Consider the following 72,089-nt stretch of genomic DNA (forward strand, 5'->3'; position numbering starts at 1 on the left):
TTTGATTGAGTATTAAACTCATGTTTTGATAAGCACACATCAAGGAGTTTGATTGATTCATCTTTAAGAGTGTTTTTCTTTGGTAGAATCCGAAGATTCAAGCGTAGAGTAGTCGAAGGAGTTTGATGCTGTGCACAGTCGTTGATTCGACAATAGATGTTGTGGATTCAACATCAATCTGATCAATTCCGAGACGAAGGTTGCGTGAAAGATATGCAAAGTGTTGAAAAGAAATTGACAGTGTTTGGGTAATTTGTTTGGTATATTTGTAATCTTTCTTTCTTCAGTAGTTGATTGATTTGTGGTGTTTCGCCCGTGGTTTTTTAATCACAATTGGAGGTGCTCCAATAGTGATTTTTTCCACATAAAAATTGTTTGTGTCTTTTTATTGTTTCTGAAACAACAATCTAAATCACTTTCGTACATGCTTGATGATTTAGATTATTAGTTTTAATTGGTTGGAAATTGGCACGATTACATCTTGATCTAATTATGAATCACTTAGGTTTTTCAATTGGTATCAGAGCGGGTCACTCTTTGTTTTTATCAAAACTATAAGAGTGTGATTTTGTGTGATTGGTGATATGGATTCAATTCGCGAAGGTAACTCGACCCATAGACCTCTGTTACTTGATGGTACAAACTATTCTTATTGGAAAGCTCGTATAAGAGCGTTTTTAAAATCTATCGATGAGAAAGTTTAGCACTGTGTGATCTATGGGTGGAGTGAACCTGTTGTCACCATTAATGGTGTTGATATTCCCAAACCTCTTGATAAATGGGACGCATTCGACTATCAAAACTCGAGTTGGAACGGTAAGGCTCACAATTCCCTCTTTTGCTTCGTCACACCTGAATACATGCATATTGTTTGTTTATAAAAAGAGTGAATTTTATGTTTGTTGCACCTCAATTTTAGTACAATCATACATGTATTAAACGTATGATTCACTTTTCATTACAGTGAAACAAACATAGTACAAACATAAATCAAAGCCATATCACAATAAAAATAATTTACACAGTTTTATAAACTACTGACATAGTTTGCCAAACCCATAACACATCAATGACAATGGATAAAATTCTTACCACAAACTATTCACGTAATTGACATAAAAAGGAAAAAGAAATATAAATGCCACATTATAATAAGGGATTTGTTAATATCTATGAATAAATAAAACCATACACACATGCAAAAAAGTTTATAAGAGATTTGTGTATTTTGTGATGTCTCGAGTCTTTTTAAAACAATTTGAGTGTATTAATCTATAATTTCCGTCTCTTTTAATTGTTCTTATCACTGTTGAGTCCTTTGTGTAACAACCTTTAAGTTTTTCTTCTTCATCGCTCAAGTAACGGGTTGTTCGCTCGAGCGGTCTTGTGTGTCATTCAGTATTTTTGCAAGTCTAAACTTCTTGGAGTTTGCATTATGCACTTGAGCGAAAGTTTCATCACTCGAGCGATCTTATGTCTCTGACGCTCAAGCACAAGTTTCATCGTTCGAGCGGTCTGTTTGGGATCAACACTTTAAAAAGTCATTTTTTGGTCATATCTCTCTCTCTCTCTCTCTCTCTCTCTCTTTCCTCCATTGTGACGCCCCAAAAATCGGGAATATCAGAGAATATATTAACAAATAAATACAGGATTTCTCTAAGGTTATTATAGCGATTCTAGTTTGGACCCAATCCATTTATTGCTTTTGAATCTGGGAAACCATATCCGTAGCTATTGTTCATTCCTTTTTCTTGTTTAGATTCAGCATTCGGGGTCGACACCAGAGTTTCTAGGGTTGACACTTGTCTTGTATTTGGCCTCTGGGGTCAATACCAGTCTAGGAGGTGTCGACACTTATCTTGCTGCTAATCCTGGAAATCGCTACTGAAATATAGGGTCAACACCACGAGTTCCTAGGGTCGACCCTTCCTTTGCTGTCTTGTTCTAGGTTGTCTACTAAAATATAGGGTCAACACTTGTCTGTTGCAAAACACTAGTGCCTCAGCTATTCTTCTTAAGGGTCAACCCCACTGTCTTGAGGGTCGACCCCTATGTGTATTTTCTAGATTTTGGGACGTTTTTGGGATCTACTTTTTAGGGATTTTGACTTATTCATTTTGTTAACCTTGGGACTATTATTCTATTAGTATCTAGCCACTATAAATAGGCTCTAAAACACTTTACTCTCATTATTTCCTTCTATATTCCTTTCTACAATGTAGGTTCCTCTTCTCTCTTTCTTTAATCTCTACTTTTTCCACTTAGATCTTTAGATCTACTTACCTAGAGGTATCTTTTCACCTTGATCCTTTGAGATAGATTGTAGATCATGTCAAGAGCTTCCTTTTGATCCAATAGGTTTGTGGTTTCACTAACGTTGAGTTTTTCCAAGTTCTTCTCTTCCACCCTTCTAAGCTTGAAGTAGGGATTCTTCACACTTTCTTATGATTTTTAACTTAGTTATTTGTTTTTTCTAAAACAATATTGTGATTAGGGGATTTTTGGACAAATCTAAGGTTTTGGTTTGAAATCAAAAGAGAGGTTTTCAAATGGTTTTCAAATGTAAACAATGATGAGTTGTGATCAAATGATGCGTTTTTATCCTTGGATTTGGTTTTTAAAGAAAAAGGGGGTTTTGGCCCTAAATATCTCAAATGTTGATTTTGTATAAATAATTGGAATTGATGTTGGAAACACGAAATTAGGTTGATATTGATGAGGATGGTGGAGTTGGGTATGTATTACTACTCACATCTTGAAATTTGGAAAGTTTACCTTTATGGAAATAAATTATTTGTTAGAGATATCTGTGTTGGGCTATTGGTGGAGGATATATATGATTGTTGTAGAAATTGCACTAGAATTAGGAAAATTGAAACTATTTCTCATCCTTTTGCACTGAGCATTGTTGCATATATACTACATTGAAAATGTGCATTGTTTTGAGAAAAATAGGTAAATCTGGGAAGTAAGTGTTGTCTCGTTGAAATAAGTTGGCCTATGTGTCCATGATAAAAGTCCTAAAAATCACAAGTTTACATGGGTGTTGATCCCGTGGACAAAATTTCCGTGAAATGGCAATAGTAGTGCTTGTATAGCCTATGTTTACATGGGTGCCGATTTACTGTTTCCTACGGAAGAAATTTCCGTGAAAGGTTGTATTTGTTTTGACATTCTCGGAGATTGTGATTCACTGCCCTATTTTCTCCTGTAAAGGAAATGATTTCATAATTGTGATAAACCTGGCATTATATGGCTTTGGAAAAGTGATATAAAATGTCTTGACATGAGCATTGCATATGCATAACACCTTATACCTTTGTTAAAATTCATTAAATGTGTTGGAATATTTCTACTAGGTTTTGGCTCACCCTATGTGGGAAAATCATTTTAGGTACTGATGATATGCCTCTGCTAAGGTAATAGCTTGGAAGGACTTGGAGCAAGAGCTTTATTTTTGTTCATTTGTGTATTTATTTCTGTACAAGCCTAGGGCTTTACTTGTATTGAGTTTAAACTCACTTTTGTTGTAACCAAGTATTATCTTGAAAAGCTGTAAGCCTTTAGGGCATTTCTTAATTATTTAACTTGTATTTCATATCTTTAACATGTAACACATGCTATAGATTCAAGGTTAAGACTTATGAATGTATAACTGCATGTGTTATCTTTTGTATTATGAGATCATATGGAATGGAAGGGACAATGTATTCAGAATGGTATGATTATTTATTAATATCGTGGATAGTTTTATTGTAATTATTCTGGGGCGTTACAGTTATAAGAGTAGGAAACGTCACTAATGAGTCTTTTAGCTAATAGCCAAGTAAGATCCCAGGAAGGTCGGTGGAGTCAATATAGCCTCTCTTCTAAGTCCAACCACCTTAGATAACAAAGCTACCTTTTTGACAGATCTTGACAAGGTATTAACACAAGGCCTAAATGAGTTGACGGAGTTTAAGGATATGTTACAAATGATATATATAATAATTACAAAATCATATCTTAAGTATAACAAATAATTAATCACTTACAATCTCAAAACGTGTTTACAAAACTAGTTCCTAATTCTCATAGGGTAGCCATACATATTCAAATACTTCAGCTTTGCCTTTCACCAGTCTAATAGTCTTCAATTTGAAACACCATGAGCTTTGAATGCCCAGTAAACGCGCGCACACACCCCTTGTCTTTTTCACAATCCAATGCACCATCACAATTATAACAAGCAAATAATGAAGCATGATAATCATTCAATAATAAAGAATTACAAGGTTAAATGCTAGAAATCTAGAAATCCCCCAAAGGGATTTCATCCTCCCAACCGCAAGAATTGGGCATCGGACTATTCAAAACTCCCCCTTTTGCTGCTTTACAGACCTTCCCACGGATGCCCACAATGGTTACATACCGCGTAGCGTCATCAGTGGACCTCAAAAGGGACGGCGAAAAGAAAAAGGTTTTATCATCCTGAATCCAACCTTATCCTTCCAAATAAGGTTTTATCCTCCTGAATGTCCCATCTAAACCCAACCTTATCTCACCAAATCAAATCATCGCAAAGAGTCTAAATACGTCCATTCCATTCTAAGGTTTACGCGATAACTGCTTGCACAAGACTTAACCTTTAATTAGGGAGCATATCCCATCAATCCATACATAACACATTATCATTTCTTCACTATTCAAGTGATCGAAAACCCAATACCACCTCAATTAAGATTTTCGTTGAGTTAGATGTCCTAAATTAAAGTTAGAACAACTTAACAAGATAGTAATATCCACATAAGCATGAGCATCATCAAATGAAGAACGTAAGGAACATAAACATAACACATGTGTTAGGTTTTTATTCTTAGCAATCACGTTTGACAAAACTCTTTTTAATTGTAATTGTATTCGATCTTTTATTTCAGTGAGGCTATGAGTTTTAAATGCGAATTCAACCCAAATTGTGCCTATGCAGAGGAGTTTGTGATCTTAATTCATTCATGTTTGCCACTTCACTGACTATGTCAGGGATCGAGCTGCCCGGTCAGCTCGTGGGGGTCCAGGCGCAACACCCCTTGGCTGGACTGGGGCAACTCCTAAGCGGGGTCGAGGGGTAGCGCCCCTGAAGTAAAAAGAAAAATTGCAATCAAAGTTGTTTGTCTGCTCGAGCAGCCATTCTTGCGCTTAAGCGGAGATCGCGACCTTTCAAAAGTTTCACTCGTCTGCAAAAGTACTGGGAGTTATTTTTTTTCTGCTCGAGCAGCCATTCTTGCGCTCGAGCAGAGATCGTGGATTTATTTTCTATAAATACGTGTTTCAGTCCGATTTTAGGATACAATTTTTAGATCTTCTTCTTGGGTATTAGGGTTTTTACCTAGAGCTTCTTTGTTTGTTTCCTTTGATATCTGTGAGAGTTTAATCATGAATTGAGTGGATTATATCAAAGGGTTTGTTTGTTTTATTGATTCAATACAAAAGAGAGAGTTGGTCTTCGGTGGATTCCAGAGAATTTGGGATAGAAGCTTTGGTAGATCCTGGAGTGGCTGATCGTCATGGATTCGACATCAGCGTTGGGGATTCAACGTTGTACAAGATAATTCCGAGGTTAAGAGGGGGCTGGAAGAGGCACATAGGGGTCGGTTTAATTTGGGCGTGGATTCGCTAAGTAATTGAGAGTACACTTGTGTAATTCTTTTTTTTTTTTTCTTAGTGGATTGTTTTGTGGCTTTTTCTCATGGCTTTTTTTATCACAATTGAAGGTGCTCCAATTGTAGTTTTTCCATGTTAAAATCGTTATGTCGATTTGTCTTGATTGTTTGATTGAGATTGTTATTTACTGCTTAAAATTGATACATAATCACAAATCAATATTTAGGGGATTTCTAGATTTTTCAACATCCAATATCATACCAAGATATGATCATATACTAATAAGCATATTCATGAAGACAAGAGCACAAAACACCCATGCAAAACTAAATTTTCAGATTCAGTACCATTTAAAGATTAAAGTCAAAAGGACCATTTCAGATTTTTTCCAAGCCTAACCTTCCTATGGCTTGTAGAGAATTTTATCTAGTTTTTAGAACATTTTTTGGAAATAGAATAGCTTTTCTAGATTTTCAGTTATTTAAGAAACTCTTCAGCGCTGTTCAGATTCATCGACCATTACGAAAATCGGATTTTCTTACAAACCACTCACTCTTTTTCAATGAAATCAAATTTCCTTGCAAGATAACTCTTTAAGGAAGTTTTTGAAAGAAAACCAAGGTCCAGAAGATGTTTCTACATTTTTCTAAAATTTTCGAAAGTTGGCTGTAAAATAGATTTTTTATGCACAATACTCAAAATAAGAAGATTGGAGAGAACAGAGGCCAACTACGGTAAATTTTCACTTATTTTGTGATGAAAACATACTAAATAATGTATCAATAACTCATATTTTTAGAGTGATGGTATGCCTTTGGAAATAATGTGCGATATGGGAAGAAAAATGTAGTTTTGTATTTATTAAGAGAAAGTATGAGTAGAAGAAGGATCAAAGCCCAAATCATCAACTTTGAACACATGAACACCATTACAACACATCTGAAAATATGATTATAAGTATCTAATAACATGTATTTGAGAAAGGAAATAGAAGGAGAGATGGTGATGTGGCTTGGTTGAAAACCTTCTCTTTCTCTCATTTCCTTCACCAAAGCTCACCTTCTTACCCTCTCTTTCCTCTCAGCTGGATATGTAAGTGTGTGAGTGTTTTTGGTGCTCAAAAATGTAAAGAGAATTGGTGTATTTATAGCAAAATTCTTGTGAAAGGTCCAAATTTCTCTTTGGTTGGAAATGGATTGGATATTTTAGATTTAGTTTAAATTCAATGGAATATATGATGATTATGAAGCCTGATTGTGTACCAAAACATGATCTAGTTATGGTTAGGGCTTAAGTAAACTAACTTAGTTACAAGTACAAGACATATACATAATGTAATTGTACCTTGGTCAAATATTTTTCCTAAAATCAAGCAAATTTGTCTCAAAAGTACATATATATATGTTCAAGGGGGTGGCAAGCCCATGTGCAAGGAATTTTGGAGAATTTATTTTTATTTTTTGTGTACAATTTGAAGATATTTTGTGTACAAAATTATTTATTTAAGAAAGGTACAAAATTATATATATGTCTATGTAATGGGACGAGATTGGGGTCAACATGTAATTCAAGAAAAATATAAGAGCCAAAATCTTAATTTATGAATTTGAACATTTAATTAAGTATAGTATTTAATTTATTTAAGGTTTGAAAATTTAATTCGGTTAAAGTTTCTTTGTTTTGAATTAAATGGCAAATTGCACTAAAAATCGGAAACCTAGGGTTTCTTGTATGGAAAATATAACTAGAAAATTAATTTAATTATTATTAGCATTTTGGAAATGATCCCTAAGCTCCAGGTTCAATCAGGATTTTCGAGTTTTCTGTTGGCGCGCATGTTTGGCTCTGTAACTAAAATTAAAGACAAATAAGGATTTGAGGGTCTTTATTGAAAGAATTTAAAAGTCAAGGACTTAATAGGTTTTACAAAGGTAAGGGGTCTCACATCCATTTTTGAAAGTCCCAAGCTTTCAAGCTTAGATTTCATCTCCTTCGACTTAGATGCTCACCTTAGTTCCATATAACAAAACGTAGAGCACGAAGAGAGCTTTCAAGTAATCTGAGCAGATCGCGTTTTCGTCGAAGTTGGATTTTGGGACTTTATCTGCTTCTTGCTAGAGGTAGGGATTTCTTTGCTACTTTCAATACTTCATCTATAGATAGACATGTGATAGATTTTATTGCATAAAAATCATATTTATTATGGATTTTTCAAAAATCATGAAATGGGATCTAAGGTTTGATACTTGGGGGTTGTAATTGTTAAATTGGTTATTGTTTGGTTAATTGAGGAGTAGTTTATCATGTTTATATTGAGAGGGAGGAAAAGCCCTAATTTAATGTTATTAGCTTAATAAATTGAAAAGGGATAAAGTTGAATAATTGTTATGTTTTGTTTAATATGGACTGTGTAAATGTGTTAATTGCTAAAAATGGGAGTTAACCTTGATATTGGGATTGTTTTGGACTAATTATGTTAAGTTATAATTTTATATCCATGGATTTGTTTTTGTGAAATGAAGGGAATGGATTTTTGAATAATGATTGGAGTATTGTAACTTGGAAAATAAGAAAATTGATTTAGGAAAGAAAATGAAATCATAATTTTATTTTTATTTTTTATTTATTTATTTTATTATTTTATTTTATTTTTTATTTTTTTGTAAATTAAGAATGAACATGAGAATATGATTATTGTATTATATGTAATAAATATATATGTTTAGAGGTTTTGTCTTTGGTTATCGGTTGAGGATGACATTGCTATATTGAATAGATTATGTGTATGTATTACACTTGGGTTATATATGTTTTTTACATGTTGTGATGGTTAGTAATGTATACTGCGCTAAGAATGAGAGATACCATTATCTTCCAACTAACGCTTGGAGAATTGGATGCGCTTAGAATGAGAGGTACCAGTACCTTCCAGCTAGCACCTGAAGAACTTGGCAAATGTACCATTACCTTCCAGTCAGTGTTTGGTAAATTGGCAGAGATACTATTATCTTCAGTCGATGTCTAATAAATTGGTAGAGGTATCATTACCTTCTAACTTGTGTCTGGTAAATTGGTATTTTGTTGTGGAAAAGTATATCCTTGGCTTACCGTACTTAAGATAGGTAAAACCTGGGTTGGGGTTTCAGTGTTGAACCGGTTTATAGGTGTATATTATATGGGGTAGCAGTTTGGTTGATAAGGTTGGGTTGTCTCATATGATTGTGTAGTAGTCTTGACATGTACTTTATTTTCTTTTCATGGGAAAGGTATTGTACGTACATTTGTGTGTCGAACAGGTTGTAGAAATGTTTACCCTTGGCTTAGGGCTTAGAAATGTGGTTCATGTATTAATAATGGGTGTATGTGATGGGTTGAGAGTGTGAGGAATGACAGGTAATTGGGTTTTGTGAACACCTTATCGAAAATGCATTGTTAATATATATATATATATATTTATGAAATGGATAATATAAGAGAATGAAGAGAGAACATTACGTATTGTGGAACTAATTGAACGATTTTTGGGAAAAGTTTATATATGTAAGTATGCTTTGATTATAAACTATCACATTATTTATATTGTATGATATGGAGCATCCATAATCATAGCTATCTGTATGTTGTTATTATTTAGGATTATGTTGAGATCCATATTGGACTTTATATTCATCCCACGTTGCTAGTCCTTTTTTAGGTGGTGTAGAGAAGTGTTTCAAGATCGATGATCTTCCTTATGTGTTGGCTATAGGGCCTTTTACTTGTTGGTGAAATGCTGAAGTTGTAAAAGGGTTGAACCCTTTCTCTTATATATAATGATGTAAGTCTGTAAGCGATTTATCTAATTGTAACTCATATAGCATTCATTATGTATTTGAATAAGAGAATCTTTATTTATTTATCCTTGTTAATGAATAGAATTTCCGCATGTTATCTCTAGAATTGAAGTATAATAATGGATTTGGTAATGGTATCCGAGTAATTAAAAGTGGGGCGTTACATTTGAGTCTTGTGCTATTATCTATTCTTTTTTTTTCTTGTGGTTATTCATGTACATTCTATTGTATTCTCAAAGTGTCATTTGCATCTTTGGGTGTTAGAGTGAATCCAAGAATGGTGGAAATGCTTCAAGGTTATTTTTTTTCACTTTTAAGTTGAGACCCCTTGAGCGGTCCTTTCATCGTTCGAACGGTAATGCCAACCTTCTAGTCTAAACTTTTGGGAGTTTGTATTCTTCGCTCGAGCAAAGGTTTCGTTGCTCGAGCAGTCTTTTGCAAGGAGGAGAGACATTCTGGGAGTTTGAATTGTTCGCTCAAGCGTCGTTTTGGTCGCTCGAGCGGTCTATCCATAGTCTACTCCAAAAAATGTGTTTTTAGACACCCCATTTTGACTGGCCCTAAGATTTGGGTGCTTTCTTTTGATTACAAGACAATGAAAATCAGAATGTGTTTCTTGTACAATCCTTAGTAAGAAAGATAGAATTTGATCTATATTCTCCACCCTAAATCTAATTTGGCCAAGTGTTTAGGTCTTGTCGGGCACCCAAAACGAAACGGAGTTGAATCGAAGCAAAACAACCTTTTTCTCCTTTGGCTGGTCAACCGCCCCATAGACAGATTGCCTAGTTTTTGTGTTGGTTCGGGTGGGCACTTCCTAAACCCATTTTTTGACCCATTCATACATTGAATGCATGTATACTCACCCTTCATTGCCTAGTGCTTGATCCATTAAAGCTAATGCTCTACTTTTGTCTTCCATTTGCTCCATTATCTTCCCTAATGCTCCATTAATCTTTCATTTTGTCTTTCACCATTTCTTCACTTACATGGCCTATATAAATACATCAAATTGTTGAGAGGAGGAGGATGATAGATTGAGGAGAGAAGGCTAGAGATTGAGAAGAAGAGAGTTTAAGTTTTGAATTCAAGAGTTAGCCAAAATTAAGTGTTAGTCGTGAACTTCCATTTTCTCAAGCTATACACCATACACCATATCTCATATTCTCTTACAAAAACCACTCAAGAACCAAGCCTTAAAGCTTTGATGAAAGAGAAAGTAGTCTTACTAAATTGAAGAAGATTAAAGGGTGATCATACACTTGTTCAAATCCATCATTCTAAGCTCAAATTCCAAGCTCTTGAAATGAGGATTAAGATCATAATTCATAACCTTGAAGGTGATCAAGAGGAAATTTGGAAATCAAGAAGTTCACTCTTTCTTTGGAAGGGAAATTTTCAATTCTTTCATTTCTATTTCAAATTCATTTTCTTGCTTTCGTTTCATATTGTTTTGCTGTAACCTAACCGAAAATGGTTAGTTTTCAATTCTTTCATTTTCTTGCATTTTCTATCTCCTACTTATTTTCTTGCACTTTCTATCTTATTCTTGTTTTTGTACTTTAGTTTCATGTTAGTTTTGTTGTAATCTAACCGGAAGTGGTTAGTTAAGTCACTTATATATTCCTTAATTGTTCCTTTTCTCGGTTTTGCAACAAGACAAGTTTTGCTATGTCTAGTTGGCCGACCGATTAGCTTCTTTTGGACAAAACGGAGTAGCCTACCGGCATTGAGCATACTAGTTTCCAGCAATTTTCAAGACACATGAAGCTTTTATTTTTTTATTATTTGAGTGTTTTGTGAGGTTTTTATTTTGTTGTAATATTTTTCTTCTCCCTCTCTAATTTGGTTTGTAATTATTATTTTAAGTGTAGTAATAATTTCACACCCTGCTTCTCTATGTCCCATTCTTTTACTTGCTTTCCTTATTTGTGCATAAGCATCGTATCTTGTTTTTCATTATATTCATGCTTTGTATCCATGTTTCATGCATCTTGATTTGACTAAGTTTGCATTTGTGGATTTAATCAATTCTTATGTGATTATGTGTGCTACCTCATATTCTTGAGATGATTCACATGTTATATCTTAGAAGTCAAATCTTTAGTTGCATCTCATGTGTGAATTGCATTAAGATTTTGTATATAAGATCATGCATATTTCGCTAATTTTGTTTTGTAATTGTTCGCGGGATGCTGGTAAACATGTAAGTTTTTGTGCTTTAACATCCTACTTATATATGTTTAGCATTCTACTATGAGGCTGCTTGGTTACTTGATATAACTATATGAATGCCAGTGGATGGAGGTTGTGTCGCTTAATTTAGGATGATATTGATTATCATGTTTGTAAACTCAATTCTTTTTGAGTTTTACATCTTCAAAACTCTTTCAAAACATATGAAATCAAATTGTTCCAAAATGAGTGACATGGTTTATACTTGTATGCTTTACATAGTAACTTTTAGGATTTATTAAATAACCAGAATATAAACATATAAAGTCAATAATACTCATATCATGGTTTAATAAAGGCCGATTTTTGATCGGGTGTGTGGGGGTGCTTAATTAATGACATTCCCCTCTCATACCGAAGGTTCCGAGCCAAGCATCTTTGGTTGTGACGATCAGTGGCCTTGGCATGAGTCGCGGGTTTTCTAATTTTTCCAAAAATATTAGGTAGCGACTCTAAGATCTGGTGATGTAATCCATCTTTGGCAAAGATTTTGTATTAAAATGGATTTTCTATAAAAGTTGTCTAATCTGGATTCTCATCTATGTTTCACATTGCACTCATGAGACTAGATCAAAGAAGTCGAGGGTTCGAACTGTTTAATGTGCACGGGTACCCCTCGGGCATGTTACAATGTCCAATCACTTAAAAGTTAGACCCTTACACTTCTTTTCTTTCACTTCTGACTTCTCTCTCTCTCTCTACATTTCATTTTTCCTTTTTTCTCTCATCTCTCTCGAAAAAACCCCAAATCCATTGGGTTTTTGACCTAGTGTCGTCATTATTGTTAGAGAGCTTATGAAGAGTAACATTGTGTGCAGTGGAGATCAAGTTTTAAAGCTGTTGATTTTGGAACTTTTCTCTCATCTTCATTCCAAATCTTGAGGTAGGGAATTCTTTGAATTATATATAAGATTTTAGCATGTATAGTCTTTTTCCATGGCTTTGAATGTGTGGTTTGGATTTTGTAGTGTGGGTTTTGAAAATATTGAAGAAAATGACTTTTCTTATGAGAATGTTCAAATTTGAAATGTTTTATGAACTTATGAAACTCTTGAAAGAACCTTGTGAGAAGAATCTATGAAGAATGAAGGAAAAACCTTTTTGGATTAAACCCTAGTTTTGAAGAAATTTGGAAAAAAGTGGATTTTGTGAAATATCCATGAAATTGTTAAATTTCTCAAGAAATTAATAGAACCCCTCTTTGTATTGATTGTGTAGTTGAGATATCCATGGGATGGATAAATGTTGTTATTGGAAAATATTGATGACCTTGAAATGGTGTAAGTTGGGCTGTGAGATGAATATTGATTGTAAATATGAAATGATTTTGTCATGGTTTTGAGAACTATTGAAAAATGGAAATATTGTACAAATAAAATACATATATGCAATTACCTCTCATTTCATTCGTTTGCATCATTTTGAATATTGTTCAATTACGGCTATGCCTTAGAAATTAATTCATTGTTTTGAGAAAACAATTGTTGCTGTTGAAACGTTTGGGGTAAATACGTTTGGTAAGTCCGAATAGGGGGTATAGTTTGTATTGTTTAAGTTGGCCTAAGTGTCCAAGGTAAAAGACCAAAAACACGTGCGGATGAGGTACCATGTGCCTTCCGGTTAGGAGCCGGTAAAGTGGAGGATTGGTAGTGCTTGTTATGTCTACGTGTAGACACCAGCCTAGAGATTACCTGAGTCGTATTTACCACCCCATCGTCTTAATTTGAATTTCATGAAGAAAATGAACTTTTCGAAAGGAACATTGTTTGTGTTTCAAAAGAAATAGAAAACTTGGACATTAGAATATGACATGGCATTGCATTCATGTATATAAGACTGTTTAAACATATATAATTTGTTAAGATATCTTTATTGGACTATGTGCTCACTCCTAGTGGACTTGTGCAGGAAAAGATGTAGTGGTCCCACCTAGTTGAAGGTATGGAACGTCTTAAGAGTAAGAGACTCTCTTCCCTTTTTGTGATCTGATGTCAAGCCAAAGACTTAATGTGTCTAGGTGTGACAACCTTTTGTGTAATCAGGCTTAAGTTTTGGAATTTGTAACCTTTGGGCATTTACTTTCTTGTTATTTCTTTTACTTTTATATTGTTACATATGCTATGGATTTATCGTTTTAGAAGATTGAATATATATTGTATATGAACACCTTTGTATACCTTTCTTATGAAATGAAATATAGATTGAGGGAATTGATTTAATCAAGGTAGAATCGCTTATTGTATGGAATCATCATGTCTATTTTATGTCTATCATTTGGAGGTGTTACATGTAATCTTTTTATATGATGAGAGAAATGACTAACCCGTTGAGAGTGGAAGAGAGTTTATTTGGAAGAAAAGCATACTTATATTTATAATTGCATGTGTAGAGAAAAACCATAAATTAATGGAAAATTTAGCCAAAATCCCTCCTATTGGACCCTTGTTGAGTGAAAAAGACAGTTTAATTTATTTTACTTCATAAATTCCCTAAGGAGGAGGCACATAATTGAGTAAGGACAAAACTAAATATCATTGTTTTCTTGGACAATATTACTAGAGTAACATGTTACTGTTTACATCAATTGTGATGGTAATAATTTTTATTTTATTTTTTAAGAATTTCATAGTCAACGTGAATTTTATTTGATAGATCTTGATAAGAGAATTCTAAAACTACTAATTTTTATTAAAAATCGACACTTAGATCAAAAGTTATATTATTGTAAAGTTTAATATTTTGATAATAGTTGTATATGTTGGACTTTTCAAGAAAAACTTTTTATCCTTATCCTTAATATATTAAAATTTATTATAAAGGAGTTTTAACTAATCCCCTAAATTAATTAGCAGGACACAAAATCAACAATGCATAAAACTTTACTAAAGTCCAAACTTCAAAGGCAAAGTGGCCGTGAGGATGGTTGGCTCACCACCTTTTATTTTAATTCATCTTCTTTTCTTTCTTTTTTTTTAATTTTATTTTAGGAAATGAAGAGTTTTTGGTAATGATTTTAGGAGATGAGGCCAATAAATTTTAATTTTTTTTGGATAAATTACAAAAACACTCATTAAGGTTTGTTTAAAATACGAATTGCCCCCTATAGTTTGGAAAATTACAAATATCTCCCTGTCAGAATTTTTTATTTAACAGAATTAATTAAAAAAGTGAAATTTCTAACTGTTCACTTATATAATAATAAAATTATCTGAATTATTAATTGAAATAAAATTTTAACATTATTAAAAACTGTTAATTAACTTGATGATTTATTAATAAAAGGACCTATTTGTTATGAAATTAGAAATCTTAGGGGGCATAATGTAATTTCTAGAACTATAGAGATAATTTGTAATTTAAGTAAACCTCAGGGGATGTGCTTGTAATTTATCCTCTCTTTTTTTTTTTTTTTTTTTAATTGGAAGTCAACAAAATCGTATATGTGTTTTACTTACAAATAATTTTCTTTCTTGTTTGATTTTAGGGAAGGAAGAATTTAGGTAATAATTTTAGGAGATGAACCAATAGATTTGTAATTCATTATCTACAATTGGAAAAAAGCAAAATCATAAATGTCTTTGAGTGTGTGATTTATTAATTTATTTTTAAATTGAAAAATCAAGAAATTTAGAATTAAGAGTTAATAGAAATTGAGGGGTGTGAGTCTATTATGAGTCGGTTTCGATTATTTAAATAATTCATTTTGTAGTATATCTAGTATATATTATTAAGTTTGGCGATATCCTATAATAGTTAAAAAGTCAAAATGAAAAGAAAATTAATAAACCAAAGAACTATACAAAAAAATAAAAATTAATGAAAACAATAATCTATTCATTTCATAACAAATAAATATGATAAAATGTGAAGATTATGATTATCAAATTGATTTAATTTTTTTATTAATGATATATATAAAAAAAAACTCTAAAAAATAAATGGTCACCTCCTCAAAGTCTCAAATCATTAATATTTAAAAGAGAAAATTGGTGAAAAATCCACTATAACAATTATTTAAGGCATTAGGTCCAACGATTTTTTTTTTTTTTTTTTTTTTTTTTTTTTTTTTTTTGTTGTTGTTGGTGAGAGGTTTACACTTTGTGAAAATAGTTTGATGAGAAGTTCTAGAGGACATTTTGTTTTCAATTTTACCTCTTGACTTTTATTTATTTATTTTTATTTGCATAACTTTTCGTTGACTATCTATTCAAATTTATACCTATCTGTTCAAATTATTTTCTATCTATTCAATTTTTTGTCTATATGTTCAAATTTTTTATCTATCTGTTCAAATTTGTTGTCTATCTGTTCAAATATCTGTCCAAATTTTATTATTAGTTAAATTTTTACTCTTAATTTTACTTGTCATTTTTTTAACCAAATCTTATTTGTTGAAATACAAAGCCAAACCAACCCCTATCTGTTGCAATATAAAGCCATACAAAACCCTATCTGTTTAATTTTTTTTTTATCATCATTAACAACTCTTTGTTGTTCAAAATTTGAAGAGATCATCATTATCATCAACAACTCTCCACTATTCAAAATTTGAGCAGATCATCATCATCAACAACAATAACAACAACAACAACATAAAAAAATAAAAAAATTTGAACAGATATAAACATTTCAACAAAGCAAAAAAAAAAAAAAAAAAAGAAGAAGAAGAAGAAGAAGATATTTCTGCCACTATCTGTTACAATCAACAATAAAAACAAAAAATAATTAGATCATGAACAACAAGTCAGATAAAAAAAATTAAAAATCAAAGCCAAAGAAGAAATCTAAGCCTTTTTTTTAATATATATATATATATATATATATTTTTCACAGATCTAAGTCATTTTTGAACAAATAACTTGAAAAAAAATCAATCAAATTAAATAATTTTAGGGATGCTGCTATGGGCACTACAATGAAAACCCTAGGGAAGAAAATGAGATCAAGCATTGAACTATAATGAAAATCCTAGGAAAAAAAATGAGATCAAGTGAATATCATCATCGGTGAATAATATCTCTTTGTCGATTCAGAGAAGAAAATGTTGATTCACAAATGAAAACCCTAGGGGAAAAAATGTCGATTCACCAATGAAAACCCTAGGGAAGAAAATGTCGATTCACCGATGAAAACCCTAGGGATATTCACCAGATTACCTGTAAACCCTAGGAATAAACCCCTTTGAACTCCTTTTGTGGAAAATGAGATCAACCCCATTGTTGCTACTTTGTCCTCGAGTTCTTCGTCGCCACGGTTGTCATCATCGACGTCTTCGATCTACTTTCCTCTTGGGGTATATGGTACAGTTTACCTCCTCAACTCCAAATGCAACTTTATAGAACTCTACAACGTCGTTGGCCTTTGGTGCTTCCATGAACAACTGATGCTCTATCGTCGAGAAGGTCATTGCCTTCAATACTTCGTATTCAACTCCTCTATTTTGAACCTTCTGAGCCATTGATGTTATTGATTGCAAAGAGGAATAAGAGAAATGGAGAGAGAGAAAGCAAAACCCTAGGAGAGAAGAAAGAGATATGATCTGATTAGAGAGAGCATGAGATTTGAGGAGAGTGATAGAGAGTGTAAATCAAGGCATAAACTGTAAGAGGAGCTGAAGAAATAGAGGGTAGTTTGGTCATTTTGTAAAAGTTTGCCTTATGAATAAAATATTTTACAGTTTGGACAAAAAAAAATCTAAAATTATATTTATGGACAGAGTTTCCTATTTAAAATTGAAAAAAAAAAAAAAAAAACCGATTTAGAATCCTGTGAGAGACTCCAAGAGATGAGTTGGTGGGGGTCTCATGCCTTCACCAGTACATGATTATGTAAATACCAATCAGTGTGTTTGGTTTCAATTTTCTGGATTTAATTTTCTAAAAATTGAGTTTTTTGTTTTTCGTATTTATTTGTTTTTAGTGAATATTTTTTAAATTTTAAACAATTTTTTTTTTTACTTTTTTAGTTGTACCTTACTTAGATCTATCTAAAAAGTAAAATATTTATAAAAAAAAATATTTTAAAAAATTAATAAATACACAAGAATACAAAAAATGTACTGAATTTTCATATATATATATATTTGTATTTTTGGTATTTAGTGAATTTTTATATTAGGTGTATTTAAAATTAAAAAAATTATTTATAATATTAAAAAAATACAATAAAAATAAAAGAATTTCAATTTTTGAAAAAGTGAATCATGAAAATTTAAACCAAACCAACTGAATAATACCATTCTTAGGCCTCGTTTGGGAACATGTTTTTTATTAACTTTTTGGCTAAAATATGATGTAAAAAAAAGTATGTTTATGATGAATTTTTGATTTTTTACGAAAAGATGTGCAAAAAGTAGAGAGAAAATGGAATATTTGACTTTTTGGTATCAGTTGTTGATTTTTTGATTTTTTTAGTAATTTTTTGACTTTTAAGTTAAAAACTAATGTTACCAAATGAGGCCTAACATTTCCACAAGCTTTAGAGCATCTTCAATGGTTTGTCATTGGAGTTGCCAAAGTCATTTTATGGCAAGTATGGTGCAAAAATGTTCTTCAATGGTGAGTTTTGACAGTTGCTATCTTTGGCAAATGCCAAAACTTGTGTCAAATTGGGCACAAGCTTTGGTAGCTGCCAAAGCTGCTAAGTCATCAAAACCAATCGTTTCCTTCTTCTCTCCCTTCATTTTCTCCTTATCCTTCTTAGCAAAAACTTCCAAAACAGAAACAAAATTCACCAAAAAATTAAATAAATTTTAGAATCAGTAAATCAATCTGAAGCAATAAATAAATAAATAAGTTTCAGAAATTTCAAGCAATATGAATCAATCAATTTCAGCAATATAAATCAAAGAATTTCAGGAATTTCAAGTAATTTGAAGCAAAATTAAAAATTGAATTTTAGTAACTTTATACTACAAAATACCTTCAATTTGAAGATTCCTTGGCTCATCTTCGTTAGGGTTTCGAGTTGATCTTCTTCATCTTCTTTGGATGGTCTTCATTGTGGTAGAAAAGAGGGTTGGAGAAAGAAATTTGGGGATATCGCACGAGCCAAGGAATGAGAGGGAAAGTATTAGAGATAGGGCTCATGATCATCACGACAGCGCGTGAGAAGTCGAGGAGTGAGAGAGAGCGAAGCAGAGACATGATGAGTTCGCATGAGAGAAAGGGAAGTAGAGATAGGGCTTTGAGAGAGGAGTCAGTGTAAAGAGGAGTCTTTTAAAATAGGGCTTTGAGATAGTAGAGAGAGGAATTTGAGATAAGGCTTTGAGAGAGGAGTCTTTTTAAATATAATTTTTATTTTGTAATATAATTTAGTGAATGTAATTTTAATGTAGTTAATAATTTTTTTTTAATTTTGCATTTTGTTATTTTTTTAGTGGGGTGAATTATATAAAAGAAAATTTTAAATTTTTTATATTTGTTTAGTCGGGTACCATGTAAATATTTTAATTTTTTTTAAATTTTAAAAAAGTTCACAAAAGACAGAAATTAAACAATAAAAAAATTACTTAAAAATCTCTATCTAAACAACACCTACAAACTTAGAGAGAAAGTTGGTTGAAATTTGTCAAAATAATCTGTTGGAACACTATTATTATAATTTGACAAAATAATACTATTAATTACCAAATTATAACAAGCACAATATTATTTTAGCAAGCACTATTGGAGATGAAGGGACACAATGGTAATTCCGACCAAGAGGTCCCATACACCGCTCCTCCCTGCCTCCCAGCCTTTCTATAAAATGCCCCAAACCTCTCGTTCTCCCCCTTTTTCACCCCCCCATTTTGAACACGCGCGCGCGCGCACACACACTCTCTCTCACTCTCTAAAATTATACATACAAAAGTAATAATAAAGCAGGACTTTGGGGGAGAGAGAGGGAGAGACATCAAGAAGACGACCAAGAGATGAGGAAGTTCTTCACCAGAAACTCCGGCGACTCTCACCAGCTCTCACCGGAGCCTCCTTCGCCGTCGTTCTCCTCCGTCTCTTCCACCGGTCCGGCGAGGCCGATCCGCCTCGTGTACTGCGATGAGAAAGGGAAGTTCCGAATGGATCCGGAGGCCGTCGCGACTCTTCAGCTCGTCAAGGAGCCCGTCGGCGTCGTCTCCGTCTGCGGCCGCGCTCGCCAAGGCAAGAGCTTCATATTGAATCAGGTTATCCCTTTCAATTCCTTCCCATAAATATAAAAACTTGAAATGTTTGAGGAAATTTTTTATGTTTATTATTGGGTAATTTATTGTTTTATCGAGAAAATTGATGTAAATAGTTCATGGAGTGTGTTGTTTAGAGTTCTGAAATTAGGGTTTTGGTAATTGCTAGTGTGATTAGTAACTAGAATTGGGTATTTAGGCAGGAGCTTCATATTGAATTAGGTTATCCCATTTTTGTTCCTTCTCATAAAAGTCCAATGTTTGGAGATCATTTTTATGTTTATTCTGTAATTTTTAGTGTTTTACACTATTCTCTTTTTCTAGAAAATTGATGTATATAGTTCATGGCATGTGTTTGTTTTATTTGAAGGGTATAGTTCTGAAATTAGGGTTTTGGTAGTTGCTAGTGGGATTAGTAACTAAAATTGGGTATTTTTGGATAAGGAGAACTAACAATCATGGTCAACTAGTTACGGCAATACAACCAACTAGAGGATTGGAGGGCAGTGGAAATTGTGTGTAGAATGTATTGACTGTTTAATTTTGTTGTATATGTTCTCATGCACAAATGTGCCAATGTGGTGTATTTACATGGACATCTGGTGTGTCATGATTTTAGGATTGCAATAAGGTAGGTGAATAAATAAATAGCAAATTTAAACAGTACAAAAATAACTATAGATTAATAAAATATTTATGCTTCGTGTTTCCTTTTTAGCACATTCAAGCAAGGATTGGGGTTGATGTAGTTATGAGTCCCAAAAATATCTTCAACTTCTCATCATGGAGTTCATGGGGCTGACCAAACTGGTACAAGTTAAATGCTGTTGGTTTTATTTGTCTTTTCTCTTTCAAGAAACTAGTTTGAGTCACATGATTGAGTGAATGAGGACCTTGGCATGGAGTGATTAGTAGGCTGCTTGGACTTTGAACTCTGATAGACCACTATAGTTTATCTTATCTTGTTGTGAGAATTGAGTTTGGGTTTTAGCTTGTAGTTAAGTTTTCATTTATGTAATTGGTGTCTTCTGGTTTTTACATGGCACTAATTCAAGAAGAGATCCAATACTGTTAAGCCTATGCCTAAGTTTATGTCTAAGTTTCATCTTTTATGTCTAAGTTTCATCTTTTATGCCTAAGTTTCACCACACAATTGAAATTTCTTGAGTAATAACCATGTCTAATTAATTTTAGGGTAAATTACACTGACTTCTCCTAAGGTTTGGACAAACTACAAGTAATTTCACAGTTTTGGCATAATTACACTGGCCTTCTTTTTATTAAGGCTAAATGGACCGAAACTAATACAAATAATAGAAATAGTGTGAAGATACAAATAATAGAAATAGAAATAAGGAGAAATAAATATTTCAGTGTAAATGATATGAAAATATTATATTTCCAAATGGGCTAATTGTTTTGAGTATTAAAACCTTAAGGGAGTCCAATATAATTATGTCAAAACTGTGTGACTTGTTGTATTTTCTCTAAACCTCAGGGGAGGTTAGTGTAATTTTTTATGGTTGAATTTTTCTTGCATCTTGTTTTTATGACTTGCCCATTAAATTAATTTCATGAGAAATCTATAGCACCAACTGAATGAAACATGTTAGGATAGAAGTGGAGGTTAGGGCACTTATTGTGAGTGGTTCATATAGCACCGTCAGCAAACTTAATTAGAGAAACTTGTGATTGAGCTCATCTCAACTTGTGAAGCCTTAATTCCAGTTATTGAGTGTTGGCTATATGGATTATTTCTTTGGTTGGCTCGGCTAAAAGGCATATCTTCAATGAAGTCTAAAGAAAAAATACTTATTAAAAAAGTCACAAGCAGTAATGCCTTTTCTCACACTACTTTTAACAAATGTGCTTGACCATGGAACAAGGTAGCTAGGATAGACTATTGTGCAGGAATAGCTAGTTTTTACCTTGTTGGGGATTGATTCTAAGAAACACAACACTTCTAAGATGTTTTGTCTGTGTTGGGCACATGTCGAAATTGACACTTGTTGGACATATCTTGACACATGTTGGACCAAGGTTCTGAAAAGTGGTTGCGGTCGCTGTAACGGTGGCGGTGACGCGGTTGCGGTTGCGGGGTGTAAAGGCCGTAGTGTAACGGTTGCGGTAACCGGAACCGTGAATTTTTTTATTTTTCGCACAATTTGAAAAAAACTTACCGATACACACATTTTTTTTTTATATGATCATATTTATTGGGTTAAAAATAAATATTGATCAATTTTTGTAAATTTTTAAGTATGATTCAATATATTTTATATTTTTAAATCATTATAAACTGAGTTTTTTACATTTTATTTTAATAATTAATGACTTTATATTATACAAAAAATCAATCACTAACTATTATATATAAGATAAACAATAACAAAAGTAAGAGAATAAATAAGAGCCCCAATATATATATATACATATTTTAACCAACCCAAATAGATAATGACCACTCTTATTATTATTATTATTATTTTCAAACAATATATCTAGATAGACACACACAAACAAAATGATTTAGTGATAGCAGTTGAATAGAATAACATAGGTCATACAGCTTAAACAAATCAATAACATGTTCTTCATTTTCCTTCCTCTCTCTCTATCTCTTGATTCTCCATTTTCTCTTTTTATCTTCCCTCTTCTCTCTCTCTTCTCCCATTTTCAGTTTTTTTTGGTGTATTTTTTCGAAAGAAACAATTTGGAACCGTTACGTAACGGTGCGTAACAGGCCGTTACAATTGTTACGGCGCCGTTACAACCACTACGGCAGCCGCTACAGCCGACACACCTGTGAATCTCAATCACACTGCAAAAGCGGCCGTAACGGGTGGCGGTAACCGCCAAAACCGTTACGTAACGGCGTTACGTAACGGTTGCGGCCGCTTTTTAAAACCTTGTGTTGGACACACATCCAAACGTGTCCTATTGTTTTAGTGTTTTTAGTGCTAGACACGATCCCTCCTCTTTAGGCCTTTGAATTTCAAACTCTAAAGCCTAAAATTCCAATGTGATTGTAGATAGAGTTTTATTTTTTTTATTATAAATATATATTAGAACCTTTTGTTTACACTTTCCCCAATATATAGAATGTGGATTTTTTTTTGGATATAATAACATTAAATATATTTGTGACATTTAAAAAAAAGAAATTATTATTTTCATGTACATATATGAATATATTTGTTGTCGTGTTGTTATTTTAAAAAAAAAAAACGTTGTTTCATCATGTCAATGCTTAAACTTGGCCTAATAACCTTGAGGTTGTAGGTTCGAACCTGGGAGCAAACCCTTTTTGCAAATTATGTCAAATGTTTGGTTTGTACCCAATCTACCCATGCCAGACCCCCACCAGATAGGGGCTAAAATGGGTGTCGTTTTTTTCTTGTAGCGTGTTGGTATTGTGTCATAGCCATGCTTCTTACAAATCGTTTTATTTCGTCTTTAATGTGTGCTAAAAATGTTGCCCAAGGAGTTTGGTGATTGACATGATTAACCACACATGACGAAGAGGAAGATAATGGCCTACGTGTGTTAGAAGCTAAATTTTCAAACATTAGAAATAATATGTTTGACTAGTGTTATTAAAGGCCATAGATGCATAAGGTCTCTTGGGGTCTAGGTGCAAGGCGCAAGCTTCACCGAAGTGAGACGCACCTTGTACGTAAAAAATTATATAATTTAATACAAGCAAATAATTTAGGTTGCAACATAAGTAAAATGAAATATTAAACATTTAAAAATATAAATACCAGCAAACATTAATGTTTTAACATAGACAAATGAACAATATTTCAAAGTTTAATATAAAACTTGAATAAGAAGAGAGGGAAGAAGAAGAATAAGGAGCGGGATAAAAAAAATGATCGGCCTGAAGAAGGATGAGAAAGAGAAAGAGACCGGAGAATAAGCATAACAAGATGGAAGGCAACAACATCACAACCATGTGAAGCAGAAGATAACAACGTAGAAAATAGAAATACAGAAGACAACAACGTAAAGAAGAAGAGAAGAGAATGAGAGAAAACTGTAAGAAGAGCGGAAGAAGAAAACAAGAACGTGGAGAAGAATTTTTGGAGTTGTTGGACTAGATAATGAGGGCAAGCAGTAGCAAAGTGTTCTTCGGAGATTAAGAATTAGGGCTAATTTTTCTTTTATTGTTGATTTGGGGCTTAATGCCCAATGTATTTGCATGTGTAATATGAGTAGGGATCTTCTATAGCTGCACCATATTAAATGAATGGTTAAATTTCAAACAAAACCAATCAAAGCAACAATAAAAAAAATGCCCTCAAGGCACAGGCCTTGGCCCAGTTGCATGCCTTAAGCGCGACTTATCGAAATCCCTTGTCCTGGAACACTGCAAGGCGCACATTTTGGGCCTAGATGGGACTTGGGCCTAGACGTGCCTTGAATAACACTGTGTTTGATTGTACACCCAACTAAATAAAATATGAAATATTATGAATAACAAATGCATAGAAATTGTATTAATAGTAGTGAAAGTGGGAGTACCCTTGATATTTAGAGACTTTGTAGTTTTGAGAATATAGGATCCACGAGGAAGTGCAATATAAATTCTAGAAGGGTTCGGTTATCTTGAAAGTGCTATATAAATTCTATGGTCTTGGTGTAATAGGGCACAACCATCTAATTGTGAGAACCTCTGCCTATAACAAAACAAGAATAATTTCTTGAAGTTGTTCTTTCATATTTAGGACCCCATTGTTAAGTTACCAATTTTTCCAAAAGCTTAAGTTGTTAGGAAATGGGCCCAACAATGTATATCAAGCTATTCAACACCCTCCCTCACGTGCAACCCCATCTTGCACGTGGAGAGACAAACAGAGAACCAAACAGAAGGAGAAGCAAACAACCAAATAAAGAGGAAGAAACCAAACAGGGACATAATACCAAATGCTAATGGAGAGATTTGAATCCATGCTAAGTTACCAATTTCTCCAAAAGCCTAAGCTGTTAGGAAATGAGCCCAACTATGTATATCCTATGTTATATGGACTCGGGTATGGGTGTCGGATGCAGATATGTATTTAGAGGTCGGACTCATCAAATCATAAATTTAAGGGTACGCGGACTTGGCAAAAAAGTGTCATTTTTTAATCAAGTATGTGAGATAAAATGGTGCTATATGTAACTTATAGTGTCAAAAAGACATTTCTAGCAATTATACAACAATATGTATGTATAATAATAGTGTTATATAAAATTATATAAGAAGTATCACATATTACATATCCCATGCCCTTGTCCGAGTGTCGGATGTCTGACACAAGTATTTGATTTATTTTGAAGAGTCTGTGTAACATAGTGTATATCAAGCTATTTAACACCCACATCATATCTTAAATTTCAATATGAGTTGAAACCTTTTTATCCTTCATTTTGAACAGCAAAACTAATAAATCTTCTGAATTTTGTAGAGACATCAGGTTTGTGAGGATTGTATAGGGCCTAGAAACTAACTACTTATGGTTTGACGAGATTTAGGGGTTGTTTGGGATGCCCTAAATAAGTGCACTTTTTGATTTTTTATGAAATATGGGTTGGATTTGAAGTGATGTGGTAGAGAGGTGATGTGACCTAAATAAGATGATGTGACTTAAATAGGATAGTAACTTTTTGACTTTTTGGCTTTTTCAAAGGATGCCAAACTTAGCCTTAGAATTTAGGGACACAGAGATAGGCCTCAGATGACTATTGTTGCCTTCTTAATCACTCTCTTTTGCTATACAAAGCATTGCTGACAAAACAAACTTTTGCTTGCCAGTAATTAACATCTTGCACACAATTTTTCAATATTTAAACATGTAAGGCCTCAGACCATTATTTCCTGTTACTATGGTTTATATCCTAATTTATTTATGGTCAGTTCAGTAGATGCAGCATGGAGCTCTAGTTCAAAGTGATATGAGTTGTTAATTTATGATGCCATCTCTATAGTATGCATGTTTGCTTCTTTTACCACTGAATAATCTAAATATTACATAACAAGAAATTTTTTTATACGTCACATCCGTAACTAAAAATTGCTGCCTTCAATTATGTTCTGTAGCTTCTTGGAAGGAGCAGTGGATTTCAAGTTGCCTCAACTCATCGACCTTGTACAAAAGGGCTTTGGTTGTGGAGTGCACCCATAAAGAGAATTGCCCTTGATGGAACTGAATACAACCTTTTACTGTTAGATAGCGAAGGAATTGATGCTTATGATCAAACGGTTAGTTTTTATTCTTTTACAAGAATGAACTGATGGTGATTATGTAACTTTCCCGTATTTGTTCAGAATTACTGTCCTAGATATGTTTCTTGTTATTGTACTCTTCTTACTCATCCCTGTAGTTATTTTGCATCTTTCCCTATATCCAATCTCCATTTTTCTTTCATCTTGTTGGTACTATCTTTTGATGTTTTTTATTGTGTTTATTTATTCATACATTGTGTTGTGATGAAATCTTATTTTCCTTTTTTTTTTCTTCTTTTTCCTTTTGTTTGTGTTCAACAGGGGACATACAGCACGCAGATTTTCTCCTTAGCTGTTCTCTTATCAAGCATGTTCATATACAATCAGGTTGGTTGGACAGTCTGACAACTTGATCATTTAAGAGAACATTGTCAGAGTCTCCCAACTTGTGATTTGATGCATCTTTTGTTCTCAAATATAGTTTTTAATGTCTGTAATTTATATCAGATTTATTCTTTGCCTATCTTACTTAATCTGCTATTTATGTTTTCTGTATAATTCAGATGGGTGGTATTGATGAAACAGCGCTTGATCGCCTCTCTCTTGTTACTGAAATGACTAAACATATTCGTGTTAGAGCCTCTGGAGGAAGGAGTACTGCTTCTGAGCTTGGGCAATTCTCCCCAATTTTTGTCTGGCTTTTAAGGGTATTTTGGTGTCTATCATTGTTTATCTGTTTGTTCAAATATTAAATATAAACTGTCATGTCAGCTGGTATTTGTTCTGTGGTTTTCCAATATGAGTTTTTTGATAGTATTGACAGGCTCCCGTGCCTGCTTGTGTGGGGCGTCTGGATTATCTATTCATGGTGACTTCTAAGTTTAACTTCTTACTTGCAGGACTTCTATTTAGACTTGGCGGAGGATAATAGGAAAATAACTCCCCGTGACTACTTAGAGCTAGCTTTGAGGCCAGTTCAAGGTAGTGGAAGGGATATAGCTTCAAAAAATGAGGTTATCATCTAGCGCTACTGCTTCTGGTGATAAAATTGTAGTATATTAAGTGAAAGCACCTGCACGCCTACAATTATTTATGACTTATTTCTGGATTTAAATTTTTTTTTATTTTCCTATGTTTTAGTTTTGAGCACTAGATATTCAAATGCTATCTTGCTGCAATTTTCAAGCGGAGGTACTAATGATACTATAATAATGATTACTAGATTCGTGAGTCCATTCGTGCCCTTTTCCCAGATAGAGAATGCTTCACCCTTGTGCGGCCTTTGAGCAACGAAAATGAACTCCAGCGGCTTGACCAAATTCCTGTCAGTACTTTTTTGTTGTTATATATGTTGTATTACTAATGGTGTTGTTTTTGTTGTCGTTGTTATCATGGTTATGTTTTTTTTTTCTTGTCTGTTTGTTTATTTATTTATTTAATTTTTTTTTGTGTGTGATGCAGATGGACAAATTAAGATCAGAATTTAGATCTGGTCTGGATGCTTTGACAAAGTTTGTTTTTGAGAGGACTAGGCCCAAGCAACTTGGGGCAACAGTAATGACAGGACCCATTCTTGCTCGTATCACTCAATCTTTTCTCGATGCAATTAATAATGGTGCAGTGCCTACAATAACTTCCTCATGGCAGGTTACTACAGTTTCTGGAGCTCTATGTTGTTTCCTGTTCACCTTGTTTCTTACATTTCAGTTTAAACAAAATGTAGGACACGATATGTAAGCGTATAATTTTATATAATTATTATACGTCATATTTTTTAATTTTATAAATTGATTTTATGTCAAATATTTATGGGTCCCAGAAAAATAGGAAGACCAAAAAAACGTTGCAATTCAATGGGCTGTTTTTCTAAATTACAACGAAGATAAATTCTACATGACAAATTGCAAATTGATGGAATTTTTGGCTTAAAAATCAAATATACCCTTTTTTTTCATCCCCTCTTGATTTCCTTCTCCTTCCTTCCTCGGCAACTCGGGCAGCCACACCTGCTGTCTGCCAGCCACCCTTCCCCGGCCACCCCCAACCTTTTCCCCATCTTGTCTGCCACAGCTAGCCCCTCTACTACCCTCTTTGTCCTCTGGCCATGCTTCCCCTCCTCTCTTATACTCCGCCCACCTCTTTCCCCTACCCACCGCAGCCCCAGTACCCCTTCACCATCAAAACCCCTTCTCTACCATCCTCCGTCTTCTCCTGTGCCTCCCCACCCTCCTCTGCCATCCTCTACCCTCTGCAAACTCATTCCCTCCAGAGAGGTATTTGTGCTTCATAGATTATCATTAATATTGGTGTTATGTAGTAACTTTCTTTCTTTCTTTCTTTCTTTCTTTTCTTTTTTTTTTTTTAATTATTTTATTTTATTTTAAATAACAATTAAAGCTAGAAGGAAAGGACAGTTTAAATGCTTTCCCTGGTGTAGTGCCGACCTCACATCCATGGTAGAAAATATTTCTTGTATGGTTTATGTGCTTGCTTGACAAAAACTTTTTTTTGAAATACATGATATTTGTTACCCTTAGTTTGATGAGTTCAAATAGTGGCAATTACTAATAGAGAATTTTCCTTAATCAATTCATGGCCACAAATAGAAGATAAATAAACAAGGCAAAAATATAAAGAGTTCAGTTTGGTTTTTCACTTTTTGATATTGATATGACCATTTATAGTATAGTGGTTCATGAAGGATTCAAAGTTTGGTTTCAATTCATTTTTGCATTGCTCAAGTAAGCTTCCTAGCACACAAGCACATACACTGTTGAGTGTCGGGATTTTTTTGATGAGAAACAAGTTTGTAACTACTGTTACCACTTTCCACTAGGCCAATATAGAGTTCATATCTTCACTTCGTCACTGCTACGTTTTGTGGAAAAGGAGCATATAGAGTTGATAGTTTTTGTAGAAATGTTGATAATTGGTTTTAAATGTGAAGCTAGGATTTCATAAAATAAGATTTTTTATTTCTTTGTTTCTGACCTTGTAATTGTGTATCAGGTTAGTGCACCACTGTAGTGAGAAGAATTATGATGATTCCCAACATCTTTTTTGATTTTATCAAATAATTCTATATAGTAATATTGATTTCTTTAGTTTTGCAAACTCAAACTGAAATAAATATGTAAGTGGTGAAGTTTTAGTAACAAGGATCGGTCCAGTCAATTGAAGTGCTCTAGTTATTACTGGGAGACAATGTTGGTGCTGTTCTGGCAATGCGAAGAAACAAAAATGCGGAAACGATAATTCTAATGGAAAGGGAAAACTACGTTTTAATAATTTATGCAAAAAAGTGGACCATCTTTGTGACATTTTGTGGTTTCTTTTTGGGCTTCCATCTTGTTTGATTTGGTATGTCTTGTTAATATCCTTTTCCTTAGCCACTGATTCAGTTTTTGTCTATCTTCAATTCTACTTTGGCCTTTTAATATATCTTTGTGCTTTGATTAGAGTCTCCACTATTTAAAAGAATGACCACTACATTTTTTTGGCTATGAATCCCATATGTATAGCAAATGGTACTGCCCCTAGACTATTTCCTCAAATTCAATTGAATTTTTGAATTTTTATTTTTGGGTAATGTTAAAATACTTTCCTTAAATTTAGGAAATGGTATTATGGTTTGAGACACTCATTATTGAGACAACAATGTTGAAGGGTTCTTTAGAGGAAATTCTTTTAGATATCAAATGATACTCATGTCTCAATATTTGTTCATTATGAAGAAGAAGAACTGAACTGTTAGTGAATTCTTGGAGGAATTTATTGTGAAGAGTAGTGATACTTGTCTTTTTGTTGTTTCTTATTTTTCGTATTATTTGGTTATGAAATGTTGTAGGTTTGAACTTCTATTGATGGAAGCAAGATGTGTACTTGAGCAAAGTTCATATTAGTTTTAAATGAATTTCCCCTGGAGGTTTCAATTTATATTTTTTTTTGCAGAGTGTTGAAGAAGCAGAGTGTCAAAGAGCTTATGATTTAGCAACTGAAGTTTATATGTCTGGTTTTGACCGTTCAAAGCCCCCTGAGGAAGTGAGTGTCACTTTCTTCCTATTAATTGTTGAATTATATTGCTTTCTAATTTCAAGGTGGTTGTAGGCTGCACTAAGGGAAGCACACGAAGAAGCATTTAAAAAATCGATGTCTGCATTTAATGGTAGTGCTGTAGGGTCTGGTTCAACAAGGCAGAAATATGAAAAGCGTCTCCAGAACTTCTTAAGGAAGGCATTTGAGGTAAAAAAAATTTCTTGTACTTTACTTTTTCTGCTTAAAGATATTTTTAGTAACACAAATTGTTAGATGCATATAGATGATGGCCTTGCTTAGCATTATGTAGTTTCTTTTATTGATATCTTCTTCTTCTTCTTCTTCTTCTTCTTCTTCTTCTTCTTCTTTATTTATTTATTTATTTATTCTTTGTTATGTGACCAGAAATTGCATCAGTCTATGCACTTTCTGCCATCCTATGATTAGCATCTGAATAATTTATGATAATTGTAAAGTGTGTATGAGCAGAAGAATTAAGTCCTAACATTTAAGGATGTATTCATCTAGTAGTGTATAATTATTATATGCTGGTTGCTATTGTTCCAAGCATGCTATGAATTTGTAGATTTTAACTGCAAACAATGAAGTGAGTAAGTTGATATTCTGGGAATCTCTATAAAAAGGAATTACAGGCTAATGATGTTGGAGGCAAAAGTTTGAATCTCTATCTTGCCCAAATGAATGAATTGTGAATGTTCATATACGGGGCTGAAGCCTGCAAATTTTTATTTATTTATTTATTTTACCTACAATTGATTTTTTAGATATAACGAGTGACAGATGAACAGTATGTGTCATGTCTCTCCTGGTCCTTGCACGTGTGTTAGTTATAAAATGCCACACATGTAACAACTGTGTGTGAAATGGAGTGATGGTATCTTAATCAGCTGACAGTATGTCTGAACAATTTACTTATTCGGTTAGTTTTACATAAATTCTTAATCTAATGAATTATAGTTTGCTACCTTTGTAGATTACATATTTATGAGTTTTAGGTGATATATGCTGTGAAAGCTCATTTTTTACTTTATAAGAACCAACAAAATCTACCACGCAGAAGTCTCACCAACATATTTGGGACTTCGGGTTTTTAGTAAAAACTGGAACATATGCAGGCCATGATTTAAACTAGGATAGGATTTGGTTTGGCTCAGATCAGACTTTGAATCTAAATTTCCAGTGCCTACTTCAGCAAAATTTGCAGATGACAAAACCTACAGATTAGCTTTTCGCTGTGCACCCAGGAAAAATTTGAAGTCTTCCACTTTGAGTGAATAGTTCTAGAGTATGCAGGGTGTGATGTCTTTGGAAATTACCTAAATTAGATTCATTCTGTCAAGTAGTTATTGCCCACCTTTATTTTGACACAATTGCAGGTACTGATTTAGATTTGTTACTGATGCAGGACTTCAAAAGGGATGCTTTTAGAGAGGCATACTTACAATGTTCAAATGCTATACAGAACATGGAAAAGGAACTAAGAACAGCTTGTCATGCTCCTGATGCAAAAATAGATAATGTTCTTAAGGTAAGCATGAATCGTTCTGGTTGTTGTATTTGAAATTGAAAGCAAACATTTTGTTTTTAGTGTCAGAAGAATTAATTTCAAGCATTCTTTGGCTGACTGATAGACTACCATTAAAAACAAGAGATTTAACAATAGGCCAAGTGGTTGATGCTTGTGGCTAGGGGTGCGGTTTGCGTAGTTTGAGTGCAGTAAGCTGTTTTGGAAGGTTAATGTAACAAGTTGTGGTAACAGCAGGAGTGGCAGCAACATTGCATGGACAAGGACATGATACAGAGGATTCCTTGCACTGCTAGTCGCAAGGGATTCTGTTGTAAGCATATGCAGTTTTCCCTAATTTCTACTTGATATCAATTAATTAATCCTTAGTCATCCTCTCTTTTCTTTCTTTCTTTCTTTCTTTCTTTATTTTAAACTGGATTGTTGCGCGTGGTTGCTCTCTCCTCTGGTACACTATGAGGGTTTGTAGAATTAGTAAATGCATAGATTTGGCATGTTGTTGGTCCTTGGAATATGATATGTCTATGACTTCGCTATGCAGGTTCTTGATGATCTTGTATCCAAGTATGAAGCATCGTCACATGGTCCAGAAAAATGGCAGAAACTGACTGCATTTTTAAGGCAGAGGTTTGTATCAGCAATTGTTACTTAATAATATGGTTTTGAATCTTAACTTACTATCTAACTTTGTCAATCTCCCCAGTTTGGAAGGTACAGTTGCTGATCTCATTAAGAAGCAAATAGATCGAGTTGGATCAGAGAAGAGCTCCCTCATGTTGAAATGCCGCTCAATTGAAGATAAGATGGGGTTGCTCAACAAGCAATTGGAAGCTAGTGAAAAGTATAAATCTGAATATTTGAAGCGTTATGAGGATGCTATAAATGACAAGAAGAAGCTTGCTGATGATTATATGAGTCGGATTACGAACTTGCAGAGCAAATGTAGCTCACTGGAAGAGAGGTGTTCTAGCTTATCGAAAACATTAGATTCTGCCAGGTTGGAGTCCACAGATTGGAAAAGAAAATATGAACAGGCTCTATCAAAACAGAAGGCTGAAGAAGGTCAGGCAAGCTCAGAAATAGCGATTCTCAAGTCGAAGAGCAGTGCTGCAGAGGCAAGGTTGGCTGCTGCAAGGGAACAAGCTCAGTCTGCTCAAGAGGATGCAGAGGAGTGGAAACGGAAGTATGACATTGCTGTTAGAGAAGCAAAAGCTGCTCTAGAGAAGGCAGCAGTTGTTCAAGAACGGTCAAATAAGCAAACACAGCTGAGGGAAGATGCTTTGAGAGAAGAATTTTCTGTTAGCTTGGCTGAGAAGGTGAATCTCTCTCTCTCTCTCAGTAATTCCTTGTGCCATAAATTATGATTATGGCACTTCAGGATGCCAAAAGATTGATGTATTTTCTTTGCTAATGAACTTGCAGGAAGAGGAAATAAAGGATAAGGCTGCAAAGATTGAGCATGCGGAGCAGCGCTTGACAACTTTGAGTTTGGAATTGAAGGTCAGTTTGGGGGTGTTAACACCATCTAGAAACAATCCGTTACATCATGCACATGCGCATTGTTTTTACATGGATACACATTAGGACGGGAACAATCAGAAACGGAATATACTGATTTTTATATGCTAGTTTGTAGAGATCATTTACTCATACTATGTGATTGTTTAAATATGCTTTGCATTTGATGTGATATTTGGTTCATTGGTAGAATATAGATATCATGATGGGTTTGATTGATATACATATAGTGGACTGTTGCTGTGTAGTGGTGGCTGTGTTTCTACTTGTAGGCTAAGTAGCACAAATAAGGACGAGACATGACACAAACATGCTGACACGTTGATTTTTTAAAAAATGTGAGACACAACACGTTAGGTACACCTTAAAATTTTATATTTTTGTAAATTTAGTATGTCATATATATGTAATTTATTGAAAGATAATGAAAAATATTTAGTGCGTAATACTCATTATATTAAAATGCTTTTATAACTTAAATATCAAAATATCATTCATGTAACAATTACATTGTAAATGATGCAAAACGATTATAGAACCAGTGTTTTAAAAAGCTCTAGGCATACCGAGGCGATAAGGTCTCCTATAGCCTTAGCGCGAGGCGCGAGGCGAGGTGCGCGCCTCACCAAAGCGAAGCTCAAATAGTAGAAGAAAAGCAAAATTATAAAATAGGCAATATTTTGAAGATAAAAAATATATATATATAATTTAAAAAATCATAACAAATTTTGATAATCTCGAAACATAACATTCAATCTTCTAAAAATTAGAAATATAATATCCAACAAGAGATATAAAGCATAACATTCAATTTTTTATCACTTTCTGCTCTCTTTTGACCACATTTGGTCATTTTATATTGAAGAGTTTTGGTGTTGGAGAGGCGGCAGTAGTGGTGGGTCAGTGGAGATGTTGAGGAAGAGGGTGAGTAGGTTGAGAAATTAGGGTTTTGATTTTCTAAGGTTTGAGTCTTTTGTGGTAATTTTAAATAGGGATAAAATAGTATAAAAAAAAAAAAATTGAAAAATGGAGTGTGTGATGAGATGATTTGGTAGTGTAAATAGAAGCCCCCATATAAAATGCACACGGTACATTTTGATAAATTTACTATTATGCCCACGCATAGATATTTAATTCTTAATATGGTAATTATGATTAGTGGTATCATATATGAACGAAAATGCGAGCCAGCTTGAGTTAAACTTGGTATAGAACCTTGTAGCCATATATGCATGTCGATAAATATATACTATGTATTCATGGTATTTAATTGTGCTCTGCTCTCATTACAGGCTGCTGAGTCAAAGATAAGGAATTATGATTTAGAAATTTCAAAGGTGAAGCATGAAATTAAGGAGTTGGGCGAAAAGTTAGAAACTGCAAATGCAACAGCTCAATCATTTGAAAGACAAACTAAGATGTTGGAACAAGAAAAATTATATTTGGAGCAAAAATACCAATCTGAGTTCGACAGGTTTGAGGAAGTTCAAGACAGGTGTAAAACTGCTGAGAGAGAAGCGAAAAGAGCTACTGAGTTAGCTGATAAAGCGCGGGCCGAGGCAGCCACTGCTCAAAAGGAAAAGAGTGAGATTCAGCGAATAGCAATGGAAAGGTTGACCCAAATTGAGAGGGCCGAGAGGCACATTGAAAGTTTACAGAGGCAGAAAGCTGACCTGTCTGATGAAGCCGAGAGGTACCGTGTCGCTGAAATGGATGCGGTTTCCAAAGTTGCAATGCTGGAGGCAAGGGTTGAAGAAAGGGAGAGAGAAATCGAAACGCTTTTAAAATCCAACAATGAACAGAGGGCTACGACGGTTCAAGTCCTTGAGAGTCTGTTAGAGACCGAGCGTGCAGCACGTGCAGAAGCAACCAACAGGGCCGAAGCGCTCTCGGTAAAGTTGCAAGCCACACAAGGAAAACTTGATTCACTCCAGCAAAAGATGACTGAAGTTCGTCTAAACGAAACAGCGTTGGATAATAAGCTGAAAACTCAATCTCATGGAAAACGGGTAAGAGCAGATGGATATGAGATGGGTGTCGACTCTGTTCAGGATATGGATACCAATGAGAAAGGAGTGAGAGGAAATAAGAGGTCAAGAAGTACGACCAGCCCGTTAAAGACAACGCAGCCAGAAGATGGAGGTTCAGTGTTCAAGGGTGATGATGAGAATCACAGCCAGCAAACCGATTCAGATGATTATACGAGGTTCACTGTTCAGAGACTCAAGCAGGAACTCACAAAGCATAATTTTGGTGCTGAGCTGCTTCAATTGAAGAATCCCAACAAGAAAGATATCGTTTCGCTTTACGAGAAACACGTTCTCCAGAAGTTGTAATAAATGAAATTGTTGTCTATCTTAGGAAGTTTGGTTCAATGTATTGATTTGATAGAGAACTGGGTTATGAACGCAGAGTAACGAAACACGATGGTGGGTTGTTTTTCTGAAACATCATCAGCATTAGTACAGAGCTTTTACTTCTGTTTTTGGTGTAATTAGAAAGGTTTTTCTTCGTATTTCTTGTTTGTGTGGAATGTTAATTTTGTAGTTATTTTTGGTGAAATATTTTTATATAATTTGTGTGATTATTACTATGTTTAAGTAACCACAACAGCATATATTGCATGTGGCTGTTAACACTAGTCTGTGCTTAGGGTTTTGTGATGTTGAGGTGGGAAATTTCTATGAGATCTGTAATGTAAGTTATGAATAATAGTGCGGAGTCTGATATTCTAGTTTTTGTGTTTTTATTGTGTTTTCGCTCCAATATTATTCATCGTGCTATACAGGGTTATTATTGAAATGAGTTCATTCGCATGCCAGGATATTTGCAATTTGGTTTTCTTTCCTCTGATAGGTGGTTCTTTTTCTTTTTTGCTTTCGTATTCCCTCGCTCCTACATTTCTTCTTCTCTTGTTAGTGTTTCAAAATAATAGGGTTAGGGTTTTAAAAGATTAATTACATTTTACCTCTTTATGGTTTGATCGAAAAACACATTATCTCTATGTAGTTTAGAAATATATACTTAACCCCTTTATAGTTTGGAGTGAAGTGTAATGTAACAGATTTTGTCTAAGTTAACTGTGTATGTGTAACACACATTGAATTAAGCGCGTGAGACATACATTAGCCTCAAAATAGATTGATAAAATGGCATTTTTGCCCCGTTTTTTTCTTTTTTTCTTTTTCTTCTCTGTTTTTCTTTTCTTCTTCGCTTCTTATTACTGTATTGCAGCAGCTAACCCACTTTACCCTCGCCTTCTACTTCTATCTTGCGACTACCCATTATCTCCTTCCTTTCATTTCCTTTAATTTTTACCATGGTTACAGGATATATGTATATATGTATTGATGTATATAGGGGTGTGGATTAGTGCCTTATTTGGTTGGGGGACAACCATGGCTGCTTCCTTGAAAAAAGAAAATAAAGGAGGAAAGAACATAAATTGGTAAGGCAGCCAAAGAAAGAATTGGTTGGTGATTTCAATTATACCAATATGATATACATACATACATACATACATACATACATACATATGTAGTAGTGTATGTGTGTGGTTTTAATTTGGGAAAAACCTATTTGATTATGATATGCAACATGGGTCGAGCTTCTTGTTTGAGTTTCAGTTTTTGCTGGGGGGTTGCTGTGCATTTGGGACCCAGAGGTCTTTTAACTGAAGGAGTGTTGCAGCAATAGAAGGTTTCTAAATCTTTTGAGTGTTATTGAATGTTTATGCTCCCAGTGATACAAACAGTAGAAGCAAGCTTTAGGATTGCTTGTTAAAACTCAACATTGATTTCCCAAATCCTTGGTGTATGGGATGGGATTTCAATGAAATCAGAAATATAGGGGAGAGAATTGGTTGTTCAAGAAGAGACAAAGGAATGAGGGACTTCAATTATTTTATAGATAAATGTGAAGTGATTGAAATACCTTTACTGGGTAGGAAGCTTACTTGGTGCAATGCTCAGAATGGGAAAATGTGGAGTAGGATTGATAGGGTAATGCTTAACCCTGAATGGCTAGTGATGTTCAAAATGAAATTATGGGGTCTGCCTAGGTTGGTTTTTGACCATTGTCCATTACTATTAATAGAAGATGAGAGGGATTGGGGTCCTACGCCATTTGGGTTCATTAATGCATGGACGCTATACCCAAACTTCTCCTCAATCCTGGAGAAAACATGGAATGAGATCACAATAGATGGATGGGTTAGGCATGTTTTACTGCAGAAATTGAAGGTGTTGAAAGTAATATTAAAGTGGAACATTGAAGTGTATGGGAATGTTTCAACAAAATGAAAGAGGCAGAAATTGAACTTGACTCACTGGACATCATTGCTGAAGGCAGACCTTTAAATGATGCTGAAAAAGATAGAAGAAAGGAATTGAGAGGTGAAGTGTGGAGACTGAATAGAATGGTGGAATGGCTTTGGTAACAAAAGTCTAGAGTGAACTGGACCCTAAATGGGGACAAGAACACTAAATTCTTCCATATTATGGAGTAGGAATCTGATTAATGACATAACAGTTAATGGTGAGGTCCTTGAAGAACCAGCAAGGGTAAGGCAAGAGGTGTTATTGCATTTCAAAAAACAATTTACTGAGAGCTGGGGTTCAAGACAAGTTTTGGAGGGGCATTCAAATCTGTGGAAGCAAGTTTTGCATTTCAAGGTTTAGAAGTTGAGTTATCAGAAACTGAGATTTAGGCTGCAATTATGGAATGTAATGGCAATAAAGCACCAGGTCCAGATGGGTTTAATTTACTCTGCTACCAAAAACATTGGAAGGTTATAAAGAAGGAGATAATTAAGTTCATGAAGGAATTTTACAGCCAAAGCAAGTTATCCTATGTTATTAATAGTTCATTCATTACACTGATTCCAAGGAAAGAAAATCCATCAGAGATGGCTGATTACAGACTCATCCTTCTAGTGAGCTCTATGTATAAGATCCTATCAAAAGTCCTCGCACACAGATTGAAGAGGGTACTTACTGAAATTATTGGCGGATCACAATCAGCTTTCATAGGAGGAAGAAATATTCTAAAGGAGTGTTTATAGCAAATGAAATAGTGGATGGATGGAAGAAATCTAAAAAGAAAGGTGTAGTTATTATGCTTGATTTTGAGAAAGTTTATGACTCAGTCAACTGAAAATTTCTCTTCTCTATGCTTGGAAATTTTGGCTTTGGTGAAAGGTGAATCTCTTGGATGAGAGAATGTGCATCTTCAGCAAGGTAATCTGTGCTTGTGAATGGGTCACCAACTAATGAGTTTTTACCTCAGAGAGGATTGAGACAGCGTGATCCCCTCTCCCTCTTTTTGTTCAATATAGTGGCTGAGGGTTTAAATATCCTCATGAATAGAACTTTTGATTTGGGTATTGAGAGGGTGATTTATGCTCCGGCGTTGGGCCGAGGTATAAACCGAACAGGTTGGGGGCCAGCAGAGCAGTGGGCCGAGATGATCGACTGTTCACCCGGAGATGGGCTACCAGAACTTGGGCCGGGCAGAGTTTGGACTATGTGCTGCCCCGAACCGTGCAGAAGGTGCTCGGCCAGGAAGTGACCGCTCAGACCAGGATGCTCGGTCCGAGGATTGTCGAGATCAGACAGACCGAGAGGCCGGCGCTCGGAAAGGCGCGGTCAGCCGAGGTAGTTGACTGACCGGCGAGAAGACCGACCAAAGGAGGATCCCGGGCTAAGCTTTGCCGAGATGCCGCCTAGCCCGGTCCTTCATTCGGTTATCCGGTCGGGCGCTTAAGGTATGAAGCATGGTATGACCGAGGTAGGGCAGCTCGGCTGCCGAGCTCCAGCTATGCTGGCAGGCAGTTGAGAGCAGGTGATGAACGGCATGGTTTAAGCTGACAGATGGGATAGCAGAGCCACGTGTCAGGAGATGACAGGGAGTGGATATGGGGCACAGAAGGTATATAAGCCTGTCTGCGCCCCCCATACGCGACAGACGAACACTCTGTAAGAAAATCCTTACACTCAAACACTCTCTCCCTTCTCTCTATTCCCTCTAAGGTGTGTGCTAACTTGACCGTCGGAGGGTTTTTCCGGCCACACACCGCCGGGTAGCTCATCCTTATTGACTCGCAGGTGATCGGACATCGACGGAGCTCGGAAGAAAGGAATACGGGCACGCCGGAATATTTGCTCCCCGTACAATTGGCGCCGTCTGTGGGAAGCTTGACAGACAAAACCTTGTCTTCCAGGTTCATCTGATCGCCGTCCATGGCGAACAACGACGAGTTCCCGTTGTCCGCCATCGATGGAGCCACCCCGGAGTATACCCGAAGGAGAGAGGGACCACCTGCCGTCCATCCAATGGCTGAGTTGGGGACGCTCACTGGAGGACAGTCAGGAGACGCGCGGGATAAGCGCGGAAGGAGTCATGGGCATTCACGGAGTCCAGACGGTCACCGGCAGAGGGACTCACACGCCAGGCGACTGGAAAGCAAGTTAAGGGACCAAGACGCTGTCATCAGGCGGATGGCGGCGGAGATGGAGGATCTTAAACGGCATGTCAAAGGGAAAGGTGTAGCTGGAGTGGGTGACCACAGTGAGCGCACCCTATCCCGCCGTTCAGGCGGACAGAGCCAACGACATACTCAGTCCATATCTATCACCAGAAGTTACCAGGTTGGTGATTCCGACGTGCGTGCAGAAAAGTCCAGCGCGCAAGACAGCACCTACAAACCCTCACGTCCGGCGACGACGTCGAGGTATTCTTATTCAGCTCAGTCAGAGGACTTACGGGCAGTATTAAGGGAGCGGGCTCGCCGGCGCGAAGCTCAGAGAATACCAGCTTTCCAGCGGCTCTCCTACGGGGTTCATGCCAGCGAGGAGGTCGGAATGCCTCCACCCCGCCAAACAGTGCCAGCATTTGAAGATACAGACTTGGCCAGGCTGAGTGCCACTCCTTTTTCCCTGGAAATAGAAACAACGCCGCTTCCGGTAGGCTTCCACCAGCCAAAGTTCACACTCTACGACGGAAAAACCGATCCGTACATGCATGTAAGCCACTTCCGACAGGTTATGGCCGGACATCGGCGCAATGACGGACTTATGTGCCTAATCTTTCCGTCAAGTTTAGGCGAGCTGGGCCTGAAGTGGTTCGAGAGGTTGCCGGAAGGGAGCATACAAAGGTGGCATCAGTTGGCCGAGGCGTTTGTTACGCGCTTCAAAACCAACACAAAAACACCAAAGGAAGTCGATCATTTGCTAAGTGTCAAGATGGAACCGTGCGACACATTGAAGGTGTACAATTCAAGGTATTGGGAAACCTTCAACGAGATCTTAGACTGCCCGGTCAACCTTGCTATCACGCAATATAAGCGCGGTCTCCCGGTCGGACATAGACTGCGGGACTCGCTTACCATGCACCAACCGACCTCCATGGGCCAGCTCATGCAGCGCATCAATGAGCACATCCGAGTAGAGGATGATGCGTCGGCTTCCACCGTGAAGGCCACTCCGGTCGGAACAGACAAGAAGACAGCAGGCAAGGTGCACGCAGTTGGGCAAGAGTCCAACCGCTCAAATGACCGGGCAGAGGAATCAGACCGAGGTTCAAATCGAAAAAACCGGGGTAGAGGACGTCGGAATGACCGGGATGACTACCCCCGTGATGACGTTGAGGACGCAAACAGGAGAATGAAGGCAAGGACTGGCATAACACGGTCTTTAAGATTCCAATCTATCGCATACTTAGCGAAATCCGAGACGAGGAGTATGTCCGGTTTCCTGCTAAGTTGGGCGATGGACAAAAGGGGTACAATCTGCGGTATCGTTGTATGTTTCACCGGGAGAGGGGCCACCGGACTGAGGATTGTTTGCCTTTGCGACAACATTTGGAAGAATTGGTTGCGGCCGGGCATCTGGACCTTTACATTGATGGCGGAGTGAAACCAAATCAGGCTCCGGTTGATCCCAGGGGACAGGACGACCGAGATGCACCACCACAAGGAGTTATTAATGTCATCCACGGCATCGTGGAACCGGAGCGTGTCTGCGAACTCCGGGGCATGATCAAGAAGGCAGAGCATATGAGGGAAGTTTTGTCAGTGCAACCCGCCATCAAGAGGGGGCAGACAGAAGAGAAAGACGTGATAAGTTTCACCTCGAGAGATTTAGAGCGTATCCAGACGCCGCACAACGATGCTCTTGTAGTAACACTACGCGTCAAAGAATTTGATGTTAGACGAATCTTGATCGATCAGGGAAGCTCAGTTGAGATCATGTATTATGATGCGTTCAAACAGCTCAAACTCCGTGAGACAGACTTGGCTCCGGCCACTTCGCCACTGGTTGGATTTAACTCGCAGCCGGAGTGGCCATTGGGAAAGATTATCCTGCCGGTCAAAGCGGGATCCGTGGTCAAGCAAGTGGAGTTTTGGGTGCTACAAGTCCCTTCAACGTACAACCTTATCCTTGGAAGAGGATGGCTTCACGCCATGCAAGCCGTAGCATCGACCTACCACCAGGTGATGAGATTCCCCTCGGCTATGGGGGCAATCGAGGAGATTTGGGGTGATCAGGTCATGTCCAAGCAATGCTTCGTGGCGGTCAACGGGAGCCGGGCTGCCAAAGGATTCGTTCAAATGATCGAGGGACCGGAGGACCAGAATGTCCTGGATGATGTTGGCACCAAGGCCGAGGACAAGGCTGTTGAAGAATTGGTTGAGGTGCGGATTGATGCCGAACAGCCGGACAGATTCTTCTTGCTCGGTTCAAGTCTCTCGGCCATGGAGAGAACCGAGATGATTGAGTTTTTGATGGCAAATATCGAAGTCTTTGCATGGTCGCCCTATGACATGCCCGGCCTTGACCCAAGTTTTATCTGCCATCACCTCAATGTCTTCCCTGGCGCAAAGCCAGTCATCCAGCGAACAAGGAGGTCGGCGCTGCATCACGCCGAGGTAGTAGCAGAAGAGGTAAAAAACTTGCTTGAAGCACGAGCAATACAGGAAGTGCACTACCCTCGGTGGATTTCCAACACGGTGGTGGTGCCTAAGAAGAATGGAAAGTGGCGAGTTTGTGTTGACTACAAGACAGTCAACCGAGCTTGTCCAAAAGACAGCTTCCCTTTGCCGCGCATTGACCAGCTTGTGGATTTGACGGCTGGACACAATCGACTCAGTTTCTTGGATGCGTACCGCGGCTATCACCAGATTGCCATGCATGGGCCTGACCAAGAGATCACCTCCTTCACGACTCCAAGGGGACTCTTTTGCTATCGAGTTATGCCCTTTGGTTTGAAAAACGCCGGGGCAACCTTTCAGAGGATGGTGACCAAAATGTTCGCTCCTTTGCTCGGCCGGACAATGGAGGCTTACATCGATGATATGGTGGTAAAGAGCCGACATGAGGCACACCATTTGTCTGACTTAGCCGAGATGTTCACCATTCTAAAGAAGCACAAGCTGCGCTTGAACGCCTCGAAGTGTGCCTTCGGCGTGGGATCCGGGAAATTTTTGGGATTCTTAGTCACGAACCGAGGCATCGAAGCAGACCCTACTCAGATCAGAGCCGTGCAAGAATTGAAACAACCCAGCTCGGCTAAGGACGTGCAGCATCTGGCCGGGATGGCCGCCGCGCTTAATCGATTTATAAGCCGGTCATCAGATCGCTGCCGCCCTTTCTTTCAAGCCTTGAAGTCAAAGTTCTCATGGGATGACGAGTGTGACCAAGCTTTGACCGAGCTCAAGAACTATTTGTCTTCTCCGCCACTATTGGTTACACCAGAGCTCGGTGAGGAACTCTACCTTTACCTTGCCGTCTCCCAACACGCAGTAAGTGCGGTGTTAGTCCGGGCCGACGGGATCAAGCACCTCCCAATTTTTTACGTCAGTAAGACCTTGCTGCCGGCTGAGACGAGGTACCTGCCTTTGGAAAAGCTTGCGTTGGCACTGATGATGGCTTCGAGGAAATTGGCACATTATTTTCACGCCCATACCATCGTCGTACTGACCGAGTTCCCCCTCAAGGCCTTGTTTGAACGCGCAGACTTTTCCAGCCGAATATTAAAATGGGCGGTCGAGTTGGGACAGTTCGATGTGAAGTTCCAGCCGCGCACCGCAATCAAAGCCCAAACCTTGGCCGATTTTGTTGCCGAGTTCTCACCTGGCACTCATCCGGTATGCCCGGTCGACATTGCCGGGGCAGATGATGAGACGCCCACCATGCCAACCGAGGAACTACCAGCTGCAGAAGGTCGCGCCGCGGAGTTAGCACGCACCATCGAAATTCCCTCAGTTTGCACGGTAATACCTCCCGGTGCTGCGATGACGGAGTTGTGTATCACCAACAAATCCTCTCTGTCCGGTACCGCATCACCAAGGGGGGAAGGAATGGTTCCACACAGCTCAGAACTTGATGATTCGCCTACGGACTTGGGCATTCTGAACCAACTTGCCGAGTCCGGTGCCGAATCCTCAAAGGGGGAAGGAATGGTTCCAGGCAGCTCAGACACTGCGGCCGGCTTCACACCGCAACCTGGTGTTTCGCCTACGGACTTGGGCATTACGGACCAACTTGCTGAGTCCGGTGTCGAATCACCACGGGGCACTGACTTTGAACTGGTCAACACCAAACAGCCGAGCAGTTGTGATCCCATTGACCTTCGCAACTCTCAGGACCCATCTGACTGCTGGAAGCTTTTTGTGGGGGACATGTGGAAGCTTTTTGTTGATGGAGCGTCCAACCGTCATGATGCCGGCCTTGGTATCGTTCTTATATCCCCGGACGGCCTAACCATTGAGCATTCTATCACACTCGGCTTCCCGGCGTCTAACAACGAGGCTGAGTACGAGGCGCTTCTTGCTGGGCTCAAGAGCGCAATCCAAATGAAGGCTGCCGAGCTTCTGGTATATAGTGATTCCCAGCTTGTGGTTAACCAAGTTTCAGGGATTTATGAAGCGAAGGACGACAGGATGGCGAAGTACCAAGCTCTGGTCAGGGACCTTATCAAGCAGTTTGAGGCAATCAGGGTCCAGCAGATTGGCCGGGAAGAAAACAGCCGGGCTGATGAACTCGCCGGCCTCGCTTCCATGGTCAATAGTACATCTCCAAACCCTTTGTTGATTGATTTTCTTCCGCGGCCGAGCATTGAAAACACCGGGCAGACGGATGTACTCTGCGCCGAGCTAGGTCCTTCATGGATGGACCCCTTGATCTTGTTCCTCCGAGACCGGACTCTTCCAGCGGCCAAGAAAGAAGCACACAAAATCCGGGTGAAGTCAGAGCGGTTTTGGCTCTCTCCATCAGGGGCGTTGTATAAGAAGTCCTTCACCGGTCCGTATCTCAAGTGCGTGCACCCGAACAGTGTGGAGGCCTTCTTGTTTGAAATTCATGAAGGCATTTGTGGCAGCCACATCGGGGGCAGGTCCTTGGCATACCGAGCTATTTCGCAGGGATACTGGTGGCCGTGCATGCAGGCCGACGCGCAAAAATATGTCCGCAAGTGCGAGAAATGCCAGAAATTCGCCCATCAGATCCACCAGCCTGCCAGGGAACTTCTTCCCCTCACCAGTCCTTGGCCTTTCGCCATGTGGGGGCTAGATATAGTGGGACCGTTGCCAACAGCACCGGGCAACCGGAAATTCTTCATCGCAGCCACAGATTACTTCACAAAGTGGGTTGAAGCTGAGCCCTTGGCCACCATCAAAGAAAAGAAACCTAAACTAAGGGGGAAAGATTGGTGAACTCATCCTCGGCAGCATCAGCATCAAGGTCAACAGCTTGGCTTGCTTCTTGTGCGCCGGGCTCATCGTTGCCGGGCTGTTCAGGCACCTCGGCCTCTTCTTCCTCAGAATCTGTGTCATCCTCTCCATCTTCAAGTCCTTCCTCGGCCTCCGCTTGAAGCGCAGTAAATACATCATTTGCATATGGCACGAGGTAGACCGGTAGTGAAGCTTTGGGAGGATTGGCAAAAACGTCGGTGTCAGAGCCCTGGCCGAGGTGTTCACAGGCAGACTTCCAACCGGCCTTGAAGTAGATGTCTTGTGTTGCAAACACCTGCTTCTTATAGCTCTCCTCAGCCTCGTTGAACCCGGCCTTGTTGGCAGCCCGGCAAGCCTTCTTCTTCGCCTTCTTCAAAGCGTCAACCTCGGCCTGAAGCTCACTTTGTTTTTTCTCGGCTGCGCCCAGCTGACCGAGCAGTCTATTATTGTCATGGTTGGCCATTTCGAGAGAAGCTTTAGCCCGGCCGAGCTCGGCTTGGAGGCTTTCAACATGGCTGGCAGTGTCATTGGCTTTCTGCCTAAGCCGGTGGATGCGCTCCAGGACCAAATGTTGTTTTTGAATTGCCTGCACAAAGAAGCAAAGTACATCAGAAAGGGGACCGAGCAAGAAGAACCGAGCAAACACTTGTGAAATGTTAAAAAGAACGCCGACTTACCCTGGCCATCGACTTCACGGAAGATTTTACCAACCGGGTGTCAGGGACGTGGTCACTGCCTACCACGTCGCCCGGTAGGAGAAATGCTTTGGAAAGATCGAAGGCAAGCAAATGTTCTTTGTCTGCCTTGATCGATGCAGTCGCCGGGATGTCCTGTCCCCGGTGCTTCAGCTGAGGACGCCAAGCGGGCACGGGAGCAGGAGTTTCAGCAGGATGCTCGGTTGTCAGCTCGGCGACGAGCTCGGCGGAGGGATCTGCCCTTGGTCTTTTTCCAGCCCGGCGCGCTTCTCTGGCAGATTGCACGGCGGCTGGAGCTGGAGAAGCGAGGGCTACAACGGCTCCACTCGATTGACCGGCAGCCGGGGAACGGGTGGTGACGCTTGGAATCTCGGCTGAGGTCGCGGTTAGGAGGTTTTTGATCCGAGATCTTTTGGCCATTTCTTGCTCGTCGGTTAACCGGATTAATGGGACGTCTGGTAGGGTTGGATCTGGAGGTGGCGAAGGAGCTCTGAGGAAGTCGGTTACTCTACTCCGGCGCGGCGCAGAATATCTGTAGGTGGGTGTGTAGCCGAGCAATTCGTTGCAGTCTCGGTGACGGTACCTAAGCACGGCCCGAATTGCCTCGACGTTGGGGAATTGGTAGTTGGCTTGCAAGGCTTGGATAGCTGCAAAAGAAACAGGGAAACCGGTTAATAAAACTAAAAGAATAAAGTTAACCGAGCAAGTTTGAGTGGCTTACATGAAGAACCGAAGTCCTTGCTTATGAACCAGCCCGGCACTTCGGCTGTTTCGTAGTTGCCGGACACCCAGAAGAAATCATCATCGTGCATATCTTTGTCCGGGGTGCCGGTTACGATTTTTTCCTTGCCCGGTCTTATTTTTAAGTAGTAAGCTAGGCCGTCACCGGTGTGGCCCATTGTGTATTGCCTCAATATCTCGGCTAGGCCTAAGTTGGTGCCTAGCCGTTGGTTCAATTCGTGTACACCGTTGATTATTCTATAAGTGTTGGTGGACACTTGGGTTGGCGCTAGCCCGGTACGGCGTAAGAACTCGGTAATCAGTGGGTTGAGAGGGAAACGAAGGCCCCCTTCGACAATGGACAGCACGGTGAAGGGGCATTCCTCCCTACCCCAAGGCGTGGTCTCTTCTTCGGCCAGCTCGAGATGGACATCGGCCGGGACGCCGTAGTCCTCTCTGAAAGCGGCTAGCGCGGCCGGAGTATCCACAAGGAAGCGGAACTTCCCCATTTGTGGCCGACTTACTATAGCCCGGTTGATGGGTTGGGCACGGTGATAAATTGCTGCAGCTCGGTCCTGAGAGGTTCAGGAATGACAGGGGTCCCCTTGGACTCTGCAGGAAAAGGATGGCAAGTGTAAGTGTGTGGTTTCGTAAAGGGAGCTAGACTTCAGCTCGGTCGGTAAGGGGGCCAAACTACCTCGGTTGTCTGATTAAGGAGCTCGGTCGCCCAAGCAGACCTGATGTTAGCCCGGTTGAGCGACCAAGTCCTTCGATTATCTCGGTTTTTGCCCCGGTTGGAACAAACACGTTGTTTGCCCGGTTTGGCTGGCTTCTTGGATCAAAAAAAGGTCCAGAGCCCGGTTCACCCCAGTTCTTCGACGTTCTTCAGGAAGACGAAGAACACCAAGAACAGTGGGAGGTTTAGAATGTTTTCTATGGTCTAAGCCCTAAAAGCTATGTTTTTGGGTCCTAATGTGTGCAAAATAAGAGTAAATAGCAACATAAGAGAGATTGGGCATCTTACCTGTGAAGGGCTGAAGGTGTTCTTCCCAAACACGAAGAATGGCAGGATGGCAGTCGAGCTTGGGTCTGAGAATCGACAGAGATGGATGCAGCAGTAGAGGAAAAATGGAACTGGGGGGGCAAGTTTGTATAGGCGTTAGAGACCGCCCAAATTCAAATTCTGGCAAAAACGGCGGGTTGGCTGCCCGATGACCAATGGCAGACCGCCACGTGTCACCATTTATGGCTTTGGCAGGACTGAAGCGACGGGTTGAAAAGACGAAGAGCCAACCGAGCTACTTTCAACGAGAAAAGGCAGCCGAGGAATATAACCGGTCAAATCTGCGGACAATTGCGTCAGCTAGCTCGGTCGAAGCTTGGCATCTTGACGACCGGATAAACGTTATCTCGGACGAGGTGAATAATCCCAGTCACGCTTCCGCGGACGGAATTAAGGGGCAATTGAGAGGGTGATTTATGCTCCGGCGTTGGGCCGAGGTATAAACCGAACAGGTTGGGGGCCAGCAGAGCAGTGGGCCGAGATGATCGACTGTTCACCCGGAGATGGGCTACCAGAACATGGGCCGGGCAGAGTTTGGACTATGTGCTGCCCCGAACCGTGCAGAAGGTGCTCGGCCAGGAAGTGACCGCTCAGACCAGGATGCTCGGTCCGAGGATTGTCGAGATCAGACAGACCGAGAGGCCGGCGCTCGGAAAGGCGCAGTCAGCCGAGGTAGTTGACTGACCGGCGAGAAGACCGACCAAAGGAGGATCCCGGGCTAAGCTTTGCCGAGATGCCGCCTAGCCCGGTCCTTCATTCGGTTATCCGGTCGGGCGCTTAAGGTATGAAGCATGGTATGACCGAGGTAGGGCAGCTCGGCTGCCGAGCTCCAGCTATGCTGGCAGGCAGTTGAGAGCAGGTGATGAACGGCATGGTTTAAGCTGACAGATGGGATAGCAGAGCCACGTGTCAGGAGATGACAGGGAGTGGATATGGGGCACAGAAGGTATATAAGCCTGTCTGCGCCCCCCATACGCGACAGACGAACACTCTGTAAGAAAATCCTTACACTCAAACACTCTCTCCCTTCTCTCTATTCCCTCTAAGGTGTGTGCTAACTTGACCGTCGGAGGGTTTTTCCGGCCACACACCGCCGGGTAGCTCATCCTTATTGACTCGCAGGTGATCGGACATCGACGGAGCTCGGAAGAAAGGAATACGGGCACGCCGGAATATTTGCTCCCCGTACAGGTATCATAAAAGGGGTGAAAATAGGGGCAAATGAGGTTTTGGTATCCCATCTGCAATTTGCTGATGATACCATAATTTTCTATGAAGTTGAGCTGGAGCAATTATTGTACACTAAAAGGATCTTAAGATGTTTTGAAGTTATGGGATAAACTATGCTAAAAGTGTAGTATGTGAAGTTGGTGTTGATATGCTGATTTGTTGAACTATAAGATCCATGGATTGCCCCTCAAATTCTTGGGTTTACCCTTATGGTGTGTTTGGTGTGTGTGTGTGTGTGTGTGTGTGTGTGTGTGTGTGTGTGTGTGTGTGTGTGTGTGTGTGGGGGGGGGGGGCATTCAATCCGACGTTTATTTTTTTTTAAGTCCGCCGGATATGGAGTCCGGCCGGACTCCTTATCCCCCATATGGGGGATTATAGTATCCTAAGGGGGGTGCGGGACAATTTTGAGGGACTATTTATTGTTGGAATTAGGTGGCGAAATGATCATTTTGAACCCCTACTATTTAATTATGTATTATATTTAGTAAAATTCAATAAAATTTAAATGTCTCAATTTAAAAATAAAATAATTTTATTTAACTTTTTATTTATTTTTTTAAATAATTTTTTATTGATGTTTTATTTTAATTTTTTTATATTTTATTTAATTTCATTATTTAAATGTTAATAGATGTTTTTATTTAATTTCATTGTTTAATTATTATTAATTTAAAAAAAAAATTATTTAAAATTTTAATTAAAAAAATTTATATTTTTATTGATATTTTATTTATTTTATTTAAAAAAATAAATTTATTTAATTGTGTAAAAAATAAAATAAAATAAATTTTTATTTAATCTAGCTAAAAATAATTAAAATATTAAAGATATGTTTAATATTGCTATTACTTAGTAAACAATTGAAAAATGGTAAAATAGTCTTTTGTTCATTTATTCTATCAAGTCCGTCTAACCAAACGTTAAATTCACTAAAAATAGTCATTTCTAGACATCTAATCTCATGAAAAAATAAACATAGGATAAATATCCAATCCAACCAAATAGTCCAGGAGATTCACAGTCCCACGACTCAAGTCCGACGGACTGGATAAGGAGAGATTAGAATCCATCGGACTTGAATCCTGGGACTGTGAATCTCCCAGACTATTTGGTTGGATTGGATTTGTATCCCGTGTTTGTTTTTTCATGGGATTAGATGTCTGGAAAGAACTATTTTTAGTGAATTCAATGTTTGGTTGGACGGACTGGATATGATAAACGAACAAAAGACTGTTTTACCTTTTTTTCAATTTTTTACTAAATAATAGCAATATTAAACATATCTTTAATATTTTAATTATTTTTAGCTAGATTAAATAAAATTTTATTTTATTTTATTTTTTACACAAATAAATAAATTTATTTTTTAAAAATTAAATAAATTAAATATCAATAAAAATATATGTTATTTTTTTAATTAAAATTTTAAATAAATTTATTTTTAAAAATAATAATAATTAAACAATGAAATTAAATAAAACTTCTATTAAAATTTAAATAATGAAATTAAATAAAATATAAACAAAAATTTAAAATAAAACATCAATAAAATATCTATAAAAAATTATTTAAAAAAATTAAATAAATAAAACATCAATAAAAAGTTAAACAAAATTATTTTATTTTTACATTGAAACATTTAAATTTTACTGAATTTTACTAAATATAATACATAATTAAATAGAGAGGGTCAAAATGGTCATTTCACATTCTAATCCCAACAGTAAATAGTCCAATGAAAATTGTCTCATATCCCCCCTAAAGGATAGTATAATCCTCCATATGGGGGATAAGGAGTCCGGCCGGACTCCATGTCCGGCGGACAAAAAAAAACAAACGACGGATAAAAAGCTTCTCTCGAATTATAATCCCAACAGTAAGTAGTTCCTCCCCTTGTCCCTCAATCAAACACACACTTAGGGGCTAATCCTGGTAGGAAATCTACTTAAAAACCTGTCTGGAATAGTGTCGGGCCAAAATTAGCTAGGTGGAAAAGGAGATTGCCATCCTTTGCAGGTAGGCTAACTTTGATAAAGTCTCTAGGAACAAGTCTTTGTACAGTTCCATCATCAAGATGGAGTACAAGGAAAAGTTTAGAGTATAAAGTTCATAATTTGAATTGAAGGGTGTTTGGGTTGGTAGGGTTTATTTTAAGTCTCATTTTAATAATTTGAATTGTTTATTTTATTGGGGCAATTTGTGTATTTCATTGACAAAAAGAAAAAAAAAGATCGATCCAATAATTGTAACATATTCATTTTATCACGTTTGTTACACAAAAAAAAAAAAAAAACAATTGTGCTTTTACAAATAACATTCATTTTTTTTTTATGACAAACATGATAAATTGAATAGGTTATAATTATTAAGTCAACTTAAATTTTTTTATTAATGAAATATACAAAATATCTGATAAAATAAATTATTCAAATTATTAAAACGAGACTCGTGATCAGTTTTACGAGGCCAAACAATGCCCCCAATAGATTATGGGAAAGGAGAATCTACCACGTGGGGGCACATATTACAAATCATTGAAAATCTTGTTGAGTGCAAGTTTGGAACATGTAGGGTTATAAAATTTCACTGATTTGTAAAATATCATAAAAGAATTCACATTAATAAATACAAGTAAAATTCCTTAGTGTATCTCTTTATACAAAAAAAAAAAATGTGAGTGTGTATATGCCATTTTCCATCAATATATCTCTCCATTATATATGTTTTTTTTTTTTTTTCTGATTACAAAGCTCCCCATTACATAAATGGGTGCAACAGGCAAACTAGCTCCATTGTATGATCCCTACCAACAACATACAAACTACAAACAAACTCCTACAAGAAAACAATGTTAATGCCTAGCCAACTTACCCAAGAAAATACCTATGCCAATCCCATTCAATCTCAACCTATTTTTAACCATTAAACATCATATCAACAACAACCAAACATGTCCTTATTATGGTTTGCCTATCAACTGTTCCGCCATGTCCTTTATGGGCTGAATTTATATGGTGAATTCCTCATCTGCTTTTGTTTTGCTTTGCTGCTGGTTGGAAATCATCTGAAAGCTCTGGTTTTGCTCTGCTCCTGGAAATTGGTAACATCTAAAAGGAGTTCAAGGATCAACAAACTACAACTTTACTGATAAAAGAAGGGAGGCACTCTGCTGGTTGTGGAGGCACTCTGCTGGGGTTGTGCTTACTGTGATGGGGTTGTGGAGGCACTCTGCTGGTTGCTTCTCTGATCTGGTGCATAACTTCCAGCAGTCATCCACCTCTTGGAGTGGCAGCTGCTCTCCACTCTTGGAAGGGCTGTCTGATCTGTCTATTTTTTTCTCCTGCTTTTGTACTTTTCTTTGTGCGTTGGTTTCTCACCAACTAGGAGGTTGGAGCTTGTTATAGCTCCAAGCTCCTCTTTATTGATGTAAATTTTCCTTTCCATCAATAAAGTTTTTTTGCCGATCAAAAAAAATGTCTATTCCCTCTCAAGCACTTTCCCTTTGCTTGCATTGTTGGGCAAATGAATATATGAAGACCCATCACCTTGAATACCCAAATTAGCGATTAGCTGAGGTGTGATTTCCCTATTTTACCCTCCAAATCCAATATCATAGGATATCAATGCAGTTGGATTATAATATCCCTCCACATAACCTTGTGTGTTCTCAATTACATGACTTGATTTTTGGTCGAACACTGAATCTCCAAGGCTTGAAGTTGAACCACATTGTCTAGGCTGTGTTTGGTAGAAAACTTTCGAAACCACCACCTCTCCATCTCTCTCTTCCTCATTATTGCCAAGATGGTATTGGTGCATAACCCAATTGGTTTTCTCTGGTTTCCTTTGCCTACCATAGTTGGTGTAGAGCACTAGTATTTTCTTGAACCCTTTCACTGTCCCACCAACAAAAACTGGCCTTGTTTTTCCTGTTTTGTGCCATCTTGTTTCACCGCCATCTTCATCAGTGTGAACCTTTCTTCTCTTCCTTGTCCCGGTGGTGTATGCCTTTGAAGGCCGGTGGAAGAAGTGGCGGATTTGGCCAACTTTGCTTACACCTACTTACCATAGTTGGGGAGTTCATGGAGAGAGAAGAAAACAATTTGTCATGATCAATTGGATAATGATAAAATTATAACATTGAGAAATATGTTAAAATGGGCGGTCTTATCAGTGCCAACTTAGTTGGGATTGATTTGGTTCTCTATGATGCTTTTTGCATTCATATTCTTTTTCTTTTTTGATGCAATAGTTTTCTGTTTTATCAATAAAGTTTATTTTCTTCGCTGATAAAAAAAAACGGAGTTGGTTTTATCTTTGGGTGGGGTCAAATTGGCCACACTCATCTCGTAACTTTTCATATTGGTTCCGGAGAATTCTGTCAATGTGTTGAGTAGGTATTTTGAGATTACTAAATAGTTGCATATATGGTGACTTCGAATGTTATATTGTCATCAACATGACAAGGACATCACTTGTTATTGGTAATTTTTTTTTTTTGTCAATCGGTATGATTATTTAGAAATATGAGAACTAAATCCAACTAAATAACCATAGTCCATCAATACATATCTATAAGCTCAATAACTTGTATTAATTTTTTTTTTTAAAGTAATGCCATATGTACTATATGATGATTTCATTAATAAATTTTTTTTTTCTTTTTTTTTGCTGATCAAAAAATAAAAATAAAAAACAAACACCACAAAAAGATTGACCTCCTCACATCCCAAGGAGTACACACAAATGGCTGAGTTGCACACAAATTTGTCCGAACATCCAGTTATCAAAAAAATTTTAAAAAAATAACAAGTGGTTACTTACCCATACATATAAATTCTGTTAATTTCTTACCCGACTGAATTTTCTACTTTTGAATTCTTCTTTGGAATTCTTCTTCTTCAGAAATCTTATTATTATTATTATTATTATTATTATTATTATTATTATTATTTGCGTGGGAGAGAAAGCCGTGTGGATTAACATAACTTCAAAATAATAAGAAGAAGGAAGAACAATGAGTTGTCTTACTAGAGAACATCTTCAAAATATCCATTGCATTTATGTATATACAATTAATGAGCTCTCCCAAATAATTTTTTCAAATACATGTTTGGTTTTTTCAAACAAGAGATTTTTATGAATTGAGTAAGCTTTAGGAGAAATTGTGAAGTGTAACATTTTCAATATTAATTTTGGGAAAACTTAGTCAAAATGGTCATAATTCTACATCGTCATGCATGATATGATATAATCCTAGCTAACTAATTTTAAATCACGCAAAACATAACATTTTGAAATATTTATTACACACACATCATATCATCCGATATGGATATGGTTTTTCCAAATACTTATATAGGTAGAAATCAACATCATATGCATATTCGCGATATGTATTGCTTTATGATACGACAAGTGTAGGGGTTCACGACCAATACTAGTAGTTTAGCGGTTACAAATCTATTTCTCGCGGTTAATGATTTTAAAATATTTAATACTCAATTATCAAAATACATTACTCAATACTCCAAACACTATTACTCTACGACTAATACCAATTAATCTTCTAATATTGCTATTTAAAACCTTGCAAGAGACATTTCTCCAATAACTAGCTAAAAGTCGTGTTATTACCAAAATTTGGCATAAACTCAAGATTTAACATTGCTAAGAGCATCTCCATCCAATTTTAAAAAATTTGTATGCCAAATTATTTTGAAGGTTTAGGTGTCAAATTAACATATAAATGACATCTCTAAATATAAAAAGAATGCATCACCCGATATGTTAAATATAGTACTTTACTTTACTAGTTTTACTTCAAACTTTATTTACTTTAATATTTTTTAACAATTTTTTTAAGTCTTTACTATTAAAATAATGAACATAAAATAACTTCGCATCTTTTTTTTTGCTATGTCAAAATAAAATAAATTATTAAACATATTCATTCTGTTTGGTTTTAATTTTCAGAATTTACTTTTCAGAAAATTCTACTTTTTTATTTTCCATATTTTTTTTGTTTTCACTGAATTTTTAAAATTTTTAAACACACCTAACATAAATACACTTAAAAAGTATAATATTTGTGAGAAAATCTTTAAAAAATTTACTACATACCAAAAATAAAAAAAATAAAAATTCAGTACATTTTTTTATATTTTTTTGTATTTTTTAATTTTTTAAAAATATTTTTTCACAAATATTTTACTATTTAGAAACATCTAAGTAATAGACATCTAAAAAAATAAAAAAATCACTATACTGCCAAAAAATAAAAAAATTACTTAAAATTTTAAAAATATTCACTAAAAATAAAAAATACGAAAAACAAAAAATTTGATTTTTAAAAAATTAAATTCAAAAAACTAAAACCAAACGTACTAATTAAAAATCAATCGTTAAGAAAAAAAAAAAGTTCTCCTATACTGCCAAGAACACTACTAAAATTAGTAGTGCCACGTAGTGCCACATAGTGGGTGTTTGGGAAGTGAGTTTTTTTATAGATTTTTTTAGTTGTAGGATATTATTGGAGAAATTTTTTTTGTATTTGGGAAGATAGTTTGGTTTTTTTGTGGTTGAATGTGATATTTGTGAGATAAAAAGTGAAATGATTATGGAGTTTGATGTGATATTTTGTTTGGATTAATTGTTTTTGGTTTTGTAACCAATTTGTCTTTTAGTGGAAAAAAACAAAAAAAAAACAAAAACCAAACTTCCCAAATACCCTACTCAGAACATTTATCCATAAATTTATCTAGAAACTTGAATGAATGGTCTAGATGCATATTTTATATGCACCCACAACACAAATTGAATCTGAGCCACTCATCTTCATTCTGGAACACCATCTTATATATGAGAATTTAAGATAAAATACTAGAGGAAATATCATTTCAGTAAAACATAGAAAAAAAATTCATATTAACGAAAAGCTTTGCAACATTAGAAGATAAACTTATAAAGTTTTTCATGAAACTGATATTATTTTTGTAAGTTACCACTAAAACATTATTTCCCCAAAATACTACACCTTGTCATTCTGCGGGTCAAATATCCTACAAAAACTTCATGCTCATATTAACTTTTGTCGTGCCCTAAATCTAATGAAGCTATTGAAGAAAATAGCAATGCAGTGGACACACAACTAGTCCACTTCATATTTGGGAATAATAGCCTATCCATAAGGTGCTATAATGAAGCTTGTGGAGCAGATTCATAGGACAAATGATGATATATTAAGATCATATTTGGATAATGATTTGAGTAAGGATTTGAAAAGAAAAAGAAAAAAAAGTGGATAAAATGTTAATGAAATATAGTTATATTTCACCCACCTTTTCTCTTCTTTTATTTTTTTATTTTTATTATTATTATTATAAATTCTAACAAAAAATCATGATCCAAACACAGTGTAAGGCATACTATGACATTATCATAGCTTCATGGTATGGTGCAATTTTTGCACTTCTTTTTCGTTTATTGATATATTTTTTCTTAATTTCACTAATAAAGATTTTTTTGGTCGATTTTTTCGTTTATTGGTACAAGTATATTTTTACTAGCTAAAATGGCTAACAATGTTTGAGATGTTATATTTGAAAATAATTGAAATGAATTGGTCATAGGTAATTTAGCATACCCACATCTATGACCTTCAGGCGTCTAATTTTGGCCCAACTCGGCCTGGCCCATGTCGGGCCTTGCGGGCTCCGGCCAAAAATCAGGTCGGGCCGGTCCACGGGTTAGAAAATTAGGCCCAGACCCAAGCCCAGACCCATGGGTATTCGGGCTTTGGACGGGCCCAAGCAATTAAATTTTTTTTTTTAAATTTTTTCACCAAAATTTTATTATTTTCCATTAAAAATAACACTGGACCTCGGGCGGGGTGGGCTTTTGGGCGGGTCTTGAGCAGGCCGATGGGTCAGACCGAGTTTCAAAATGATGGCTTAGGCCTGAGCCTAAACGGGCCTTAACAGGCCAGGCCCACCTTGGGCCACGGGCGAGTTTCAAGTCGCCCGCGGGCCACGAGCCAAAATTACACCCCTAATGACCTTATTTTTCTTCCCGAAGTGTACAAGACACCTTATAGGATGGGAAGTTTATGTTAAAAAGGAGAAAGGAAAAGCAAATGACAAAAAAAATAACACTTCGTAAAATCTAGAGGGTTTTACAGTAAAAATATAGTTAGTTAATTTTTTTACACAAATTTATAGTTTCTTACATGTGTGTGAGTCTCATGCATTAAAAATCTTATAATTATGTAAAGTGTTGTATAAAAAGTTCAGTGTCCCTACTATTATTGAAAATTTTATGTTTGCGATGTAGCTTATAGTGTGTCTCACTTAAAATATCACTCACTAATTTTAAAAATTATTTAGTGCTCTTGGATCAAGGTGTCTCCACCTTGTATATAATCTTTTTTGAATTATATTGCCTCTTTACTTTTCTGTACATCTTTTTGTAAAAAGTCAAAAAGTACATTTATTTAGATCATTTCAAACAAATTATCTGACAAGATGATACTTGTCCATTGTTAAGTGGATCATTACTCATAGACTAACAAATAGTTTTCCTACTAGTTCTAACTTTTAATGGCAATCTACATAAAATCTTTTTTGGATCATATCACCTCTCGTACTATCATAGAACACTTCTAGGAGTTAAAGTTACTATTATTATTATTAATGAATTCGTTTGGGAAGTGCGTTGACGTTTTTAGTCTGGAGCTAAAAAATCTCGTTTGGGAAGGATTTTTTGACTTTATGTGAGAGAAATAATATAATGATTATGAATTGAATGTGATATTTTGTCTTATTAGACGAAAAAACCTATTTTATATTTTTGTGACTAATATAGCCTTCAACCCAATCCAACCATTCTTCCCAAACAAAGCCGTTATTATTTGGCTAGTATAGGTTCGCTCTCCAAATCACCCAGTTGCTTTGTTAGTACTTTTGTTTTGTTTTGGGTTTTTTTTTTTTTTTTGGGGATACGGTTTTTGCTTAAGATTTAAGATTGCCAGTGCTAATTAGGATATAACTTCTATCATAAAACTTCTTCCTATTCCAATGAGCATGTTGTAATTACCTACTTTAAGTTAATGCATTTTATTTTTGCTTATAAAAAATAATAAACACCCCCCCCCCCCCCACCTTTTTTTTTTTCTATCTTTTTTTTTTCCCCCTTGGCTTCTAAATTGGTATATGATCAATAATTTAACATGATATTAGAACATGCTTAACTGCTTACTTATATTTTATTTTCAAATATTATTAAAAAATTAATTTTCTATTTTAAGAATCACTTTTTCATCTATTTCCCGCAACAAACTCTCTATTCTTTTTCTATTTTATTAAAATAATCTTTTTAAGTGTTCTTAAATTTAGATATTTTTTTAATAATAAAATAATTAAACAGACAAAAAAGAAAGCAAAAGAAGAAAGAGCAGCAAAAGCTAGGGGAGAGTCGACTGGCCGATTGGTTGATCAATCAGCTGGACGTCTAGGAGGTCGACCGATTGGATGTTTGGGTGGACGAACGGCAAAGCAAGTTTTTCCCAGATCACTTCATTTGGAACATTCGGATGGACGATCACCATCAGATATGAGGGAGTTACAGTAACTCTTTATAAATAGGGAGTGATTATAGCAAATATTAGTTTAGAGTGGCTTACAAGGAAACTAATGTGGGTGGTATAAGGGAGCTCCAACCCCCTAAAATAGGTAAGGGAATTATTTAGGGGGTTTGCTGAGAATGCTCTTAGAACATACAATAAATTATATGTTCAAACTTTGTCGCTTACCAAAAAAATATAATATTTGAACATGTTTTATTGGTTTATTAAGGCGAGTCCGACCAATTTTAAGATTGGACGATAATTAATAATTTAACATGACATCAAAGTTGACAAATAAATTATAATATTACATGTTAGAATATTATCATCTACCAAAACACAAACATAAATTGCACTCGTAGTACTTATAGTTTGCTTCATATGTCAATGTAATTTGTATAGTTCTAATTTCATTAATTTTATCTTTAAATTTTTTACATTATGTCAATTTAGTTCAACTAATAATGTCATTTTAGAAATTGAACTAAAATCAAAAGATAAAATAGTTAATTCACTATCTTCTCAGTGATCAGAACCGACCCTGGGCTAAGACCATTGAGGCCTGTGCCTTAGGCCCCCCAAAACTGATTCAAAAATTAGAAAAGTATTATAGTATATTACAAATATAAATAGGCCCAAATTATTTTTGTTGTTTTAGGACCAATCTCAAGGACCCAAAAATATTCTGTTGAGCCCATATTTGCTTATAAGAATGGCTTGGCCCAATTGAAATTAAAATATATACAAAATATTGGTGACCCTTGAATAAGAAACACTACATGTACATACAAAATGTTAGTGGCCCAAAATAAGGCCCCCAATTTTTTTTGTTTTCTTTCTTATCAGATTTTAGTGGAATAAACAATTAATTCAATCTCAATCACATTCATACACAACATATTTAATAAACAACAATGCAACCCCACTCAACTACACTCATAAACAACAATTAATTCAATACATATCCAATACATTTTAATCGAATAAAGTTTTCCTAACTTTGGTAAATTTTTTTTTTTTTTGGTATGAATACATTTTGATATTTATTTTGGTATCAATCGACGGTTGTGATACAAAATAAGGTGATTTTTTCGTTTCTTTGTGAATATAGGCATTCGTTTTTGTTTCGTCTTAAGCCTCTTAAGACCCTGAAAACTCAGAACCGACCTTGTCAGTGATTATAATGTTGACGTCCAATTTGAAATGGTTCATTCCTTTATGAATGAATAATTTTGTTATTGATTTATGTCCAAATTCTTAACAATGGTTATTGATTGGATTAAATTGTACACAATATAAAAATTAAAAATTAAAATTAATATAATTAGAATTATAGGGACTAAATTGACACTAAAGAAAAATTATAAAGATTGTGGATATAATTTGTCCAGTTTACAACGAAGACTCAGCAGCATATAAATAATATTACTCTCTAGAAATTTAACTTTTGAATAAATTTTTAATTAGGTAATCATTCCCAAATCTCTTTTTATCCAATTCATATCAATGATATGAAAATGCTTATCCATCTTAGATGCCTATTCTAGTGAGTATGTTGGCATATGAATATGAATACAACGTAACAGATCCACATAAAGGAATGAAGCATATAATTCATGCGGTTAAATATAATAAATTTAAAAATAATAAAATTTTGTTTTGCTGATGATTTTTTTTTTAAATAATAAAAAAAAAAATAGAAGATTAATTACCAGGTAACTTTTCTGGGTGCGTGTAGCAAATTCCATTTTCCCCCTCAATGGTAGGAATAAACTCATCAATTAGAGGATGAATTTTATGGGCATTTGACGACACTTTAGCTTCTAAATGTTCAAGAATTTCTTGATCAGATGGATCAAACTTCACCCCGGCTGGAAGCCCCAGCAAATCTTGAATTCCCGCCTAATTTATTCAAAATTTAGGTTAAAACTTGTTAATTTATAAGAAAAAAATTGAAATAAAATTTAAGTACTTGTGAATAAATATAGATAACAAATACACAAATAGTAATACCCGATTTTGCAATTGTATATTATGGGCACATGAAGGACATGTTATGAAGCGAACTTCACCGGCTTCTTCTTCATCGATAACACCATTTTGTTGAGCAGAAGGCGAGACTATTTGGATGGCTCTTTCGTCTTCAGAGTTGTTATGCCATGTCATCTCTCTTGTTTTGCTCTTACTCCCACCCCAAAGATGGGTTCTCTCTCCTATTTCCTCCACCTCTCCAAACTAGAAAAATAACATAAGATGTGTAAAAAAAAAAAAAAAAAGAAGAAGAAGAAGAAGGAGAAGGAGAAGGAAATTAAAAGCACGTTTGTGGTTAAGCAAATCTTTTCTTCTTGTTCTTCTTCTTTGTTATCGATATTTGGGAAGGAATTGAATTCTTCACTTTTGTTTTCTCTTTCCTGTGATAGAGCTGTGCCTTGCTAAGTTTTCCACAGAGAGAGAGAGAGAGAGAGAGAGAGAGGAGAGGACAAGAATTTTCTTGTATCTTTTGAAAATACAGGAAAAGAATTGAATTGTTCTTATAAAATGATAGGTAGCTTGGTCATCAAGTTTGGTTTTGTTCGTGTGTATGCGCACACATGTATGAATATGCAGTTTCACGCTCGTTTTAAAATTGGGCTCTTTTGGGAACATCAGTAAAAAACAAGGTTGCGTATGGTTATGTTTTGTAAATGTGATTTGAGAGTATGAATTGTATTTTGAATTTGTGTGTTGTAAAATTATGATTTGAGTGTAGAAAATTTGTTTGGTAAAGAGTTTTGAAAATAGTTTTGGAAAAGATGTTTGATTTGAGTGGGGAATTGTTGATGTGATATTTGATATGTGATACAAAAATTTACAACTCATAACTAAATATACAACTCAAAATTATTTTAAAGCACATTAAAAATTAAAAAAATTTCAGAATTTTTTTTTTCTAATTATATAAATCAATTGCAAAAAAAAAAAAAAAAAAAAAAAAAAAAAAAAAAAAAAATTTCCTGTACAGCAGAGGACATCCAGGTGGATGTCCCCATGGACGTCCGGGCGGTAGTCCCTAAGGACGTCCGCGTGGTCTTCCCCTGGCCAAAATTTGAACAAAAAATGCGGCTGTAATACAGAGCTCTCTGCAGAAGTTTGGAAAGTTGATTCCAAACACACAACCAAACATCATAGTGAAATACACATGTGGAATTACATTTTGAATTCACAACCAAACAGAGCCCAAGTTTTTTTGGCTTCAGTTTTTTTACTTAAAAAAGTCAATTTTTTTTTACTCAAAATAACCAAACTTTTGGCCAAAAAAGCTACTAAAAAAAGTCAAAAAATAAAAAAGTCACATTTTTACTAACTTTCCAAAACACCACTATATATAAGGGGTGTTTGGGAACCACAAGTTGAGGCTAAAATAGTCTCCAACACACACAAAAAAAAAAATAAATAAATAAAGAAAAAGCCTTTTAATCCCACTCTAACCCATTGATTTTAAAAAATATATATATACACTCAAGCTTTCAGCCTACACTGCCAACGTGACAGTGTAGGGACAAAAGTGACAGCCCCAGCCATTTCAGAAGTAGATGACAATTGTGCCTCTTTAGACTTATTTTGGAAAAAATGAGGTTATGGACAAATTTGTCATTTCAACTTTAAACATCATTTCAAACACATTTTTTAATATACAACTTAAATAAAAGTCCATTCTATCTTCCCAAAACACAAAAACTAAAATAGTCTACTAAAATAGTCAAAAAGTCAAAAAATCTCTAAAATAGCCACTTCACAAACACTCACATAATGGGTAAATTAGAAATACACCTCTTAAGATTTGATTAAAATACAAATCATCCTTGTAGTTTTGAAAATTACATTTCACCTTTGAGGTTTCTAATTTTATAACAAATCGCTCCTTTTATTAATAGATCATCAAGTCAATTAACAGTTTTTAATAATGTTAAAAATATGTTTTAATTAATAATTTAGGTAATTTTATTATGGTATAAGAGAGCAATTATGAATTTCATTTTTTTTTAATTCTGTTAAATAAAAAATTCTCACAAAGCGATATTTATAATTTTTCAAATCACAAGGGGCAATTTGTATTTTAAGCAAACCTTAGAGAGTGTATTTGTAATTGGGGAACTTACTGATAAGTCCCATGTAACAAGTTCAAAATCCAATTAATCCCAAAACAAAATACTTGCACCAATTAGTCCAACACATTTTTAATTGTTACCAAAAAATCCTTTTTTTTTTTTTTTTAATTTATAGACACTGTTCACATCTTACTACCGTCGGACTTCCGTTTAACGGTCGCCGGGGACTCACCGGAATGTCTAGAATATTGCCGAAAAAAAAAAAATTAAAAAACATATTATGAAACTGTAAAATTTTACAGTTCTAAAGAATGTTATAAAACTGCAAAATTTTACAGTTTTAAACCATGATTCATTCCAGCACCAAAAAAAAAATTTGAAACTGCAAAATTTTACAGTTTTCACCGCCTGTAACTAAAACTCGAAAACTGCTTGTTCAGAATTCGAAAATTTTCTCCATTAGAACAGAAAAACAGAAGTGTATAGCAGAGAGAGAAAAAAAAAAAAAAGAGATCGAAGGGGAAAGACGGATGTCTAACCAAATCTGTGTAGATCTACTCAGATCTGATGTAGATCTGAGTAGATCTATATCAGATCTAAGTAGATCCATTCATCTTCTTCGTCGGAAAATATATCATCTTCTTCGTCGGAGTTGATTTCAATGCTTGGTGGTTATCAATGAACCCCGATCAATGGAGAAAGATATGATCAAGGAACTGTTCTTCTTGAACTCGGAAGTGGATTCGTACTTTCGGGAAGTAGATTATGATGCAGAAGGTTGTCCTCTTCTATGACAAATACGGTGACAGAAAAATGTAGAAAAAAAAAACGAGAGAGGAAGGGAAGCAAAAAGCAGAGAGAGAGAGGAAAGGACTTTTGGGTGTAGTGAAAAAGTTATGGGATTAAATGGAGATCACATGTTTCCCATGGGACCTATGGGTAATTTCCCCATTGTAATTTACCAATATATAATTTTAAGCCTCGTTTAGGAACAAACTATTTTAATAATTTTTTGACTTTTTACGAAAAGATGTATACAAAAAAATAAAAAGGAATAATGTGATAACTTATAATGATTTTTTAATTTTTTGACTAAAATATATAATTGACAAACGATACCATATTTTTGGCTTTATTTGTTTATTTATTTATTTTTCCGACACTTAAACACAAAGTAACAAGGTCTATGACGGTAATAAATGTCTATCGTACCCATGCACTTATGTGTGGATGAGAGGGTGTTGTTTGGGATTGTGGAGCACACCTGGAGTTTAGTTTTGATAATTTTATCCATTTATTTTTTAAGATTATATTATTTCATATAAAAAATTAGATTGATTCAATAATCTTAGCCTATTCAATTTATCAAGTTTCTTTCCAAAAAAATGAACAACAAATGGTCTATTCTTAAACATATATTTATTGTTTTTTTTAAAAGAAAAATACAATAAATTACGATTATCAAATCGATCTAATTTTTTGTGTAAATAATATACACGAAAAATCTTACAAAATAAATGGTTTGGATTGAAATAGGACCTGAGGTGGACACATAGTGCCTAGACAATACCCTGTAGTCTAGATCTTGGACTAGAGAGAATCCAGACCCGTGAGGGGAAAAAAAAAATGGAGCATTTTTAAATCTCATTCTTAAGACTTATGTTCTATCTAACCTGTATTCTTTTTTAGTATTCCATTAGGTTCTGGTATAATACGACCAAATTACCTCTAATTTTTTTTAACACTTGTTTCCATTTTGAAATTAATACACAATAAAAAATAACAACAATTCCTTATTCTATGAAAAAAAATATCTTATCATTTTAGGAAAAATCCTCTCATTCTAAGGAGAAAATCCCTCACTTATTCCATGGAGAAAAACTCTCCATTATTCTAGGGAAAAAGATCTCTCCCCTACTCTACATAAAAAATAATTCACATTTTCAAAATCCTAAATCATCTATCTTCTGAAAATCTCTCACTAAATGTTGATGTAAATTTTCACATTGCAAATGTATGTTGATAAACAATATCTCCTCATGGAGCCATACACACACACACACTCAATGTTACATCAATGTGTGAATATCAATATTTGGGTTCGACTACCAATTTGTATTACATAATTAATGTGAACATTCACATCTCTATGCAGACAATATTTTTGTGCTAGTATGACTACTAATATACAACTAACTGTAGACACCCCATTTTTGACCGACCTTAAGACTACGACGTTATCGATTGAGCGCTTGGTGATTACGTATGTTGTGCTTGTTCTGAGGTTTCGGAGTTTCGGCTGAGAGCCTTACCCCCGGACATCGAGACCCTTTCGTGCTTTGCCTCGGTTTGCGAACCAGGTTCTGTTTTCTCTTCCCGAAGGGAGGGAGAGGTCTCGTAGACCATCTCTTAGTGGCCGTAGGCAACTTTTTGTGGTCGTAGACCACTGTTCCCGTTTGGAGATCAGTTTCCGATTTTTCGGAGCCGTCGACTGTGCGCCTCGTTTCGGGACTGCTTATCTTTCTTCGTTTGCTCCGGTTTTTGGCAGACACCTTGTTTCCTCTCTTTAGAGGGACATTGTGGCCTGGGAGACCACCTTTGTGGTCATACGCCACTCTCGGTGCTTAACAGCCTGTTTTCGAGGCGCCCGGCCGCGCACCCTGCTATGCATTGTCGGTGCCCATCTTCCCGAGTCTATTTTAGCTCGAACCTTTTGACCCCTTTTTTTTTGGCTTCTCGAGAAAGCTTGACCTTTTGAACCTTTTTTAGCTTCTTGAGGAAGCTTGAACCTTTTGAATTTTTTTTTAGCTTTTTGAGGAAGCTTGAACCTTTTGACCCCTTTTTTAGCTTCTCCAAGAAGCTTGACCATTTTTAGCTTCTCCAAGAAGGTTGACCCTTTTTAGCTTCTCCAAGAAGCTTGACCCTTTTTTTTTGGCTTCTTAAAGAAGCTTGACCCTTTGCACCAAGCTTCTAAGAGAAGCTTGAACCTTTCTTAGCTTCTTGAAGAAGCTTGACCCCTTTGTTCTAGCTTCCTCAAGAAGCTTGACCCTTTTTGCTTTAGCTTCTAAGAGAAGCTTGGCCCTTTTGCTCAAGCTTCTAAGAGAAGGTTGGACCTTTGTTCTTCTATAAGAGAAACCCTCTCCCTCATTAGCAAAGGTTCAGATTTTTTAACCAAGGCATACATACACCTATCTCCATACATCTCTCTATTTTTGTCCCAAAAGTGCTAGGTTCTTAGCCCCTTTGCACTACACCTCTTAGCCTAACCTCTCCATCATCCATCTAAGCACCTTGGAGCTTATTTTCAGAGGTTGAGAAGCCACTTTCTTGGTTCAGAAACTACTGTCTTTCTTGGCTACAAGGGTAACTCTCTTATCCCCCTTTTGGTCCTTATTTTGCTTCATATCTTAGCTATATTTGTAAGCATATTTGGGCTTTGGAATAAACTGAAAAAAGTCTTATTTTGAGCTTCTTAACAAGTTTGTTCAAGGTCATTTTCCATTGGGGGTCATCTACCCCCTTGCATGCTTGTTTTCATCTTGTTTTGAGTCATGCACTAAGGCCTTTGTATTGTGCTTTGTTTGGCCTTTTAACCACTGAAATCCAGTGGATTTTCAGTGGCTAGCATGCTATTTTGAGCATCAAAATCAGAGAGGGGTGACCCTCTCACCCATTGTCTTGTTTACTAGCCTTCATGGCCTCTCAAAGGCGACTTTACTTGCATGCTTCCTAGCCTCATTTCAGGCCATTTTCAGTGAGTTTTAGGGCCTTCATAACCTCTGTCCAGAGGTGGTTTTGTCATATTGAATGTCCATCTTGCATGTGTAGAGTAACCCCTTGCATAGCCTTTCAAAGAAGCATCTCATTCTAGCATGTGTTGACTGAGTTCCAGTGGGTTTTTGGTCATATTTTGGCATGCCATGTTTCTGTTTTTGGCTGGTTTGGTAGTCCTTCACATGCTTCATATAGTTGTAGTGTAAGTCATGGTTCACTAGCTTGTTTTGCATGATGTTTTGGCCGCCTTTCCTAGCATATTTTGGCATTGCCTTAAACTGATTTTATGCATGTTTTGGACTGCCTTAGCTCTATTTTTGGGTCTCATGGTCGAATGATGCTTGTTTTGCATGCTTATAGTACAGTATCCATGCCTAGCTTTGAGTTTTGGGGCCTATTGCATGCTTGTGTTGAGGTGTTTCCATATTTTGGGGCCATTGTATATCATATTTCAGAGCTTATATGCATGCCATATATCCATGTTTTTCACTCTTTAAACGCGTTTGAGAGTTGTGCATAAATGCCTCGTTTTCAGACCAATGCGTGAGCTTCATTTCTATGCATGTTGAGCCATCATTTTAGGTCATTTTCCTATTGTCTTGGACCTGCCTAGGGTCTGTTTGGGGTCGGTTTTGCCATTTGTGCATTGCTTTGTGTACCTCTAGTGTAACAAAGCGATATTTATAATTTTTCAAACCACAAGGGGCAATTTATATTTTAAGTAAACCTCAGAGAGTGTATCTGTAATTTACCAATATATAATTTTAAGCCTCGTTTAGGAACAAACTATTTTAATAATTTTTTGACTTTTTATGAAAAGATGTATACAAAAAAAAAAGAGAATAATGTGATAACTTATGATGATTTTTTAATTTTTTAACTAAAATATATAATTGACAAACGATACCATATTTTTTGTTTTATTTATTTATTTATTTTTCCGACACTTAACACAAAGTAATAAGGTCTACGACGGTAATAAATGTCTATCGTACCCATGCACTTATGTGTGGATGAGAGGGTGCTGTTTGGGATTGTGGAGCACACCTCGAGTTTTGTTTTGATATTTTTATCCATTTATTTTGTAAGATTATATTATTTCATATAAAAAATTAGATTGATTCAATAATCTTAGCCTATTCAATTTATCATGTTTCTTTCCAAAAAAATGAACAACAAATGGTCTATTTTTAAAAATATATTTATTGTTTTTTTTGAAAGAAAAATGCAATAAATTACGATTATCAAATCGATCTAATTTTTTGTGTAAATAATATACACAAAAAATCTTACAAAATAAGTGGTTTGGATTGAAATAGGACCTGAGGTGGACACATAGTGCCAAGACAATACCCTGTAGTCTAGATCTTGGACTAGAGAGAATCCAGACCCGTGAGGGAAAAAAAAAAAGGAGCATTTTTAAATCTCATTCTTAAGACTTATGTTTTATCTAACCCGTATTCTTTATTAGTATTCCATTAGGTCCTATTTGGTATAATACGACCAAATTACCCTTCTAATTTTTTTTAACACTTGTTTCCATTTTGAAATTAATACACAATAAAAAAATAACAACAATTCCTTATTCTATGAAAAAAAATATCTTATCATTTTAGGAAAAATCCTCTCATTCTAAGGAGAAAATCCCTCACTTATTCCATGGAGAAAAACTCTCCATTATTCTAGGGAAAAAGATCTCTCCCTTATTCTACATAAAAAATAATTCACATTTTCAAAATTCTAAATCATCTATCTTCTGAAAATCTCTCACTAAATGTTGATGTAAATTTTCACATTGCAAATGTATGCTGATAAATAATATCTCCTCATGGAGTCATACACACATGCATACGCACACACTCAATGTTACATCAATGTGTGAATATCAATATTTGGGTTCAACTACCAGTTTGTATTACATAATTAATGTGAACATTCACATCTCTATGCAGACAATATTTTTGTGCTAGTATGACTACTAATATGCAACTAACCTTCGAAATAACAAAACACATACCAAAGTACAATGTGATTGTTCACAATAAATAACAAACGAAAAGTAGCTGGTAGCTCGAATAGGCTAAGGCTCGACTGGCCCGAATCGAAAAACGACCTCGTTTTGTGATTTTTTTTTTCTCTCTCTCTCTTTTGTATCTGAAACACAGATGAGGAAGAGAGAGAGAGAGTGAGAGAAAGCGAGAGAAGAAATACAGACAAGAGAGAGAAGAGAGAAGAGAGAAGCGAGACAGAGAAGGGGAAGAGAGAAGAGGCTCGTCGCCGATCGCCACTTCCCTTATTTTCTGTTTCTTTTTTTTTTTTCTCCTAGTCTCTGGATCTGGATGTGTTGATGATGATGATGTTGATAAAGGTGGTGTTGTTGATGATGATGATGATGCGTTGATCTGGATCTGGATGTATTTTTTTTTTTTTTTTATGTGTTGGGTGATTTGGGTTTGAACTTTGTGTTGGGTGATTTGGGTCTCTGTAGCACTCTCTGATTTGGGTTTGAACTTTGTGTTGGGTGATTTGGGTCTCTGTAGCACTCTCTCTATTTGGTTTGGGTTTGATTTTGTTTGATTTTTGGTTAGTCTCTCTCTCTCTACTCCCCTCTTCTCTTCTTCCTTCTTTCTCCTTCTTCCTTCTTCTTCTTCTTCTGTGAGTTACTACGAAGGAAAGAAAGGGGAAAAAAAAGGGACCAAAACGACGTCGTTTTGGCCTTTCGGGCCATTCGAGCCTTCAGATATTCGAGCTACAAAATGGGACTGATAACAAACATGCGACTACTCTTCAAAAATATAAAACTCATATCAAAATACAATGTGAATATTTATAGTTTACAATTATCATACAACTACCCTTAAAAAACTATACTCATTCCAATGTGAACATTCACATTTCAATGCAAAAACATAAAACAAAATTTTAAAAGTGAAAATCGATTATTTTGATTGTCAATGGTAACAAAAATGATTATTCAATCAACAAGCATAGTAAAAAAAACAACAAACATACAACTAACTTTTGAAAAAATAAAGTTCATACCAAAATACAATGTGAATTTTCATAATTTATAATGAACAAACAATTAGCCTTAAAAAAAATTAAACTCATACTAATATGAACATTTACACTACAACGTTAAAACACGAAAAAAAGTGAAATTGACTACTTCGATTGTTCAATGGCAATAAAAATGATTGTTCAACCAAAAAGTATAGTAACAATCAATATATAACAAATTATCAAACAATACATAAAAAATCATCAAATAGTTCATATATATTGATGCATATTTTTAGAAAAATCTATATGTAATCAACTTTAACATAATAATGGCGAATAAATTACGTAATGTTGGTAATTACACACCTAATGACATGGAGCATGGGCATGAGGTGGCACTGTCAGGAGATCCACACGACAGAATGAGGAGGTATGAGGTGGAAAAAGAGTAGTGCTGGAAAAGTGATACGATAGTTGAAGAGACAAAGCGTGGAGAAGACATTGCAATTGAGGGAAGAGCATGCAGCTCATTGCTTTTGTTGGGAAATAACATTAACAGCTCTGTCGGGCGTCAAAAAGTGGATGATCACATTGTAGCAGAGAGCTTTATGAAGAGCCTAAGTGGATCAGGCATGATTGGGCCTGGTATAAATTTAGAAGTTAAGTTGGATTAAGCCCATTCAAAGGAACAAATTGATGGGCCAACTTCTGGTGTTAGTAGATCAAATGAAGTAGAAGGTTTTGAATCTACTGGGCCTGCTGAGTTGGGGTTTATAGAAGGTGGTTTGACCCAAGCTAAGCCAATGAAAGGAACTGCTGGAGTCACCAGCTGTGCACCCAGTCTAAAGAAGAGTAAAGGGAAGCAGAAGGTTAGGTATGGAAGAAGGACTCAATTAAATTTGAAGGATGGGCCACTCTATGGTCTAGCCAAAGATTATGGTCATAATGGTGCTTCTTCTAGCAAGGCCATCAAAAAAAGTGTGGTTTTTAGAGCTGCAGCTGCAACACTCTCCCTCTCTGCATCAATTGAGTGTGGGGCTGATGGAGGTCAACGCCTTCTTAATGAGACTCAAGCAATAATGGAAATGGGGAAATTATTGTGCAACAATTTTAAAGGGAAGGAAAAGGAGGTGGCAAGGAGAAATGTTGAGATGGAATTACAAGATAAGGAAAAGGTAGTAGGAGGGTTGCTGCTGGTGTGTAAGCGGTACACAGTTGGGGTCTCTTGGGTGTATTATTATTGGTTTTGATGAAGCTACTATCATGGAATATTAGGGGTCTTGGAAGGCAAGCTCTAGGACAGTTTGATCTTGTTAAGAAGGGATTTTCCTAAACCATGGTGTATAGGGGGGGACTTCAATGAAATTAGAAACATGGGTGAAAGAAAAGGGTGTTCTAGAAGGGATAGAGGTATGAAAGATTTAAATAATTTCATTGATAGATGTGAGGTTGCAGACCTAAATTTGCTAGGTAGAAAGTTCACTTGGTGTAATGGCCATGAGGGTGAAAAATGGAGTAGGATTGATAGGTGTATGGTTTATCCAGAATGGCTAGAGCACTTTAAAGTAAAATTGTGGGGTTTACCCTCTATAATTTATAATCACTGCCCATTATTACTGATGGAGGATGAGAGGGATTGGGGCCCTAGACCATTCAGATTTATTAATGCTTGGACCATGCATCCTGATTTCTCTCATTTTTTGAAGAAAGTGTGGAATGAAACAAACGTGGTGGGCTGGGCAAGATTCAAGCTCCAAATTAAGTTGAAAGCTCTAAAGCTAGCTCTTAAGAAGTGGAATTTGGAAGTGTTTGGGAATGTGCATACCAAGTTGAAACAAGCTGAGGCTGAGTTGCATGCCTTTGACTTGGTAGCTAAAAATAGAGAGCTAGATGAAGATGAAAAGAGGAGGAGGGCAGAGGTGAGGGGGGAAGTTCGGAAGTTAAGAAGGATGGTGGATAAGCTTTGGCTACAAAAATCTAGGCTAAACTGGCTCTTGAATGGGGACAAAAATACTAGATTTTTTCATGTCATGGCAAACTGTAGACAGAGTAGGAACATGATAAGTTCAATTATTGAAAATGAAGAGGTGGTTGATGATCCCTCAAAGGTGAGCAGAAAGTGAAGCTTTATTTTGTTAAGCAACTTTCGGAGTCTTGGCAATATAGACCTAAACTTGGTGGGGATTTAAAACTTGTCAGCCATAGTCCTATGTTTGATAGCTTGGAGGTAGAGTTTTCAGAACTTGAAATCTTATTAGCTATCAAAGTGTAATGGTAACAAAGCTCTAGGACCAGATGGATTTAATCTATCTTATTTCTAGAAGTTTTGGAATCTTATGAAGGGGGATGTGGTTTAATTTATGAAGGACTTTCATAGAAATGGATGTCTAGCTAAAGGCATTAATAGTTCTTTTATAACATTGATTCCAAAAAAAGAGAACTCTGTGGAAATAGCAGACTTCAGACCAATCAATCTGGTGAGCTCCCTGTATAAGATTCTGGCTAAGATACTTACTAGTAGATTGAAGGCTGTCTTGCCTGCAATTATTAGTGAAGCACAGTCAACATTTTTAGGTGGTAGATCTATACTTGATGGAGTATTGATTGCCAATGAAGTAGTGGATTGGTGGAAGAAAACTAAGAAGAAGGGGTTAATCATTAAATTGGATTTTCAGAAAGCTTATGATGCTGTCAATTGGGAATTTCTATTCTCCATGCTTTCAAATTTTGGTTTTGGGCACAAATGGATTTCTTGGATTAAGTTGTGTGTGATCACTGTGAAATTATCTATACTTGTCAATGGCTCCCCAACTGAGGAGTTCTGCCCTCAGAGAGGTCTGAGGCAAGGCGACCCTTTGTCCCTTTCCTCTTCACTATAGTGGCTGAAGGTTTGAACATCTTATTATCAAGGGCTTTGCATTTGGGACTGATTAAAGGTGTAAAGGTTGGATCCAATAATGTTTTAATTTCTCACTTACAATTTGCTG

At 36.4% G+C, this 72,089-nt stretch overlaps 2 protein-coding genes and 2 long non-coding RNA genes across 5 annotated transcripts; 1 reads left to right on the top strand and 3 right to left on the bottom strand.

Annotated features, from left to right (window-relative positions):
* Positions 1 to 16,514: 16,514 nt before the first annotated feature.
* On the bottom strand, positions 16,515 to 18,964 carry LOC145798800 (uncharacterized). The gene is made up of 2 exons (XR_014340440.1): positions 18,630 to 18,964; positions 16,515 to 18,416 (listed from the first exon to the last, which is right to left on the bottom strand). It is a non-coding gene; the product is annotated as an uncharacterized LOC145798800 (long non-coding RNA).
* Positions 18,965 to 19,421: 457 nt separating this feature from the next.
* On the top strand, positions 19,422 to 35,772 carry LOC114289248 (uncharacterized). Its single transcript, XM_028232916.2, has 14 exons — positions 19,422 to 19,872; positions 25,955 to 26,116; positions 26,402 to 26,467; positions 26,644 to 26,787; positions 26,980 to 27,093; positions 27,303 to 27,404; positions 27,542 to 27,727; positions 30,032 to 30,121; positions 30,188 to 30,322; positions 31,542 to 31,664; positions 32,203 to 32,288; positions 32,365 to 32,977; positions 33,084 to 33,161; positions 34,472 to 35,772. Exons 1-14 carry the CDS (start codon positions 19,624 to 19,626, stop codon positions 35,513 to 35,515), a joined length of 3,192 nt encoding a protein of 1,063 aa, XP_028088717.2. The 5' UTR covers positions 19,422 to 19,623; the 3' UTR covers positions 35,516 to 35,772.
* On the bottom strand, positions 19,484 to 23,695 carry LOC145798801 (uncharacterized). The gene is made up of 2 exons (XR_014340441.1): positions 22,794 to 23,695; positions 19,484 to 21,888 (listed from the first exon to the last, which is right to left on the bottom strand). It is a non-coding gene; the product is annotated as an uncharacterized LOC145798801 (long non-coding RNA).
* Positions 35,773 to 52,150: 16,378 nt separating the features above from the next.
* Positions 52,151 to 60,747, bottom strand: LOC114289241 (NAC domain-containing protein 73). 2 transcript variants are annotated; one of them, XM_028232908.2, is made up of 4 exons: positions 60,556 to 60,747; positions 60,251 to 60,472; positions 59,950 to 60,139; positions 52,151 to 52,673 (listed from the first exon to the last, which is right to left on the bottom strand). In XM_028232908.2, exons 2-4 carry the CDS (start codon positions 60,401 to 60,403, stop codon positions 52,207 to 52,209), a joined length of 810 nt encoding a protein of 269 aa, XP_028088709.2. In that variant the 5' UTR covers positions 60,404 to 60,472; positions 60,556 to 60,747; the 3' UTR covers positions 52,151 to 52,206. The 2 variants fall into 2 exon arrangements, with proteins under 2 accessions (XP_028088709.2, XP_082743933.1); XM_082887807.1 differs by having other exon boundaries at positions 60,251 to 60,745.
* Positions 60,748 to 72,089: the final 11,342 nt, after the last annotated feature.

Source organism: Camellia sinensis, chromosome 9 (genome assembly GCF_055761805.1).
Source record: "Camellia sinensis isolate YWXY chromosome 9, ASM5576180v1, whole genome shotgun sequence".
NCBI classification, from domain to species: Eukaryota; Viridiplantae; Streptophyta; class Magnoliopsida; order Ericales; family Theaceae; genus Camellia; species Camellia sinensis.

Excerpts from the sequence above, each read along its gene's own strand:
- LOC114289241 (XM_028232908.2), bottom strand. The coding sequence starts at position 60,403 with ATGACATGGCATAACAACTCTGAAGACGAAAGAGCCATCCAAATAGTC. Across the intron at positions 60,140-60,250 it reads ATATACAATTGCAAAATCGG|GCGGGAATTCAAGATTTGCT; the intron begins GTATTACTATTT and ends TGAATAAATTAG. Across the intron at positions 52,674-59,949 it reads GCACCCAGAAAAGTTACCTG|GTGTAAGCAAAGTTGGCCAA; the intron begins GTAATTAATCTT and ends TATGGTAAGTAG.
- LOC114289248 (XM_028232916.2), top strand. The coding sequence starts at position 19,624 with ATGAGGAAGTTCTTCACCAGAAACTCCGGCGACTCTCACCAGCTCTCA. Across the intron at positions 26,468-26,643 it reads GCATGTTCATATACAATCAG|ATGGGTGGTATTGATGAAAC; the intron begins GTTGGTTGGACA and ends TGTATAATTCAG. Across the intron at positions 26,788-26,979 it reads TTTTTGTCTGGCTTTTAAGG|GACTTCTATTTAGACTTGGC; the intron begins GTATTTTGGTGT and ends TCTTACTTGCAG.